The sequence below is a fragment of the Chenopodium quinoa genome, unplaced genomic scaffold, assembly GCF_001683475.1.
Source record: "Chenopodium quinoa cultivar QQ74 unplaced genomic scaffold, ASM168347v1, whole genome shotgun sequence".
In the NCBI taxonomy this organism is placed as follows: Eukaryota; Viridiplantae; Streptophyta; class Magnoliopsida; order Caryophyllales; family Amaranthaceae; genus Chenopodium; species Chenopodium quinoa.
The window spans coordinates 2,480,737-2,552,134 of record NW_018744143.1 but is presented as its reverse complement, the minus strand read 5'-3'; the positions used below and the strand labels follow the sequence as shown (position 1 = coordinate 2,552,134).

The window sequence follows — 71,398 nt, the reverse complement described above, 5'->3', positions numbered from 1 at the left end:
CAAACTCAAAACCCTCAACCTCGTAAATTCCCAAACTACCTCCACCAAAAAAACCCCAACAATCTACACCAAAAAAACCACCACCGTGAATCATACCCCTCCCATATCCACCAAAAAGAAAACAACCAATAACCTTAAAATATGTACAAAAAAGATTAATAAGACAAATTAATACCTTCACATCATCAATTAGGATTTTATTTGGTCAAATTTAACCATGAAAACTCTAGATCTAGAGTTTTCATGGTCAAATTTGGCCATAAAAACCTCAAGTGCTTTAGTGGATATGATGAAATAAAAAGGAAAAGGAAGAGAGAGAAAAAGGATTCGATGGCAAGGAGAATGAGCGGCGACGGCGACTTCTAGCAAAGTAAGTGGTGGTGGTCGTCGAGAGTGGTGGCCTAAATCTTAGGAGAGATGAAAGAGAGGTTAAATTTATGGGTGGATGAAGAAAGAGGATACTCTAGAGTAGAGAACAGTGGTGGTGGTTTCTAGTGAGCAGTGAAGATGGTGGTTGACTGGTTAGAGGAGAAGGAGAGAGAAGAAATTTGAGTTGAATGGGTTGATTTGATTAGTTTGGGTTAGATTTCATGACAATCATTAACTTAAATTAAGTTAGTAATAAGTTTATAATATTTGAGTTAGTATGTTTATTGAATTTAAGTGAGGGTATATTGGTAAATTCATTTTTAAAAAAATACCAAAAATAGAAAGTTTTATTTTTTTTGCACATAATGTGTAACATCCATTTATGGCAAATGTTTCACATAATAGGAAACAGAGGAAGTATATATATTTCACATATTCAATCAATGAGAATAAGTCGTATTCATACAAATTCTAGATGATATTAGGTTAGGGTTTTTTTTTTTAAAAAATAACAATGATCGAAAGTCGCAGCCAAGGAGGGAAAGCTCTTTTGGTTGCCCATTGCTCTAACATAGGCGTGTCATTATCATCCACCCAATTATTCACGAACGACCAATGGAAGGCTATTACGTGTTTGATTGGTAATGCAACAATTTTTGAAATCGTGTTTGAATAGTAAGGATATTGCCTCTTGGATAATCGCCACTAGAGCTATCATGTTACATGCAAAAAAACGTGGTTATCTTATACACAAAGTATTCATTATCCAGTTGGATTACCTAACGATGAATTGGAATTGGCTACTTTAGAGAACTCAGTTCGTTTGTCAAATAAATTGTGATAACTCCAGTTCTTTATGTTTCTAACATGAGTTGCAATTTTCTTTCCAACTCTCAGGTTAATGATGCATGCATTAAATACAATTATCTAGTTTAACTCTTATATGTGTGTTATACAGGTTCAGATTTTGCAACTCTGCACAGGATGCATGGAGGGGTGGAATGCTTCAAATCTAGTTAGAACCTAACATAAATCAATCATTCTTTGATTAAATTCTATACTCTATATCCGACTATTCCTAAGTTTGGATGGTTACAACAATGGTAATAAACTACCTTTTTTATACTCTTTGTGGATTATAGACTGCGGGGAATAATATGGTTTTTCCGCCTTTAGGAGATTGTAACTTTTCAACTCTGCTAATTAATTCTAAGGATTTACGGCAATAAGGATTGTTTACGAAATGGTTGGAGGATAATATAAGGTTTCTTCACCCACTTGAAAATGTGTTTGAATACCCACTAGGATTTACGCATGCCATCTAACAAGATGGAGGAGGTTATTATCTACCAATGGTAATCCTAGTTGATGGATCTTAGAATAAGCTAGCGTACTGATAGATTAAGCAGAGACTTTGTTTAGTGTAGTATTCACGAGGTGCAATGGGAAAGAGTTCAAGTTGTGCACAATATCGCAACTACGACAAATAGTAGTTTATCGTCCTTTATAAATTTCTAGTATTTTTTTTTACGGGAATCATTTCTATTCTTGTTCTTTAGGCTCATGGAAAACAAATGAAACAAATGCCTTCACTTCTATAATAACAAGAGTTTTACAACTTTCTAAGTGAACTCTATACTTTTTGTATTTATTTTTGACAATTGTGATTAACATGTCAATTCCCATGACTAAAGTTGTTTGGCAAACAGGCCAAGAAAAATGACTAAAATCAATTTATGAATGAACCAACACATAAAATCACAAATGATTAAACTACTATGTTGATTGATTAATGAAATCAACCAACACATTGATCCACCATCACTTGCAACTAAAATGTGTTATCCTACCAGGATAAATAAATCATTTGGATAAAATGATTGCACATGTGACAATTGGCAGTTGGCCTAATTATAAGAAATGCATCTCTAGGCATATCACTTCGTGCAACTACATACTTGGATTTTGTTAAGTTACAACATATTTCGTAGTGTTTTGTAAAGACATATTTTCTAGTTATCTAAAATTGCATAATATATATATTTATAAAATATAAATAGTAAGAAGAAAAAAAAAAACTAATTAACGCCATAAATAATAACACTACAATGTGTATGAAAAATATAATGATAAGATTATGACTTGGAGGGCAAGATCCACTATGGTGAAAATGATTGATCCATTCATAGTTGTTAAAATCTCGATCCTGATCTTACGATTCTACGATCCAAAATTGCGTGATCGATCCGGATCTTTGGTAGAATCTTAAAGTTTGTAGGATCCTTAAAGTTTATAGGATCTTACGATCCTACTCCGATATTAATTATGAGTGGTAGGATCTCAACACGATCCTACGATCCGATCCAACATTTTTTTACTATAATATGAGACTTTAATTTATTTTGACATATTTTTTTATTACGCATTAGGTTATATGCACCTAAATTTAATGTATTCAATAATTATTGCCAATAAATTAGAGAATCCGAGACATTAATATGATTTTATCAATTGACAACTTGCAATTGTCATAGTTAAGGTCTCATTCTTGACAAATTTTCACATAATTTATTAATTTAAACTTTTGTTATTAACCTTCTAACTACCATACAGACAAAGCTAAATGAAGATTGACCTTTCTTAAGCAAACCAATGTCTTTTAGCAATGAAACCCCTTAGAAGAAATGTTTTTAAGTCAATTTATAGCATAATATATAATATCATTCGTTACTAATTAGGATCTTACGATCCTACGATCCGATTCTATCGATTCGATCCCACCCCCCCCTCCCATCGATCCAAGGTAGGATCCCGATCCTAACAACCTTGGATCCAATGTCGAAAAATTTTAATTTCTTCTTCTCTTTGCTCCTTTAACAATTTTGGATCCACATAATCAATATTTGGAGTGGTCATATCCAAACAAGTTTTATTTAAAATAATGGAAAATATGTATTAAAATTCCATTAGATTTGGTAAAGACATAAATCTTTAAATCAAAATGCACATACCTTTAGTTGTTTTTATCGCTACTATAGTTTTAGAAAGATCATCCAATATCCTAAATAATATAAATAAAATTAAATTAAAAAAAAAACAATATAAAAAAAAAATTAAACAAATAATTATTAAGCTAGCTATAATTGTCCAACTATAAATTTAATGAAAATTTTGATCAAATGATTATGTTTACTTATCCTCCGCTACATAAAGAATCCCTTAGTCCGTTAATGAAAATTATATTTCCTCCAAATCCAGAGAGAAATTCTTTGATAGTCGGACAAATTAGACAAGATTAACAAATAAATTATTTAAGTATTAATGAAACAGAAATTACTATAAAATAATTATAAATCATCGAAACTACATACCTTCCTATTGGAAAACCCAATGGGTTTTATGGCCTTGGAGAGACACCAAACCTCGACCAATATGATCTTTCAAATTCTTTTAAATCAAGCAGTCGGCAGGAAGCATTTTTTCCTCACGACATCCTACCGGAAAAATCAATTTGGTAGGTGCATCGCTATCCCAAAAAATTAGAATATTATTTTGAAGAATCGAATAATTTATACGACGAAAAATCATAATACGTAATTACTACTAGATGAAATACCTATTTTTTCCAAGCGATCATAACATTGAAATATGGCTCGAAAGGGATTCAACTTCATGAATCGGAGACTGAAAACAATCCCCTATTTTCAATTTTGATAAAAGTCCATGTGCTACCCCTTGAACGAAATTGCCCCTAAGCTAGTAATCTCTTCACAAAGAGATCTTATTCCTTGATTGCCAAGCTCGTCGTATTGAGCGGCCGAGGTATACAAAATTTCGAAATGTTGGTCACACAACATCTCGAAAAATCACTCTTATTACGTATAATGAAGCACACATAGTTGTATGTGTCAGGTATATATATTTATATATATGCACATTATATATATGTGCAATATATAATATATAATTTCTAATCTATAATATAACATTAATTTGTTTTAGAGTTTTATATTTATTATATAAGTTTATATAAATGTTTATGCTAATATTTAGAATAATAAATTCATTCAAATTTGATTAAGAATTAGTTTGTTTGATTTATATGTATTACAATTCTACTAGAAGATGTATGTATTGAGCTTTAAAAAATACGTTTAAGTTAGGAAAATTTTAGTCTTATATCTCATTTTCCTAACTGTATATGTTTATTCATTGTAATTCATTTATACTGCCAACATATAATATAGTTAAAAATGTTAAGGAATTATGGAGTGTATAATATTGACTAGGTTACATACCTCCACCATAGCCTATACCCACAACTATCACAGGCGACCTATGTGCAGAGTAATTGGCCTTTAAACTTTGAATTACATCTGCATAGTCTTGCAACACCTAGTCTGTGGTTAGGAAAGTCCTAACCTGATGATCAGCCATGGATGTTATCCATGACTTGATTAAAATGAATTTTTTAGCTAGGTTTTACTATTTAAAACAAAATGTTATATAAAATCCAGAGTGGTGAATTAATATAATTAAAAACGAGAGTTAAAAATAAAATTTGACTAGAATAGATATTATACCTCAATGTGAACTAACATCGCCCGAAATTTGGTTGCACTTTGATTTAGTACCCCAAATTCATTCAGCGGGTAGACTTCGCCTTGTTCACTACCAAACAACACAAAAAGGGGGATTCTACTTGTGATCCTCCCCATAATGTGTCGTCTGCGAGCAACCTCTACGTAAACAAGAGGTTGCTAGACCCAAAGTGGTCCAATATCTGGGTGTAATTTAGTAATTTTAGGTCACACACCCCATAAAAACAAGAAATACAATGATCGATTTATAGATTTACAGGAACCTAGTGGTATTAAAATTAAAATAATTTTTATCTCCTTTATTTCGTTCATATAATAGTTTACTAGTTTTGCATGTTTAGGTCTTTAATTAAGACACAAGTTAATGAGTTAATTATGATTTTCTAAAGTTTTAGACAAACCAAATTAAAAATAGACCATCAAATACTTTGTAAAAAAAAAAAAGACAATCAAATACTAACCAAATTAATACTAGACAATCAAATACTAACAATACTAATACTAGAATAACTTTCTTCAAAAAAAAAATAAAAATAAAACTAGACTAACTAAATTCCTCAAGTGATACTAGACAATCAATTTTTTTACAACATATCAACTAGAATTAAGTTGGAAAAACAAAATAGCATTCGAGTTAAATTCCGAAATCGTACCCATGGCTAATGATGTCCAAAGAAAAGTCACAAGTATGACCATGATATAGTCACGGCCATTTTTCTAAACTTTGCAAAACAGTAGGCATTAGGGTGAAGATATAAACTGTAACTACGAAATAAATCTTGAGTGCAATAAATAAATAGTATTGTTACACATAAGATTACCTATCTAATTATAATAACAAAAAATAAAAAAATAAAAAAAACATAATATAGTGTATTATATAAAGAGCATAAATTCATTAAAATAAAATTGTAAGATGTATGCCTTTATCTTGACAATAATTTACACCCATAAACCATATTTAGCGATGAGACAAGTAATATTTATTTGCATCGACTAGCTAACTTTTATACCCTAATAATATTTTCCGACCTTCCTAAAATATTGGAAATTATCAATATACCATCGCCACATATGAAAACATTTAAACTTACTTATAATATAACAATAAAAACAATTAAATAAATACTTTAAACTTATATTACAATCAAATAAAATAAGAATACTGATCAATAATCTAATAAACTAAGTAAACGAGATTGGTATAATTAAAATTAACTAGCTCAAATTGAAAAACACTTATGGGCTGCAAGCGTATATATAACTAATAGGAAATTTTGTTAGGAACTACCCCATAAATGACCGTCTTGTGAAGAACTACCCAAATTTTTTTTTTTTTTGTAAATAACTACCCCTAAAATTTGAAAACTTTGTCAAGCACTACCCTTTAACAGTTTTCGTCCAATTTTTCGTTTTTGGGGCCCTCAGTTCGTTACATTTATCTACCCAATTAACTCATTTCCCACCTATCTAATACTCGTAATGTTGATCTTTTCCCCCGATCACAACAAAAAATTTCCAAGAACAATAAATTTGAGCAATTTAAAACAATCACTCATCAAATCAAGTAATTTTTTAAGTTATTGTTGTAATTTGTTGGCATGTAATTGGTTTAGGAGTTTCGGTTTACTTTAATTATCATAATTAAGGATTGAATTTAGGGTTTTTGGCTTCAATTGAATGAGAAGATTTGAATTTCTAGGGTTTAAGGCTTGAATTGAATTAGAAGGTTTTGTATCTTTTGGGTTTAGGGTTTATGGCTTCAATTGAATAAAAAGACCACAAGTTTCATAGCAATTACTACATTGTACCTCCTTGGTCCTTAATTTCCCCTTACTAATTTGAGTCAGTGACATGTACCTACCCAGCAAAGCAAGAAGATAAGTAGGAAAGAGATGGCGTCTGAGAGGAAAAGGTTGTTTATAAATTACAGGAATTGGCAAGAAATTTGGAGCAATAAGATTTGATTAGGTAAATCTAAAGAAGGTGAAAGGTGAAAGGATGAAGGAAAATGGAGGGAAATTTATGAAAGGGAAGGGAGGTAGTTGGGAGGGAGACAGAAACGGAAAATTGGACGGAAACTGTTAAAGGGTTGTGTTAGACAAAGTTTTCACATCTTAGGGGTATTTGTTTACAAATAAAAAAATTTGGGTAGTTGTTCACAAAAATTCGGGTACTAATATAACTAATTATAGTACGCAAAATGCTTAGGATGGAGGACTAAGACAATTGTTTAAAGGTATAAGGAATAAATTAATAAACATAGCTAGCTACCCTTACTGGATTCCAACCACTTAAAGTACTTAAAAACGTCAATTACTGACTAATTATATAATTAATCTTAGCTTATCTTTTTTTTTTTAACTTAATCTAAATTAAACTAAATTAATTAAGTGAAAAAAAACCCAATTAGTCCTAAATTAACTAATTACATGTGAAACCCCTCCGACGCCTAAGTCAGTACATGAGATTGAGAAATCAAGAAGACAAATCAATGCTTGTAAGTGTAGTAAAAGTGAAAGTGTTTGTAGATACCTTATTTGGTATAATTTAGGGTATTTATACCTTTAGGATGTGGGCCTCAGCCATGGGCTGAGATTTAAACCAAGTAGCAAGTGGATTTGCCTTGATGCATGTTTGGCTTGAGGCATAGAGAAGTCCTTTTGTGGACTTTTGGGCTTGTGGCCTTTATGATTCTTAGGCCATTAAATTAAATAGCCCAAATAGGTTATTTGGACATCAAACAACTCTTAAGAAAATAAACTACGTACTAGGTAAAGTTTTGGACTTATGGCACATATACAGTGCAATTCACCTCTCTTTCATTAATTTCCTCTTAGACATTTTTCTTTGTTGACGTTGCCTCTCACTCACTCACTTACTCTTTCTACTCACTGAAAAATGTTTTGTTAAAATATCGCAATCGGTGTCGGAAACAGAAACGTTGACCTCAAATGGAGTTTCCGTGCATCATAACGCTTAACGTCGGATGTAAGACTAATGATGCAAATGATATTGAGTTTAGAAAATGTGAGCAGCTATGTGCTAAAGATATACATTTAGATGCTGCACAATAATTAAGAATTAAGGCGAAATTTTGGCCCGTTGTGTGGAGGATCAACACCTGAAGCAGACCACTATTAGTATCATTTTGCTTTGTTAAGGAGACAATTTAGGTTTGTCTTATTTTTCTTCTTTAATCTCAAATTATAATTTTTATTTTAATCATTTTCTAATACGTTTGATTGAGGACGCATCCCGGTTCATCAGTCTGATTTACAAGAAAATGTAAATCAGGACTCTTGTGGGCCACGCTTTGCTACGGAAAGTATTATTATAATATAGTGTATGGATGATGTATAAAAGGACGTAACAGAAAGTAGACGGCTGATAACAACGGACGTTTACCTCCTTTTATCCAAAGTATATATATAAAAAAGAGTTTTTCTAAGTTATGCCCTTCAAGTAATCAAGTTTCTAAGGTGTGCCCATGCCTTTTAAAATTTTTAAGCCATGCCCTCAACCACTGGCGGAGCCAAGTGGGTACAAGGAGGGACAGTTGTCCCCCCACTTCAAAAAAAAAAAAAAAAAAAAAAAAAGTTAAAAAAAATTATGTACAACATAAGGAATAAGAAAAAGGAGTTGGTTCAATGGTTCAAGGGTTTTCAGGAATTCTTTATGGTCAATGGTTCGATCCCTTTGTCCAGCATTTTCTTCTATTTTTATTTTAAAGTTTTCCCCTTTCCTTGCTTGTTTCTTTAATTCACAAATTCAATTAGAAGTAATACGGAGTACTATTTAATGGCATCGTGTTCTTACTTCTAAATTACCTTAGTAATTTACATAATTTTTTTGATAATGACATAAATAACAACCCCAAATTATTGGTTGTAGTGAGGATTTCGGCAAAGGTGTTTGATTTTATTATATATTAAAGTGTCCCGGGTTTGAAAACACTGCCATTACCCAAATTGGAATAAGAAATGGTTTATATGTTAAGATTACCGTTAATTAGAAATCACATTTATGAATTATTTGATAATTTTAATTGTATATGATTTAATAATTGATTCACAATTTTCAAATTAATTATTGATCTCTTTACAAAAAAAATGAAGACTTGAAGGTGAAGTTGTAATTAATTTGATATTTTTTTCAATTTTTTGGACTGTATAATTAAGAATTTTGGGTGTTCGGGTTGTAAAACTTATTTATAAGTATTAAGCATAGTCTGTAGAATTTATGTATGCTTAAAAGGTTCTGTCCATTTATAGAACACCACCTTTAATCCGTCCTCCTAGGTGGAAAATCCTGGCTCCGCCACTGCCCTCAACTCACTTTTAGTAATTAAGTGTACCCTCCTTGGATGTTTACAAGTTAATTGAGGTTGGTGTTTCGTGGCTGGAGTTTCGGTGGTTAAGGTCATGGTAGTCAGGGTTTATTTTTTCTCTCATTTCCTTGCCTTTTCTTTTCTTTTTTGTTTGAAATTTAAAGCTAACATCAGGTACCTTATAACGTCCAAACAAGATACAATTCATTAATGATAGTGAATTGAGGGGCATAGCGTTAGAAAATTGAAAAGACATGGACATACTTTAGAAATTGAACTACCGGTATAACACTATATCTTAGGGGAAAAAAAGTACTTCCTTCGTTCTTTTTTTATCGCATCACTTACTACTTTAGGAAGTTTACTTATTATTGCATCATTTCCTTTTTAGGATAAAAAATATCTATGTTCACACTGCAAATACCCAACATACCCTTACTTTTTCACACTTATTTTTTATTTTATCTTACATTACATGGACAATTTTGTATTTTTACGTTTCTCTCTCTTACTTTTTCCCACTACCAAATTTTGCCTCCAAAACCCCTATGATGCAATAAAAAAAAAAACGGAGGAAGTAAAAAAAAAGCCCTCAGACTTATTAACACGTGTTTTCTCTATTCTCGCGGCAAAAGGCCGACCTTTTAAAAACCCTCTCAGTCTTTCACTTCATAAACTCCTCTCCTCTATCAAAACCCAAAAACCCCCAAAAATGGCGAGAGACAGAGATTCAAGGAGAGAGAAACACGAGAGAGAAGACAAAGATGTCGTCGTAGGAAGAGACAACGACAAGAAATCCAAACGACATGCCGAGGAATCCGAGGATAATACTGAATCAACCATGGCTTCCGAAGACGAACAACCTAGGAAGAAGCACAGTAGTGGCAAAAGTAGGAAGCGAACTTCATCGAAACGACGTCGTTACAGCGATGATGATTCGGAATCGGATTCGGATTCTGAGTCGGAATCTGAATCGGAGTCGGATTCGGAGTTGGGTTCCGAGGGGAGCGAAAGCGATAGCGAGGAGGAGAGGAGGAGGAGGAGGAAGAGGAAGAGGAGAGAAAGGAAGAAGAGAGAGGAGAGAGAGAGGAAAAGGAGGAGGAGAGAGAAAGAGCGGAAGAAGAGAAAAAGAGGGGAAGATGATGATGATAGTGATGATGATAAGGGGAAAAAGAAGAAGAAGTCGAAGAAGAAGGATAAAGATAAGAGCAAGAAGAAGGAGAAGGGGAAGACTGGAGCTGTTACCAGTTCATGGGGAAAGTATGGAATTGTTAGAGAAGCTGATATGTGGTATGATTTTTGTTGATTCTGTCATTTTAATTTTCAATTTAGGGTTAGGGTTTTTTTTTATTTTTTATTATGATATTTAATTTGTATGTTTCTGGTTATGTTTTGGATGTTTTTGTTTTGATATTGTTAGGGTTTATATTTGTAGGAATTATTTGATTGTTGTGGAGTTGGGAGTTTTCGATAATGTTGTATAGGATGATCAATTGTTGTTAGGTTCAATTCTGTTATAGTAAAGTTTCTTGAGAAATATTAGATGATTTTGTAGCTTGATGTGATAGGAGTGTGATACTGGCATACTGCTATGGTGGAAATTAGGGTGATGGATGCGGTTGATTATTGCGTTAGGTTCGATTCTGTAATGATAGTAAAGTTTTGGGAGATGTTGATTTTTAAAACGGTGCGAATGTAATTGTCGAAGATGATGAATTGTTGCTAGCTCTAATTATGTGATAGTATTAGTAAATGCCTGCTTAAAGACAAGCTGTCCTCATTGTTTATAATAACTTTATTTGACTGTCTAAATAATCATTTAGTAAAACTTTATTACCATTTTCCTTTACCCATGTGCCATATCTCAGTGGAAGTTTTAGGTTCTGATTGAGGCTCTTGTGGATGGATTGTATGGAGAGGGTCCAACAATAGAGTTGGCAAAACTAAAATTAGCTACTCGTAATGTGTACTTTTCTACGGTAGTCAAATAATTGGGCAGTTGTTTTTGCCTTGTAAGTTGGTTAAGCCTCTTTGGAGTAGATTGCTAGAGGCTAGAGCCTCTGAGGTCAATTGGATGCAGTGGGTCTATTCGTTCTGTTCGGATATTATTTGTGAATCGGTAATGTTGATTTGAGGATAAATAAAGGAATTGTCTTTTGATTTTTTTTTTTTTTTTTAATAGTTTTGGAATCACTACTCTTGTTCTAATCCTGGCTAGCAACAATTAAAAGGGTTAAGCAGAAAATTAGGAAAACTTAGGCTTTTAGATGTATCAGTCATGTGGGTTTTTTCTGGAGCAATATTTGATAACAAATTCAGATGAAGGGGTGAAGTTAAATTTTAATTGTAAGAATGAGGAGTAGAGATATTAATATATTATGGAAGCCCATATTAGCTTAGCTACTTGAGAGATGACTGATTAGCTACCTAAGGCCACAAATTGTAATGTCATAACTCCTTGTAGACTGCAGCAGCAACATTGGTGCAAATAACAACGCAGATAATATTGCATCAAGCATCCTGTAAGTGCATTTCCTTGCTACATGTTTCCTCAACAACAACAATAACAACAAATCCAAAGCCTTATTCCCTAATGGATTGGGTTGGCTATATGAACCGACAATCTATCTCCTGTTGCCTCTACATAAATCCTCTTAACTCTCTTTCATCTATTGCTACTTGCTAACTCATTTTGGCCCTCCTTTGGTGTTGTTTGAAATCTTCATATCTCAATCCTTCGCTTTCTTTTCTGGTGCATCTTCAAGTTATTTCTCATTCCCATACCAACATAGTTGATTCTCCCTAATCTTATCGTCAATACCCGCAATACCATCTTTCTTTTTATCCCAAATTTTATTGCTCTAGGTAACTCCCACACATCCATTTCTGCTACATATTTTTAATATTCTCCTTGTATGCTCAACATTTGGACCCATATAGAATATTTTGACCCACACAATAATGCTTGTCTTATAGCTGTTTCGTAAATGCTATGATCGCATAATTAAACGGTCACTTTTATGCTCTTGAGCTATCTACACTTAGTTCTATTAGTTACTTTCTAAACAAAATCTCTACTTTGTGAAATTGGTATGAGATACTTACAATTATTCAACTATATCATTTTACCAAGTTCAATGTTAGCCCGAGTAGTCAATGTTTATATGTTTTGATGCAACAACAAGGTGCTATTTTTAACAAGTAGTTTTGTTGGTTGGTTAATTGGCTACATTATATTCATGAAATGTGTTGGATTGGTATTACTTTGGATACAACAAAATCATTCGATTAGAGCTAATAAATACCTTGTGTCAAATTTGAGAAATTCTATGGCTCGTATCTTTTGTGTACACTTCTTTATTACCTATGTCTAGTCAGTCTACTATTTAGGCAGAATGCTGCCACCTATTTTTACTAAGAAACTGAACGAAACTCCAGCAATGAAAGAAAGTGAGGAAGAAACAAATGTAGAAATAAAAAATCTTCTGAAATAAAGGAGACGGAGACTAAACTGGAAGAAGAGGGATTCAGTGAAGAAGATTCTTCTCCTTCCATTTTACAAAAGAAAAAGAGGATTAGGACAAAATCAAAATTGATGAAATAGGAAAGATCCGACTCATCCAAGTGAATGGAAAGGAGAAAACAAAGAATAAATTTCACTTGCACTTTAAAGAAGCATGCTATAAATAGCCCAACTTATTCTGGGAATAAAGATATTTCGAAGTTTTCTTTTTCTTCTTTTCTACTATAAATGCTGGAATCATCCAGTGCAATATATAAAAAGCCATCCATTTGGTAAGAAATGAAATGTCACAATATTTTTGTTTATATACGTTAAAATGATAGAAAGCAAAGAATTTATTTTACATACCTACCTAGTTTATCAATTCACAGGGAAATGATAAAAAGAAAGATTTCCTTGGCTACAAAAGAAAAAATATTGAAATAGATAGGAATAGATTCGGCCAACCCCAAGTATACATACATATGGCCCTTGTTGCACACAAACATTGTCATAGTTCTGCTAGAAACCAATAAAATTCAAAATCCTCTTTTTGGCCCTATATACTCCATTATTTGTCTCATTAGATGAATAAATTCTATTGTAGATTGTCGCAGCATAAACCTAAAATGGTTTTCCAAGATGCTATTTCATTTCCGCAATCTACCTTCTATCACTCTCTCTGGCATGACTCATAAGTTTTTTCCCTCAAAATTTTTAACTTTCCCGGGTATCTCTCTTGCTCTTATAAATAGGTACCAAAGTGTTAGTTGTTTCCTGTAATTCATAATGTTCTTATGTTGCTCCCACCTTCCCAATTATTTTATTATGAAGCTTGGGAGTAACAATGCTTTTGTGTAACTCAATACTTTGTTTCACCTTAGGTACCTATGGCAAATACCTGATAATTCAAAAAGGATGTGTATGCATGAGCGCATGACACTTCATATTGAGCCAAAATGGCCCAAAAATATGCAATGTTATCATAGCTGGTCGAGCTTAACACCTTAATTAATATTTGTGTTAATACTGGTAGCCTAATGTAAATGATGTACCATTGCTTCGCAACTTCTGGAAGTAGAGAGTACTAGAAACTGTGTCACCGTAAAAAATCAGTGGTAAATCGGCCAAACCAGCCAAGTGTAATACTCTGCATGAAATCTATCTTTCATCTTTTTTTTTTTTTTTTTTTTTTTAATTTTTTTTATTTAATAATTTATAATTTTTTTTAAGTTTTCTTTTTGTAATTGTCAGTTATACTAAGATATTCTCTCATTTTCAAGCTTCTTTACTTAAAATTCTGTTTCCAGTTTGTAATATGACATATGAGTCATTCAATTATTTGCTGTCTGTAGGAATAAACGACCAGAATTCACAGCATGGCTTGCTGAAGTAAAGCAGGTAATTGTATCATTTTCAGCCGAGATGCTAATTTTGGCAATGGAGCATTTGTCTGCATTTAAAACTTTTCTTTTTGGGATTTAAAATAGGAATTAAAGTAATAAAGGCTAGAAGCCGATTTCTCTTTTTTGACTATTTGAGTTGTGCTCTTTTCTTCTTGATGATTAGATCACCCAATATGTTGCCTCTGATTTGTGAATCTTTGCCTTTGTTGAGTCTAGTCTAGCTTGAAGATTTCTAAAAGAGTGCTTTGTTGTAATACCCCCTCTGTTCTTTTTAGTTGAACTCACTTTCCATTTTAGGCCATTCTTTTATGTTCTACTCACTTTGTTTTATTCTATTAATGGCATACCCTTTTTACCATCTTATCCCTTCAACCCCACAATAATTACACTTTTTCATACTTTCTTATTTATTCACCTTAGCCTTACACAAACCCACATTTTTACATTCTCTCTCTTACTTTATCTTACTCCCACTCACGTTCTTCAACAATTTCTGAAATTACGTATCTATAGTAAGCGAGTAAAACAAAAAAGAACTGCGATAACACATTCTTGGCATATGATAAATTCCTTTGCTTTCCTCTTGAAAATAATTGTTGTCCTGTTGCTAAAGTCATACCTCCTATCTTAGTGCATGTTTGTGGTTCCAATTGTGAGAGATATTTTTATGTGAAATTCTTCTTGTTTTATACAGTTTCTAGCAGTGATGGAAGTTGGAGAGGCAAAATCTGTAAAATATAACCATACAGTGGATAGCTAAAGCCTAAAGTTAACCTTGTATGCTTAAATTTTCAGCCGCTCAGTTAATATGTTTTGAGTCTTGAATCAAAGTAATGAGCGAATTCCAAACTGTGGTCTACCAGAATCATCCATGGTCCAAGCAACCCCCCTCTCTTTTTTCCCCTATGTTATGCATACCAGAATCATCCATGGTCCAAGCAAAACTTCTTTCAGGAGCTATTAATTTTGATTGATTTGGTACTGTGTTTACATGTATACAGCAATGTAGGTTGTGCTCTACATGGAAGTATTGTACTGTAAATTTGTCTTATTGGCATTTAGTTAAAACACTATAACTTAGGTTCAATAATTGGACGTTTTGGATTCTTTATTAGGTGAACCTTGAAAGCCTACCGAACTGGGAAGAGAAAAAAATGTTCAAGGAGTAAGTTATACACTTATACTTCTAATTATGCTACGATAGTTAACAACTGGGGTACAAAAATTTAATTGCATATTCTTTTACAGATACATGGAGGACTACAATACTGGTACCTTTCCTTCCAAAAAGTGAGTTTTATTTTATTTTATTTTCTCCTTAATGTTTTCTTGTAATATTCAGTTGTTTGTATGGAGCCATGAAGCACTCGTTTGAGGATAAAATAGTTTCAGGAAAGCCCTCAGTCCCACATGTTTATAAGTTTATTAATATCCTTATGAAGAATTGCATAATGATAAATCCTGGATTTTTAGCATCTGGGTCTGAAGTCTCTTAACATAATAATATAATATTATAGTAAGCCTATTTTATGACTTGTGACAACTCAAATCTTATATCTACTAGGTTAAAGATGTGGGATATTATATTGCCCCCTCCTATTCTTCAATAACTTAGTTTATTTGTTACTAGTTTTGTTTATCTGATATTAGTGGATCTTAGTATAATTTATGGACAAAGCTAAGGTATATTTTGTATAGGTATCATTAGGATCGCATGTGTCATAGACGATACAAATACAATCTAAAACTAGTTAATAGGCAAATCTAACAAGATCAGACAGTGCTATATGTTTAATTATATTCTGTATGTTAAAAAGGAACATTTCAAAAATATAGGGAGTGATGCATAAGCATGCCATGTCACAATAAATAAATAAAATTAAGAATCAGTGGAATTTTATAATAATCAAAATACATAAATATTATTTGAGATATTTAGTTAAGCTTGATCTATGTTAAACCATCTGAGATAATTAAATTTGGGTAAATTGATTATTACTTTTGGCAAACAATACAATTTTTTTGTAGTCCATCCGTCACTATACAACCCCCCACCCTTTCTCTTAATATTCATGTCTTTATATAAATGCCCCATTTCTCATTTTGGGTGGGTCACGTCAAAGTGGAACAACTTAATATAATAAAGGGAGTATAGAATAACGTATAAGAACCATTCATTCCCTGAAAATGTTACAATTAACAAAATCATTTATTAGTCTGTGTACAATATATTTATTTCAGTAATCAAAAAGAGGTTAATATGGATGATTGGATGAGACTTTTATTATTTATAATACAATTAGGTTAATGACTCTTTATAATACAATTGTATTTAAATTTTAGAATGTAATTATAACTAGGAGTGACTCATATAAGTTCTTTTTGAAACTGTTTAGTCTCTAAGATCATTTGGATCGGTTGTATCTGAAAGCTAGTACTACTAATAAGAAGATAAATGTACAAAAAATCACGACCATACTAGTAGAGAAGCAAGCAAAGAGAATTGGACTCAAGTCAGATTACGCTAAGGATGCAAAGTTGTCATCACCAAACTAGACAAATGTCATATTTTTAATATTCAAATACAATTACTCAGATGCTTTCATAAAACAAAGACAGGATCCAAGGAAGAGTTTACTTACTTCCCTTAAAAAAATAAGAAGCAAATCTGGAAGCACCAATGAAAGACAAAATTTATCCTTTTAACTCTTTTCTAATATGCATAGATATTTTTCAAATTACTGAATTTGGTGAACCCATGGTTGATCCGCTACCACATCCCAGGTGTTGTCTTCGTGCATTGTTCTCTTCCTAAAGGTTTTTCTATTTTCCATAGATGTGAGTTATGTATGAAGCATCTCTTACCAAAGTTTACAATTGTGCTGCAGGTACTATAACCTTGACATATATCACAGAAATAAAATGGAAAAAGAGATGAAGAAGGGTTTTAAAAAGGTCGTGCAAACGGAGCGCACTGTATTTAATGATGAAGAACAGCGTCGGTATGTTGTGCCTGTGAATTGTATTTACCTCAACAGATTGTTGTTCTAGTGGATATATTTATTCCTGTTTCTCTCATCCTTGTACCCTTTGATCAGTTGGGTGTGGTAGTTATTAGTTAATATGGTATTCAGGCATGTCCAAAACTTTATAGCTGTCTGTGTAAGTTAGCAGGCATGACGCTTAAGTGACTTTCCACCATCGTTCTGGTCTTTGGAATCAGTATCACTCTGATAATTTTTTTGCGATTTCCTTCCATGAAAATTTTCATACATGTTCTGTGTACCTATTACAGACACGAGATGATGCAAGTTCGCGAGAAACAAAAGGAACAAGAGGTGGAAGCATTGAAGGATGCCATGAAGAGTGGCATGGTTAGTCTTAGTTGCAGACATTTTTTGCTTGCTAATAATAAGCAGGCATTTTCTGCTAAATATTTCATGTTTTTCTTCTTCTTTGTTTCATTATATATATATTTTTTTTCTTTTCGTGGTTGGATTCTTAGGCACAAGCAATGATAGAACAAGCTCGGCTCAAGGAGGAAATGGCGTATTTGTTTAAAATCGGAAACATTGAGGTGATAAATGACAATTCTTCTCTGTATACTGTAGTGCACTTTTTGGGTGTATACTTTGGACCTGTTACTGACACTTATATGGAACTTATTTGTAGGCAGCAACTGCTATCCAAAAAAAATTGGACCCTGATGTTCCTATGTGAAGAGGAAAGCAGCAAAATCTTGTAGAAGCTTTTAACTGGCAGGTGTGATGCTTTTTACCATAAATATTCTGAGAGGTGTAGTTGGGCTGGAGCTGCAGGCGAGAGATAAGAATAGATTGTAACAATTGTTTTTTAGGATGCTTATCTATTTTTGGAGCTGTATTTGTTGTCAATTGGGCACTTTTATTTGAAATAAGATGCAGACATTTGCAAGTGCTGAGTAACTTGAGTATGAATTCGTCTAAAATTTGTGAGGCAGGTATTTCCTTATTTTTTGTAGATGTGCAGACAGATACAATGTAAGGTCTTGTGTTTCTAGCTTATACTATTTCCATAATATCTTCTTTTGACTTTCGCATTATAATAAGTTTTTTTGTTTCTTAAAATTTTGCCAAGAGAAATCCTGCTTTTCAGTGATGTGCCTCCCTCTGCACTCCACAAACACTTTCATAAGTGTGCCTTCCCCTCCTTCTCAGCTCAATTTGTGAAAGGAGGGAAAAAAAAATAAAAATTAGGAATTCACTCTTTCTCAGGTCTACTGGCCCTTTTTAATAAGTGTTTATTGCAGAATGTTTACTTGGTTTTGATTAGGTCAACAAATTGTGCTATGGAAGAGAATTACATATTTCCTGCTGCTAACAAGCTTCATTATAATTTTCTTTGATGATGAAATTTGTCTTAGTAAGGCATCAATGACCCCTTCTTTTTGATGTTGGCGAAGAAGAAGCCAAGGAATAGGATGAATTTATTAATATTCCCTCTTAATGACTATTTCCTCCATCCTTAAACAGCTGCTAAATTTGGCCTTTTCAAAGTCAAAATTTATTATCATTCTTTTCATGCTTTGTTAAATATATGGCTTTTAAAAATCTTGTCATGTCATATCTGAAACATCCTAAATCTGCTAGAATTTCAAGATGTTAGGATTTGTTCATGTCCATGGACTAGTACTCTTTATTGCACTATTAATTGTGTTGTTGGGCAATCCAAACAGTGATATTGTTAGGAAATGAGACTTTGTACATATATATTCTTTCTGTAGGTCGTTTTGCAGGCCATTTTACGCAAGTTTACTTCTATGTTGACAGAATGGATCATATGTTATAATAGCAAATTACATAAATTAAAGATAGCCTTTAGAATTACATTCCATACATGATTATTGATGGATGCGTAAATAAACTATCTTGTTTATTGAAGTTCAGTAGATTCTTCAGGTGTTAGATCTGTAAATCCCATAATCCTGTATCCAAGGACTTATACATGACTGCTGCCACAAGATTGTGAGTGGAATATCTTCAAGTGGCTGCTGGTAGTAGTTGCATTTTATGATTCCTGCTTACTGTACAGTGTTTATTTATGTTACTTTTGTGGCAGTGGGATCCTCAAACATCAGTATGCCATGAATGGACTTGGCATAGTTGTAATACAAAGATAGGGAATATATGTGTATTACTGTACAAGTGCTTAAGTAGCTCAACTCCTTGAATCATATTTGTAACCTTTTGGCAAGAAAGATGATAGATGCCTTAACAGTTTGGCTCTTTTGTTTTGTCGGGAGAGGGTGGTTTTTAGTAGCTTAGTCATCCAAGAGAGGCTACGAAGGTTCGTCAAACCCATATTACCATGTATTTCAGATTCCAAAAGATATTTAATGAATAACTTGGCAAACTCTATTCTCAATATTTGGGTGTATCCGGACTATCCTCCAGTTTTATTATGTTGTAATATCTGTAATTTAATTCAAATTCAACATTTGAATGACGACACGTGTTAAAGGCCTTTGTGGAGATTGGATTGGAATGTTAATTTTCCAACGGTCTTGATTTAATGCATACTTTGGAAATAAATCATATTTGATCTGCCACCAATTATATGTGCATCTTTAATTTTATTATTGTTATTTCTTATTAATCTGTCTATATAATGTGCAAAGTTTTACATACTCTCCTCTCATTTCATAGTTTTGAATCAGATCGGCACTCCTAATTCAAACAAGAATTTGTGTACAGATATCAAGTGCTTTTTTTTTTTTTTTTTTTTTTTGAAGTTACTGTTGATCAAGAGGCGAAGGTCAAATTCTGCAAAGGTAAGACACGATCCTCATATCCAAATCATTTGTTGTTTGTGTCGATTTCTGTTTGATTTTAAGAACCCTGTGTTTCATGTCATGTCACTCTCCTTTCACCCTTGTTGATGCATAGTAGTTCATTGTCCATGTGCTTGAATGTTGATCGATACAATATTTACTGGTCTTGTGTAGACTCGTATTTTGTGATGAGACGTTTGACTGAATGTGGCATAATTTCACAGTAAATTGAAGCCGAATAATTGTGGAACATTCAATGAGACTAGAGATCTCAGTGAAATTATAGTTGGAATTGGCTTCTTGTTTGCATTTATGTTTGTTATGCTTTGTTTTGGAATTTGTGGTGAATTCTTCTTTTTCCTTAATCACTTTTATTAAGATCGCTTGGAGCAGGGCCTTAATAATTGGCTAAGCAGTATCAGTCACCCTAATGGTTGCCTTCCTTGAGCACAAGTGCTCTTATGATTAAGAACGAAGATCTGTTGATGGTACTTCCATCTAACTTTCTTCTCAATCCTTGGCTAGGGCTGACAATTCCTTACCCGACTTAATAACCCGACCCGAATGTACTGAGAGAAACCCGATCTGAACCGAACTTAAACAACCCAATTTGACCCAAATATTATATTTTGTGATAATATTAAGTTCTACACTTTTTCTGATAGTTTTTAAGCCCAACCCGAAATTTGACCCGAACTTTGCCACCCCTAATCTAGCCTCCTTTATTTTCCTTTTTTTTGTTGGTAAGAAGAAGGCACTTTACGAAACATCTCACAGGTCCACCAGGCTTGGGTTAGCGTGCAAGGCTTCTTGGGAGTGGGGAATAAGGGTAGGGGAAATCCCCGCCTCCTAGTTGCCCCTAATGGTGATTGATCTCCCAACCTGATGGCTGTGAAATGCAATCCTTACCACTAGACCAAGTACTACTTGGTTTTTCAATTTAGCCGAATTGACAGGTAGGTTCTCATGTTGTGCCTTTTTTGTGAATTTTTGGATTAGGAAGGGTTGGGAATGAAGTAGGGATGACTATGGGTGTTGGTGGGGCATGCAAAAGGACAAAAATCAACTGTGTTTGTGCAACTTAACTCTGTTAAAAGGAAAAAAGGCTTTATCTTTCAATCATCCGTTGATATCAATTATAAATATCCTTTTGTGGGATGGGTCTTAGTTTGCTTTGGAAATCTGTTATAATGTTAAGGAGAAACAATTATGCTGTTAAGCTGTGTAGCTTTGTTGTCATTCATTCTGGAAGAAATGAAGCCTAGAATCAATAGTCTAGAAAGCTTTTTATTCATTTTGAAAAAGCTTTACTGGATTCTGTAGATAGCTCATCTTGTTCAGAATTATCACATTTGTTGGGCACTAATGTAGTAATTATGTCCAATTTACGTAAATTGAGATGAAGTTACTTATCCATGTTGATTGAATTGGGATGAAAATTACAACATTCATATTATTGATTGAAAAGATGCTTGGAGTTTCCATATTTCTTTTGATGAACCACAGTGGGTTACCTTACATAGCTATGCATATTTGTAAGGATAAAAAATTTCAAGGTCCTCATTTATAAAAATTCTATGCCAATATCATGGAGACCTTTGCTTATGTTTTTAAAGGATACAAATCTGCAAGGTCCTCAGATAATAAAAGTCTGCCATCATGGAGACCTTGATTGAGAGAGATAAATTTCTAATGAGTTTGTGGGTGAATTAATTCATAAATTAAATCATACATTTAGAACACACATTATTGGTCTTATGGTCTACATGCTTTCTTTACTGATGCATTCTTTTTGGTCCTTAAACAGCTGCAACTTATTATCAATGGATGTCCTTCAACCGGATTCAAAATGCCCAAGAACTTCAGCAGTCTTGGATGATAATACTGAGCCTGATTACTTTGGTAAGCTTCACGACGATCTTCTCATAGAGATTCTAGATAAGCTTCCTATGGAAGTAGCAATGGATACCTCCCTTTTATCGAAAAGTTGGAAGGACCTATGGAAGCATAAGAGGAATGTTGAATTAGGTCAAAAGTGGGTTCAGAATTGTGGTAAGTCTCTTTTCTCATCATTGTTGAGAATTCTTAATGCTCTTTAGGGGCAAAATATTCACTGTATGAAAGTCTCTCTTCCGTATGACTGCCATGTGTCTAGCATTGTACAGTCATTGATGACCTATGCTAGTTTGAAAAATTTGGAAGAGCTATATATAGATTTCAATGATAGGAATGACAACAGAATCAAGTGGAGGAGGCGGTACCCATTGGTCGATATGCCTAATTGGGTATATAGCCCTTGTTCGTCATTGGTCAAATTAATTCTTATATCGCTACAACTAAATACTCTTCCTCCTCTGCATTTCAAGGCTCTAAGGGAACTTTATCTTGAGCATGTCAAGCTTACTAAAGATTCAGTGGAGAAGATTACTAGCAATTGTCCTTCTCTTGGTCTGCTGAGTCTTAGCAATTGCAACCCAACTACTGGCCTTAATATTAATGTTGCAGCAAACTCTAGCCTTCTTCATTTAGTAGTAAACGAGGAGTTTACTGACGTCCGAAATGCAACTGAGTTGTGTATTAGAGCTCCAAATGTGAAAACAATAGAATTTGCGTCAGCCCTGCCTAGAAAAAGCTATCGGATGGATGGAACTCTCGCCTGTTCTGAAGCAATTTTTAGGCTGGATAAAATGCATCATAGACCCCAAGCAATCAGAATCTTTAGTTCAGGACTTAAGGGCTATTATGCAAAGAATTTTTTGGGGCTTCTCAGAAAACTAGCAACTGCTAAAGTGCTTACAGTGAGCAGCTGGTGCATTCAGGTATACATTACTTCTGTGGCTTCCTTTTTTTTTTTTTTTTTTTTTCTTCCAGTTTGTGTTAAGTTGAATAAGCATCTCTTGATTTTCTGCTCTTTAGAATGTAAATCAAAATGAAGTAGGATGTAATCTTAAATTTGACATTGGCTCATATGATATGTCCTGTTCTTCAATTTTTAACTTATGAATTGAATGTTTGTGTTTCCTTTTAGGTTCTATCAATGGAGGTTTATAATTTCAGGAAACCTCTAACCTTTGAGGCCAGTCATCTCATCCTAGAGACCGGACTGTGTAGATGGGAATTCCAGGGAATAGCCTACATGCTTTTGGGTTGTTACAAACTTGAGAATCTCACGATTGTCATGGGGGATCCTGCACACTTGAATGCAAGTTCTATTACTTTTTTCAAGCTAGATTAATATTTACCTGCAATTTAATAACGCTTGATTCTATCTATTTCAATTTAGTGAATTTTTTTTTTCCTGCAGTATGACTACATAAAAAATGTGACAGTCTGTCAAGTTCGTAACCCTGGAGTACAATTTGACAACATCTTGCAGCAGCTAGAAACTATTGAATTCAAATACTACAGTGCAACTTACCAAACTTGGGATGGCGATGATTTCAACGAGTCCCTTTTTTTTGCTGTATCTGACTTTGGAAGGCTGCTGGCATGGAATCTTAAAACATATGCAGACAATCTCAAAAAAGTTGTTTTTTCTACTAGACAGAAGCATTTTGCAAGTGACCAATTTCGCAGTATTGAGGCACTGTCCACATTCAAAAAGTTATATCAGTGTCACTTGCCATGCGTCTATCGGAATCCAACTGATAGATGTCATCCAGCTCTGATTGGTGTTAATTTCCACCTAAGGAATGGCTCTGATAGGTGTAAATTATCCACATTCGGAATGATGCTTTGTGCTATGGGATCTTGTTCAAGCTTTGTGCTTGAATTTTCTTTAGACTACAGACAACGGGTGTGAAACTCTAGTTTCTGTTATGATCTTTTTTTTTTTTTTTTTTTTTTTTTACCTTATGTTCCCTTTCGTGTGTACGAAAGAGTGATAGCAGAGTTCATTATCGTCTTTATTGAATTACATGTCCTGGGGCTACCTAGTATGTTGTTGCATAGGAGAATAGGAGATGCAATTTTATTTTTAAACTACCTTGTATGTTGTTGCATAGGAGATGCAATTTTATATTAAACAATGTGGCCATTAGGCAAATGTTAACGCATCTATGGTAATGACAATTTTAGAATAGTGTTGAAAATTTTAATACAAGTTATGCAAGTTATTTACAGAATTCTTTTCTCAAATATTTCTTCTTTTTTCTCTCTTTTTTTTATTTTTATTTTTTTTTACACAAAGATTTCAATTTTAGTGACTGCCTTTTAGACCTTTGGAGGTGTTTACTGTATTGTGGTAATATAGGTTTTTTTTTTTTTGTTAAGGTAGTAGATGTTGCTTTGTAAGTTTTACATCAACAGACAACAGTATTACAGTAATGCATACAAAATATACAATTGTCAACTAGTCAATTCCTCATACTACGTACTCCATTTGTTTAGTTTATTTATGCATTTTGACTTTATTATAGTTCACATACACCAATTGTTGATGTTTTATGAGAAGAAAAAAAAAAACATAGCTAAGTGGAATTTTGGGGTTTGTCATGACTCGTATGAGGACTTTTTACCAAATTGAGCTTTGTTGGCAAATTATTTACCAAATTGGTCTCGTGGCAAAAGTATTTCCCAAACTAAGCTTTTGGGGTAAAACGCTTTCTCGGACAGCGTTTTATACCCAGATTTAAAAAAAAATAAAAAATCCAAGAAGTAAAACGCTGTCTGTGTTTGACTTTTTTTCTCAAACTTCGTATTTCATATTTTATAAAAAAAAAAACCCCCCAATACAGCATAAAACGCAGCCTGAGGCAGCGTTTTCCTCTGTACAATAAACGGCAGCGTTTCTTGCGGGACTTATATCGAATTGCAGCTGCGTTTTTCTCAATCTCACAAACGCAATTTACACTCTCTCTCTCACTAACTCTCATTCTCACAAACACCGAACCACCGCCCCTGCCACCGTAGCCTCTGCCGCCCCTGCCGCTGCCGAAGTGAACGAAAGCTGTTGCCGGCATTGTCTCACTCACTCTCTAAATCCGGGTAAACCCTAAATTCGTAGTATAATGTTGAATTTTACATTGAATAGTTGATAGTTGTTGTATGTTGTAGCAAATTGTGATGTAAATTGTATTAATTTGTTGCTAATTAGTAATGAAAATGTGATAAATTATTGATAATTATTGATGATAATGTGGTACATTGTTGAGGAAAAATGTAGACGAAATTGTTGATGAAATTGTCGATGCTAATTTAATGTGATACATTATTGACGAAAATAATGTGGTTTATTTTTGATGAAATTCTTGATGAAATTGTTGATGGTAATGTGGTTTATTATTGTGAAAATAATGATGAAATGGTTGATGGTAATGCGGTACTAGTATGTTGATAATTGTATGCGGTACTAAGAGTTAATGAAATTGGTGATGAAAATGTTGATGGTGAGAATGGCTTGTTTCATTGTTGTCATATTAGGTAGACATGTAGGTTCTTGAAATTTGATATACCTTTCCATTATCAAAGCTATGTATGTTATGTATTGTTAAATTAGGGTTTTTTTACATTGTTTTAGAATTCGATTATCCTTAAATGTGTTTTGGTTGTTATGTAGAATATGGGTACACAAAATGTAGTGTTGTTATGCCGGTGGGGAGGTGAAATTATGTGCGATGGATCAAATGTTGAGTACAGTGGAGGGAATATGGAACTTATAACACTTGAACCGAACATGACTGTGATTGATCTGATGAATGAGGTTCACAGTAGTATCGGCTCAAATCCAATGAATGTTGAACTGAACCTTAAAATGAGGTGTGAGACTGGCCATGGGGTTCAAGTGTTACCTGTCTCTACAAACAAACATTTAAAAGCTTTGAGAAGCATTGTTGCAATGAAGGGTGTTCCCAATGAGATATATGTAGAAACGGTGCCTGTATGTACCCAACAAAGTACTTGGGCAGAACAGCATCCTACATATGTATCCGATTACAACACCGCGTCCTTCCAAGGTCCCTCAAACCACATTCCATCGAATGAATATGGGATGGGAACTTTAAGTCGCTTGTTGCATGACGATCAGATGCCGTTTAGTTCTCATATAGTTTCACCGGTTCATGGGGGGGGGGGGTTGTGTGACAATGTTTGGCCAATCCGGTCTTTCGACATCACACACCGTGGCTCCATCACCGATGCGAGATGAGGTGCAAGCATCACCGTCTCAAGAAGAGCCAACTCATTTTGATAATATTGTGAATAACGAATTGTCGGTGTACGATGTGTATGCGGATACAGATGATGAGGACGATAATGGGGAGGAGGATGATGGACTTGATGACATGGATCTTAAAGCTGGGCAGATGGAAATTGATGAGCCCTTGGTTAGAACTATAGTACCCTGGTTTAGTCAGATAAATGAGAATTATGAAGTTGATGACTATTGGGCCGATTCGGGTAGCCATACATCATTTGTTCCAGGGGGAGAATTCGAGAAGGGGATGTACTTTGATAGTAAGAAAACGCTTCAAGAAATGGTGAAGATGTATTCTATATAGAGAAATCAATTCTACACCGCAGTGACCTCAAATGAGAGTGTCCTTCATCTGCATTGCAAGAAGAAATGTGGTTGGTCTCTAAGGGGTACCAGGACAAGTGAGCACTCGCGTGGCTTCACCATAGTCACATATAAAGGCCCGCACCGGGAGAACTGTGTTACCGAAGTACTATCTACTGATCACCCACACTTGGATTCGTCCATAATATCTGAGTATGTGAAGTCCTTTGTGCAGAAAGATCCGACTCTAAAAGTTGAATTCATACAAGAACTCATCTCCAAGCAATTCCATTTTGAAGTTCCGTATAAAAGAGCATGGTATTCCAAGGACAAAGCCATCACTCAAATATTTGGGGATTGGGGGAGTTCTTACAGCAGACTTCCTCAGTTCATGCGAGCACTACAACAGTCAAATCAGGGAACCGCAGTCATCTGGAAACACAAAGCTCTAGTGGAGGGTAGGTATACCAGCAACATGGAAGTGTTTGAACGAGTGTTTTGGGCATTTGGTCCTTGTATCGATGGTTTCAAACATTGTATGCCTGTTATCTATATCGATGGGACGCACTTGTACGGGAAGTATAAAGGAACACTTTTGGTTGCTACAAGTGTGGATGCAAACTTCCAAGTATTTCTACTAGCATTTGCGTTGGTTGAAGGGGGAAAACATTTCCAGCTGGTCTTGGTTTATGAGCTGCCTTTTACTTGTGTTACCAATTTTTCGACTTTGCCTTTTACTTGTGTTAGGCATGTCAATTTCATAATCTAGTAATTATGTTTTTTAATTGGTTTGGCCATATTGTTTTAAATGAACAGATATCATGGACGGACACGATAGGACACCAGGACCTCTTGACCGTTCTGTCCTTACACTGCAAGATAGACATCGGAGCGTTGACATATGGGAGCAGTCGGTAATGTTTCACGTGCCATTTCGTGTACTGATTTATCTTGTTTTGATGTATTATCCAGTATTATTTACGGTTTTTTAATGAATTACTTCATCCATAATACCGCTCCCGGCCATACCCAGGATGACTCATCGTCTAGCCAGCTGACTCCACCGTCCCGAGACCTCTTCACCACCATTCGGCATTACACAAGGCGTCTTCGTAGACGGATGGAGGACACACAGAATGGAGATCAGTTACCTCCAATACATGAGTCCGGATAGTATTAGTTAGTTGATCTTTTTATGGTACTCAGATATTTAACAATGTTATATATAATGCTTACATTATTAATACAAGAAATGTTTTTTAAATGACTCTCTGTACAATTTGAAGTTTATTTGTCCGAATTTGACTTTTGTAATACCCCGTATTTTTATACGTATTTTAAATTTAAATAAGTATTTCTTGATGTATTTAAACAATATGAAATAAAATATTTAAGGTTTCTTCAATACAAAAAGAATGATTTTAATTAAAAATATATTTTATTATTTAATAATCTTGAAAATATTAGATTTTATGATTTAAAATATTGGGGCACATTATTTTATATTAAATAATTTAAAAAGACAAGTTTTAAAGAAAGTCAAATCCTAATCCGATTAGGAAAGGGATTATTAAGGGAAGTAAGTAGGAAGGCTAAGAGGGAGTATAAATACTCCTCATGTGCCTAGGGTGAAAATTCACCCAAAGGCACGTTCTCTTTCTCCCCTCTTATTTTATTTTTCCTTAATTTTTCCCTTCCCCTTTTATTTATTAATTTATTAATTTATTGTTTACACCACCACCACCACACACGCCGGCCACCACCACCAACCTTTTCCGGTGGCAGCAGCCACCAGGAAGCGTGGCAGCGGCGGCCAGGTGGTTGCATATTGTGTATTCTCCGTTCGTAATTTTCTTAATCTCGATGTAATCACGATTAAATTCTAACTCGTCCGATTTTTACAAAAAAATAGTATTTTTTCGTGTGTAAACAATATTCTAAACAAAACTCACTACCATTAGCACCACCCTTTCGTGACCAAATTCAGCCTCTAAATATAGTTTTCGGGCAGTTTTTGATTTTTAACGAAAGATATATGTTGTTTTTCTTATTTTAATTAAATCTACCCTAAATCCAATTGTTGTTTTTGGGTTTTGTGATGATTCTTAGGATGTTTAATAACAAGTATTTTAATTATAATTTTTAGATTTTGGTTTTTAATTAAAAAGCCCCAAGATTGGAAACCCTAGGTTTTTAAATTAATGTTTATGGATGGAATTTGATTGTGGTTGATTGAAATTATTAAAATTAATGTTTTTAAACAAAATTACAGCAATTTTAAAAGTTTTAATATTGCTGGAATTTTTATATATAAGTCTAATTTAAGTCTCTTGAAAAGATCTTTAATTACCCATTTAATTGGGAACAAAGTAAGGGTTTTAAATAAAAATTCAGATTATTTTAAAGGGGTTTTTGAGTGATTTAAAGAGAGTATATATTGCTGGAATTTTGTGTTAGAAGGGTATAATACTCCTTTATAATTGTGGTTTGTAGGAGACTTCCAAGTGAGTGACTTTGTGTAATCGTGGCTATTTTGAGATCGTATTCGAGGTACGTTCGCGTACTTGGTAAAGTTTAAGTGTATAAAAGCATGCTAGGCTTTGTTAAATTAATTCCAAGTAGTATCATGATAGGTGTTGGATGAAATTTGTTGATTGGATTAATGTTGGTGAATGATTTGTGATGATGAATTATTTATGGTGATTTGGTGATTGGAATTAATTATATTGGCATGCTGATATTGAACCATACTTTTATTATTGGCATGTTAGAAGGCATGTTTGGTTAAACTGGATGTTTATCTTGGTTTGGATTATGGAAGAGGAATTTTATCATAGTTCATATAATTTTTATTGATGCTATAAGCATGAGGAAAGAGCTATTAAAGTGTCTTAGTACACATGGATAATTATATTGCGGTGCCTATGTGCACTTAAGGTGTTTCTAACACCGAGGGATAGGATTTGCGGTGCCTTATGCACTTAAGGTGTTATTTAACACCGAGGTAGTTTAAAAAGGATTCCACACTAAATTTATATGGTCACTAAATATTCAAGAATTAAATTGGTTGTTTGATTGCTTGAGTGAATTGAAATGTTTGGTTGTGTTGTGTTTGAGAGTCATCACCAAGTCTAATAATTTGTAAATCACGTAAAGTGAAAGAGATTACACACCAAAACTCTTGGAACGTATATACCTTGAGTATGAGCATATGGGGGGATTATGCGACTTTATATTTTACTATAACTCCTACTGGGGGTACAGGACGCTGTACTTTCCATTTTATTATTTATTATGCGCAGGATCCAGTCACTTCATGTGGCATTTGCCTACCCGGTTAGCTCCCGGTGTAGTTTACCTCAATTTATTTGAGGCAGGTAGTTGGTTGGAAACCCGTTCGATGTGTAATCAAAATTAAATAAATATCAATTAGTAGTCGAGTCAAGTGATGATTGTTGTGTGCTTGTAAACAGGTGCATCGAGGTAAGTTGTATGTTGATAGGATGAAAGCATGTTAGTGTGTGTTAATTACGCTTATGTACTCAACTTTGCTGATTGTGTGTATTGTGTGTTTGTCTGGCCTTGTCTTTACCTTGGCCCTACGACGACCCATTTCTAATGGAGAGTAGTGGGGACAAGTAGAGAGAAGCTTTTCAGGTGATGAAGCATAATCATGAAGGGGCATGAGTGAAGAGTGAATCATGCTTAGTTCTCGTTAGAATATGATGTATTTATTGCTTTGATTTATTATTTAATTATGTTGACTGTGAGACTAACGCAAAGAGGTTTTCAAGTGTTTTGGTTTAAGGGCCTACAATGGTTCCAAGTTGTAGATTGACTTCATTTGACTTTTACTTTCGTTTGGTTTGACTTTTAAAGTTGACTTGATTTTAAATAGTTTTAATGGTAGTCTTCCGCTGTGTGTCTTTGATAATTGCCTTAGCCGTTATCACGGTGGCGGTAATGTCTTAAATTTTCCTTCTTCGTATTTTGAAAAGGGCAAAACAGGTATTTTAAAATGGAAGGAATTTCTAGGGTGTTACAACTTTTGTCGGTAAAACTAGATCTTTCTTCGCCGTTATATATATCAAACAACATATATTTCGCCTGCTGCACTTAAAGTGCTATTTCACGGGGGTTGTAGTACTGTTGGGGTTGTTTCCAGTGTTTGATGGTTGTTGGTGGTGGAAAAGTTGGGGCTGGTGGTGGGAATGCTCTTGCATTGTTCGGGGTGTTTTGCATTGCATAGGGGTGGTCGAGAGAGGCGGCCGGTGGTGGTGGGGGTGGTGGTTGATGGTGCTGGCTGAGGCTGAGGCTGGTGGGTAAGGCTGATATGTAGGGGCAGTAGCAGATGGATAGAAATAGCAGCTGGCTGCTGGTGATGCAGTCCAGCAGAAAAACACTGCCTGAGGCAGCATTTAATGCTTTAAGTAAAACGTTGTCTCAGGCAGCGTTTTACTTTTTATACACAAAATACGTGTATACCAATATATTTTACCAAAATACATACAAAAAAGTCAACTAAACATAAAACGTTGTCTTCTTGAATTTTTTTTTTTAAATAAACTAGGTATAAAACGCTGTCCGAGACAGCGTTTTACCCCAAAAGCTTAGTTTGGGAAATACTTTTGCCATGAGACCAATTTGGTAAATACTTTGCCAAAAAAGCTCAATTTGGTAAAAAGTCCCTCGTATGAGATCTTTCACCCTTGTCTAGAGAAGTTATAAAGTTTTAGGCTTAAGCCTATAGGTAACCAATAGTGCAAGCAGTGTGATAAAGGAATGGAAAAATAGTCCGAAATAATCCTACTTTTGGGGCGTCCGCTAAAAATAATCCCACCTTTGGGTTATTTTAAATAATCCGACCTTTATACCCAAATCCACTCAAAATGGTCCCAACCGGTCATGTAACTTCTTATAACAAGTTACTTGACACGTGGCGGCCTGTGATTGGTAAAAAAAAAAAAAAAAATTAATTTTAACAAAAAATTAAATTTTTGTAAAGAAAAAATAAAGATAAATTATAAATATTTTAAAAACCACCCAAGCCACAGCCGGAGTCCCCTACTTTGCGGCTCCGGCCACCAAAACCCAACCCCAGCGACCAATCAAGTGGCTCTGGCCGCTCCGGATCCCCCTTCCCTGAACAACCAACCTTCCTCCCTACCCCACGGAAACTCAACAATCAGGGATTCGAAAAAGTACCGGCTCCCCTTCCCCCACCACGTTTTCCGACCTCCTCCCCTTCCCATGTCCCTTTTCCGGCCCCCTCCCCTTCCCCTCAACCGGATTTCGACCCAATCCCCTCCCCTGTCGCATTTCCCGACCTCCTCCCCTTACCCTCGCCCTGATTTCGACCCTCTCCCCTTCCCTCATCCCATTTCCGGCCCCCCTCCCCTTCCAATGCATCAATTTCGGCCTTCACCATCAATTTCGACCATCACCATTGTTACGAGAATGGGTGTGGTGGTTTAAAGACGACGGACGGGGGTAGGGGGAGGAGCGCGCGACCGGCGCGGGTTTGGGAGCGGTGAAGGTTTTGGTCTCGGCCGATGGTGGTGGCGTAGAGGTAGCTGGGGCTGGTGGTGGTTGTTTAAATTTTTTTTATCATTTTTTAAAAAGTTAGTTTTAAAATAATTAATTAATGTTAATTAGTAATAATCAATTCTAAAAAAAATTAAAATTATAACTTTTTTATTGACCAATCACGTAGTAACACGTGTAAATTAAACTTAATTTAATTAAAAAAATAAAATAAAATAAAAAATAAAATAAAAAAAAATAAAAAAAAACTACTCAACCGGTTACCGGTCACTTGGGACCATTTTGAGCGGATTAGATATAAAGGTTGGATTATTAAACATAATCCAAAGGTGAGATTATTTTTAGCGGACGCCCCAAAGGTGGGATTATTCCGGACAATTTTTCCTAAAGGAATTCATGTTTTCCATATTTTTCTTTGATAGTGGTTTGTTTCAACCAAAAAAAAAAAATAAATGGAAGTGGTCTTCATGCGTAGGACAGTAGGATGGTTAATTAACCAAAGGAAAAATTGTTCGGATTAATCCCTCCTTTGGGGCATCCATAAAAATAATCCCACCCTTAATGCCAATCTTCTTTAAAGGTCTCAATCGGTCAGTTAACTTGTAATAGCAATTTACCTGACACGTAGTGGCGTGTGATTGGTTCAAAAAAATTAAGAAAAATTAAATTTTTTTAAAGAAAAAAATAGAAAAAAACAATTAAATATTTCAAAACCACCCCAGCGGGTGCCTAAGCCACCTTCCCGCCGCATGACTCCATGGCCGCCCACTCCCACCAGCCCGAACTCCTGCCTGCCCCCGGCGCCGGAGGCCGCGCCGACCGCCATCCCCCTTCCCCTTAAACAGTCAACTTTCTTCCCCTTGAACCACCAATTTGATTCAAAAATCTTTCCCGATCCCGACCTCCCTCCCCTTCCTTGTCGCGTTTCCGGCTCTTCTGCCTCCCTTGTCCCTTTTCCGGCCCTATCCCCTTCCCCTCACCCCGAATTCGGCCCCCCTCCCCTTCTCACGCCTCGATTTCGGCCTCCATTTCCACACCTTGATTTCGATCGGTAATTGTTGTGGTGGTTTAATGGCGACGGAAAAGGGTAGGGGAGGGTCAGCGAATGACGGTGTGGATCTAGGTTCTGGTCGCGATGGGCTGCCGGCTATGGGCTTTGTCTGGGCCGACGGTTTGGGCGGGGAGGTGGCTGGGGTGGTGGTGGAGCTGGTATGGTTTTAATTTTTTTTTTAGAAAAAAGTTAAAAATAGTTAATTAATAGCTAATTACTAATAATCATAACAAAATTAAAATTAAAACTTATTTTTTGACCAATCACGTGGTGATACGTGTATATTTATTTTTATTTTTTTTTAAAAAAAAGTTTACCTATTCAACCGGTTCCAAGTAAAATGGGACTATTAAGATGGGATTATTCTGGGCAATTTTTCTGTAACCAAATTGATACTAATGAAAGTTTACCTACTCAACCGGTTCCAAGTAAATTAAATTTATGTTTCCAACCAATTCGATTTGAAACAGATTAGAAAATATCTGATTCAGATTTCAACTCGAATAAACACAATAATTTAGCATGATTCAACTTTGAAATTAGACTCAACCTGACCTAGCCTCGCCAAACTCGACCCAAACGTTCAAATTAACACCTCTAAATTACACTTAATTTTACGTGACAAGCTAGGTTTGTGTGACATTTTAAGTCAGTATTATTAAAAAAGAAATTTTGTAAGAAAAAAACCACCCTCAAAATCCAAAATACACCAGCTTTCTAATTAACCACTTTTTTTTTTTTTTTTATGAAATTAAAAATACCACCCCAAAACGCTAAACCAGTAGATATCACCACCCCTTCTTTAATTCCGACTTGTTTTTCGACGAAGGATTCACATATCACCACCCTATTGGTCAAAATTAACAAAATTAAAAAAGAAAAAAAAAGTTAAACACAGAAACTTCATCAAATTCTTCAATTTCTGCAAATTAAATCCACCTCCATCTCATATATATATATGTATATATCGGACCAGGTTATAATGGGAATCTCTCCTATAATATGAACTAGGAACTCATTTCAACCGTCAGATTAAAACAAAGTGGATGGCTGCGATTGTGTTATGATTAAATCAGAAAATTAGCCAAAAAAAAAAACTTGTGTCTCTCTCTCCTCTTCTCGCTGACAACATTTTCTCTCTCCTCTAGCGTTTTTCAAGCTTTCTCACCTCAATCATCAGCTCAAAAGTCATGAATTTTGCTACAATTTAAACAATTCTTCGATAATTTGCTGAACTAATTGCACAATTTCTCAACTATAGAGGTAATTATTGTAAATTTGGTATTATTCGGATTTTAGGGTTTAATTTGGTATATCCTATTAATTTGGAGCATTCATTTGTAATTTCGTTAACAATTTGATTTGCTTCATCGAAGCTAATGATTTTTATTCTCCATTAAAGGGAATTTCGAGCTTTTGATACTCCATTGAAGCAGCTTCTGAGGTAAGACGTTTTATGTCTTTTCTTAAATAGCCAAATTTAATTTCAATTTTAATATTTCTTGTTTTTCTTCAATTTTAAATCAAATTGCAATTCAATTTGATTAAAATGTGTTAAAGTAATCTAAAATTGTGCAAAAGTAAACTATATTTCTCTAAAAGTATAATAGATATTTTGATGCTCACCAAATGTTTGACAAAATGCTACAATGTAGCATACTTCAAATAATTTAGAAATAGAATTATCTGAGTGAAGGATTTTGAATAGTGTGAAATTTGACACATTTGAGCTACAAATCAGTTAAAATAATTCTTTGTTCCCCAACTCACTCTTAATCTGTTGTTTTGATCAAATAATTCTATGCTAAATTATATTTTCTAGATGGAAGGGGCATATATAAGAAGAATCATGTTGTTTTGAGGGCATATAGAAGGACTGCCAAGCTGTCAGTTAGTGAAAACAATTTGTGTTTCTCAATAATAATTCACTACTCAAAGAAGCATCAGTTTCACCAGCTGGTAAATCTTTATTCATTTTACTAATTTGTTCTTCTTTGTGTCTTGATAAAATCTCAAAAACATTAATAATATTTGACGTTTCCTACATTATATGGTAATGGCTTGATTATTCTAATATGCTTGGTGAGTGCTATAGTAGCCCTGACTTGGAGGAAATAATAGAGAAGGGGGGAAGACAAATGCTTGTGGGTTGCTGTGTGCTGGTATTATGGTATGGTGTAGGTTTTGTTAGGGCTAGGATGTAGGATAAGCGCACAGCAAGATTGAGGAGAGGAGAGTGTAAAGTGTAAACTTGTAGCAATTAACTGATATGGCTATTATACACCAGCCAATCACTAGCAAGAACTCAGGTGAGGTCAAGAAGTGGGGAGTAGTGATGGTTGCGGCTCCACGTTATTGGCTCATAGTAGCTTCCAAATGTGGCTGGCAAACAATAGTGCTAGAATGCAATGTAATTGCTATGGTTATGCAGAAATTGGGAAGGTTGCAGGCACTTTCCAAATTTTCATCCTCTACAATGATATTATAAGAATTGGTCTTTCTTTCTCCTGTATTCCAAGTGAAATGTGGTCATTGTTAGTTGAATAAACCGTGAATTGTTGCCCTTAGAGCCTATTAGCTCAAATGGTAGAGCACTATGCAAATGCATAGAGGGTGTAGGTTCGATTCCTACATAGGTTGTCTCTAAATGTAACTAAAAAAAACTCAAAAGTAAATCGAAATATCTCAAAAGTAAATCCAAGAGATCAAAAGTATAACACTATAAAGTTATTAAGATACCTCAAAGTAAATCAAAATGACTAAAAAGTAAATCAAATAAGCTCTATTGTATATGAAAAATTATTTGGCTTTGAAAGCCCTGTTTCATCATATGTATATATAAACTATATATAGTTATTTGACTGGGGAGACTTGGTGTCCTTAATGCTGCAGGGAATAGGGTGCAAGAAGATGTCAGGGATCTATAGGCGACTATTTGGTGCAAGAACAGACAACCGAAACAAAATCATTTTGTGTGGAAAGCCTGCAGAGGTAGCCTTGCCGTGAAAGAGTTGTTGTTTTATCGCCATATGTTGCTCCTGATGATGTTTGTGGTGGCTGTGGGGTAGAGGTTGAGTCTGTTAACCACGTACTCTTTGACTGCCATATTGCAAGAAAGGTATGGTCCTGCGGCAAATTTGTTCAGCTTCTACATGACGCAGCATCTACCTCTTTCTAGGTAAAATTCTTGTGGCTTGTAGTAAAATTGACAAGGATGATTTGGGGCATTTGCTAGCAATGGCGTGGGCCATCTGGCTGTGTAGAAACAAAGCTCTCTTTGAGCACACTGAGCTTGATTCGGTTCTGACTGCCAGCAACTTTGTGAATCTCCAATGGAGTACAAATCATATACTCGCAAGGTGTTTGATAGAACTCCCAACCAAAATAAATCAAATCAACTCTAATGTGTACTAATGTATAGAAACACACTAAAGTAATTGAAAATTTCTCAAAAGTAAATCAAAATAATTATAAAGTAAATCAAATTAGCTTAAAAAAAAAAATCAAAATTCAAAACCAGTGTATAGCAAGCTCTTCCAAAGTACCATTACATAGCATTTCATAGTAAGAAAGAGTAAGAGAAACTTGTTACACATGACCGCTTACATCATACTTTGAAGTCATCCTCATATATCTCAAAAGTAGATACAAAATACTAAAAAGTAAATCGAAATATTCTAAAAGTAAATAAAAAAATAATCTCAAAAGTTAGGTAAATAAAAATAATTTTCTCTAATGAACAAACCTACGAGGGATTCGAACCCACATCATTTGTGCATTTGCACAATGCTCTACCTTTGAGCTAGTAGGCTAGTGTACATTAAAAATTCAAAGTAAAGAAAAATAGCTCAATAGTAAATAAAAAAAATCTCAAATCTCAACCAAAGAAACTATATCCCAAATAACATATCAACTTACACAGGATGAAAAGATTTAAGCCCGGCCCGGTAATATGAAAAATAAGCATACAAAATAAAAAGAATCAACCCTCATACACAGCACACCACCATATACAACATCAAATTTACTCCCCTCCACTCACCTTCATACATAATATATTTTGAAGTAAAGAAAACAAATATAAAAGTAAATAAGATATACTCAAAAGTAAATAAGAGAAGCATTAAAGGTAACATAAGCATTAAAGCTAGTAAGATAAATTATACATCAGTTCAAGAGTAACCAAAGTATATCATAAGCAATAAATAAAATAAATAAATAGAGTATATGCTCAAATCCCAGTCAAAGTGTAGCAACTACCACTCCAAATATCATTGAGCAAAATCGATTGATCTGAACAATGCAGGGCTAGGGTCAACTAATATTTATACTATTTTTTTAGAGCTAAACTTGAAATTTATGTGGTAATGTCAAAGTAAAGCTAAATAACTCAAAAGTAAGTAAAAAATCTCAAAAAGTAAGTAAAATATTACTTTCTATTTCCTTGACCACCCTGCAACATACTACTTGGCCAACTCCCTCCTCACCCACACTACAATAGCTAGCAATACAGCACCAAACCTCTGCTCAATCAATTAAAATCAACAAAGCTAATCTTACATGACAAGAATAACGTACAACGTAGATTAGCCAAATTCGACATACTCGAAAAACAAAGAACACTAAACATAATCACAAATCATCCACCCAAAGAACTACTAGGTATTAATAACTATTAACTTACACAAGATAAAAATATTCACACTCAACAATATAAAAAACATAAGTTCATATTATATTATCGAGTCCAATCCCTCAAATTGGAAGAAGATGTTGAATTCAGAAACCTAAGCAAAATAAGAAGAAAATCAAACAAACGATGAGCAAAATAATTTAAGACGGAATGAGGGTGGTGGCCCTAAGCAAGAACAATAGCTTTGGTTTCCTGTTGCTACTTGAAACTTTGGAGCACTGACATCTTCTGTTGCTTACCAGTCACAAGGGCCTCACATTGGTTTCTCACTTGGTCATACAATATGAGACCATGAAGGACTAAAGGTATCAAGAAACTGATAGCAAGTCACTTTCTGGTAGCATTGCATATGTGGAATTGAATTTTACTTCAATATGAATCATTACATTCACCAGATTTAATATGATCTAAAATGACCAAATTCATAAAAGTAAACCAACTAGTTAATCAAATAATCAAATTTCTCAACTCAAACAAACAATGTAGCATACAAGAATCTAATACAGAGTAGCATCCTCCAAGTAGAAAAGATTCACAAGTTTTTGACCCTACTATTTTGATGTTGACCTCTCCACCATCGCTAAACATTCCCCTAACTCCCTGATCCATATTTAGAAAGAATAAAAAAAATAGCAAAAAAAAAAAAAAAAAAAAAAAAAAAAACCCAAATTTCGCTGAAGACAAAACCAAAAAAGAAAAATGGCTAATCCAGTAAAAAAAAAAACGCAATTAAAATTAAAGCACATGCAACAATCAAAATTCACAAATGAATCAAACAAAAAACCCCAAATTTTCAACTATTTAATCTGATTAAGAAATGAAACACAAATTAATCAAACAAAAAATAGCAAAAAACCCTAATTCAAACTCGAATTAATCAAAACCAAATCGAGCAAACTACAAATGAATCGAGCAAATTCAACATACAAATAAATCGAAATTTACATACCTTAGATGAACAAAAGCGAAGAAAATTTGTAATTTCGATTTATTTAGGATCGCTACTTTTTCCCTCCTCTTGTTCACTCATATATAGTTTTGGTTAGTAAATTTCGAATTTCATGCTCTTAATTTTGGTTTTTCGTCATAATTTTCATTTTGATATGAAGTTGTAATTACATTGTTCGGTTTATGTAAGATTGCTGATTTCGGATTTTTTCCCAAAATGAGCTTTATTGGTAAATTATTTACCAAATTGGTCTCGTGGGAAAAGTATTTCCCAAACTAAGCTTCTGGGGTGAAACGCTGTCTCGGACAGCGTTTTACACCCAGTTTTTTTAAAAAAAAATTTCAAGTATGTATTTTGGCAAAATATACTAGTATATTTTGCCAAATTATACTGGAATATGTATATGGGCTTTAAAACGCTGCCTGAGGCAGCGTTTTATGTTGAAGCATAAAACGCAGTCTGAGGCAACGTTTTATTTGAAGCATAAAACGCAGCCTGAAGCAGCGTTTTATGTTAAAGCATAAAACGCTGCCTCACGCAGCGTTTTTCTGCTAGACTGCATTACCAGCATCACCAGCAGTTTCTGCAATCTGCTGCTGCCCCTACACATCACCCTCACCCAGCAGCATCAGCTCAGCCCCACCATCAACCACCACCCCCACCACCATCCACCACCATCAACCACCTCCCCCACCACCACCGGCCGCCACTCTCAACCACCCCTATGCAATGCAAAACACCCTAAACAACGCAAGGACATTCCCACCACCCCCATCATTAACCACCACCCCCACCACCATCAACCACCTCCCCCACCACCACCGACCGCCACTCTCGACCACCCCTATGCAATGCAAAACACCCTAAACAACGCAAGGACATTCCCACCACCCCCATCATTAACCACCACCCCCACCACCATCTACCACCTCCCCCACCACCACCGCCCGCCACTCTCGACCACCCCTATGCAATGCAAAACACCATAAACAACGCAAGGACATTCCCACCACCCCCATCATTAACCACCACCCCCACCACCATCAACCACCTCCCCCACCACCACCGGCCGCCACTCTCAACCACCCATAAACTACCATAAAACACCCTAAACAACGCAAGAGCATTCCCACCACCAGCTCCAACCTTTCCACCACCATCGACCACCACTGACAACCATCAAACACTGGAAACAACCCCAACAGCATGATAACCATCGTAAAACAGCACTTTAAGTGCAGGAGACCAAATATATGCTGCTTGATACATATAACGGATATAAAAGATATAGTTTCACTAACAAAAGTCAAATTCGGACAAATAAGGGAAATAAACTTCAAATTGTACAGAGAGTCATTTAGAAAACATTTCTTGTATTAATAATGTAAGCGTTATATACAACATTGTTAAATATCTGAGTACCACAAAAGGATCAACTAACTAATACTATCCGGACTCATGTATTGGAGTTAACTGATCTCCATCCTGTGTGTCCTCCGTTCGTCTACGAACACGCCTCGGACGCCTCGTGTAATGCTGAATGGTGGTGAATGGGTCTCGGGACGGTGGAGGAGTCAGCTGGCAAGACGATGAGTCATCCTGGCTGTGGCCGGGAGCGGTGTTATGGATGAAGTAATCCTCTGCCTGTGTAGAGCCCGAAGTATGACCTCCACCACTACTCTGTCCGAAGTCGAACTGTGAATGGAAGGAGTTGGGGTCATGATCGTCCCTGGGGTGGACGAGATGGCCATGGCCATATCTCTGCAAGCTATGTATGCCCATATCTCGCACCCGCTCAACCTGGGCTCTGGTGGGTACGGCTGCTAAGGCATCTGAAAGTGCATCAACCATCGCACCCATATCCCCCGCCTGCAGTAATCATCTATGAATTAGTAATATGATATAAAATTTCAAATAATTTTGGAAAACAAGAAACTGAAAAAACTCACAAGTCCGCTGATAACATCATAAGCTGGATGGTAGTGCGTGGACGGTGGGGTGTAGGTAGGGTTGATGAAAAGGCGTGTAATCTGCCTGTACCATACCATGTAAGGATCACGCGGATCCATAACACCCTGAAACAGGTGACCGTCAACGATGGACTCCAACCGCTGGTCCCAAAGCTCAACAATTTATCACATTTCATTACTAATTAGCAACAAATTAATACAATTTACATCACAATTTGCTACAACATACAACAACTATCTACTACCAACTATTCAATGTAAAATTCAACAATGTACTACGAATTTAGGGTTTACCCGGATTTAAAGAGTGAGTGAGACAATGCCGGCAACAACTTCCGTTCACTTTGGCGGCGGCAGGGGCGGCGGCACGGCAGGGGAGGCGTTGGCAACGGCTGTGGTTCTTTGTTGCTGACAATGAGAGTTAGAGAGAGAGAGTGTGTAAATTGCGTGAAATAGTGAGAAAAAAAGGCCTGGAATTCGTTATAATTCCCGCAAGAAACGCTGCCTGAGGCAGCGTTTCATTTAAAGATATAAACGCTGCCTCAGGCAGCGTTTATTTGTATAAAACAGGTATGAAATACGAAGTTTTTGAAAAAAGTCAAACTACCATAAAACGCTGCCTCAGGCAGCGTTTTATGTCTTGAATTTTTTTTTTTAAAAAAACTGAGTGTAAAACGCTGTCCGAGACAGCGTTTCACCTCAGAAGCTTAGTTTGGGAAATAATTTTGCCACGAGACCAATTTCGTAAATAATTTCCGTATAAAGCTTAATTTGGGAAAAAAAATCCGCTGATTTCATTGTCCGGTTTATGTTAATTGCTGATTTGCGAATTCTATTGCAATTTTCGTATTTTTTGGAATTATGACCTAAAATTTGGTTTCTAGATGACTTGTATTTTCTTATTTGATTGCTCATTTTCGAATTCTGTTGAGTGAACTTTTTTAGGTTTAATTTTTGTGAAATTTTCAAAGAGTGTGTTACTGTAATTAAATTCTAATGAGCGAGAAGAGTATGTTACTGCATTTGGATGTTGTTATTTCTAAAATTGATTATATGGAAGGATTAAGGTATATATGCCTAAATAGTTCTCAAAACTCTCAATTGTCATGAATAGCCATATAAATGAAAGATGACATGTACATAAGTTAAGTCTCATGTATCAAATGAGAAAACAATTCTTTGCTCATGTATCAATGAGCATCAATTCTTTGCTCATTTATCAAATGAGAAAACAATTTCTTGCTCTTTTATTAAATGAGCAAATAATTCCTTGCTCATTTATCAAATGAGCAACAATTCTTTGCTCATTTATCAAATGAGCAAACAATTCTTTGCTCATTTATCAAATGAGCAACAATTCTTTGTTCATTTATCAAATGAGTAAACAATTCTTTGTTCATTTATCAAATGAGCAACAATTCTTTTTAATTTATCAATTGGACAACATAAGGTGAAAAAATTTAGAACATAGAAAAATAATTTAAGACATATATTTAGAGCTTAGGTAAAAAATTCTAGAGCATAAGCAAAAAATTTCATAATGGTTGCAGTAAACTTTGGAACATGTTCAGTAAATTTTAGAACATATGCAAAAATATTTATAACATATGATAAAACCTATTAGCTCAACTGGTAAAACACTATGCAAATGCATAGGATGTAGGTTCAATTCCTACATAGGTTATAACTATAAATAACTAAAAAAATTAATCAAAAATAAAGAAAATCAAATTAGCAAAAAAATATATGAGCAAAAAATTGGCTTGAAATGATTAAAAACTATAGAAAATTTGTTACAACTAAACTCTCATATAAACGCTTTGTCTCCTCATTACACAAATGAACCTACGTTGGATTGAACCCACATCTTTTGGGTATTTGCAGAATGCTCTACTTGTTGAGCTAGTAGGTTAATGCAAACTAAATTCAAATGAGCAAACTGGCATAAAATGAGCAAACTGAATTCAAATGAGCAAAGTGAAATTAAAATGAGCAAACTAAACTAAAATTAAAGCGAGATAATTGAAATAAAATGAGCAAAAGCACATATAGTAATAATGCACAAATGAAAATCAAATGAGAAAAGGTAAGAGAATCTTAGAGAGATGAAGTAATTAATGCTATGGGAAGAAGAAGAATTAGCAACAATTTTTTGCTCATTTATCAAATGAGAAAACAATTCTTTACTCATTTTTCTAATGAACAAACATTTCTTTGTTCATTTATCAAATGAGCAAACATTTTTTATTCATTTATCAAATGAGCAAATAATTTTTTGCTCATTTATCAAAATGAGCAACAATTCTTTGTTCATTTATCAAATGAGTAAACAATGAGTAAAAAATTCTCAACTAGTACAAAGTTTACCTTATACCAACCCGCCTCAGGCTTCTCCCATTTCTACACAACACTAGCAGCACCCAGATTAATAATTGATGTAGATTTATTGGCTTTCTCATACTCTCCAATTATGCTCATAGCTTTTTGTTGAATCCCAGCTAGATCAACCATCTTCCCTTCAAAAACCCAGGCATTTTTTCGTAACCATATATGAAAGGAATGGTGTCCTTCCAACAAGTGTATAATTTCGATAGAGGGTTCGGAATTATTAGAAAACTAATTCTTCAGTGAGGTAAAGTGATCGGAATGCCTAGGTGGAGGCCGCTTCCAATCAATAATATTAATGTACAATTAATATTACAGCTTAATCTTGAGTGCACCCAATCGAACAACCGATCCGAGACACGAATGAATCCGAAGGATTTGATGAGTCATCAGAGTATTACGAACAAAAACATCGGATATCGAGCTTAGAGCGTCGAGACCGAGCGTCGTAAATCAAGCAAACGACAAGTTCGAGCCAAGGCGTAGCCTCGCATTGGCCTAGCCATGCGAGTGCTAGGCTAGGCGAGGTCACCAACCTATGCTTGTCATCGGTGCCTAGCATCCTCAAGCACACGCACATCGCATGGCGCAAGCATCGCAAGATGCGTGCCATGCGTGTGTGTGGTGTGGCTGTGCTAGCATAGCAGCCCTAGCCATCGCATCACGCTAGGCATGGCCTAGCACAGCCCGCAAGCATCGCAAGCATGGTGCCTTGCGTGCTTGCTAGCATGCTAGGTCAAGCACCCAGCCTATCGCTAGCCCGCAAGCATCGCAAGGCTGGGCCTTGCTATCGCAAGCATCGCAGGCATGGTGCTTTGCGTGCTTGCTAGCATGCTAGGCCCTAGCAGCCAGCCCCTCGCTAGCACGCAACATCGTAAGGCTGGGCCTCGTTAGTAATACGTGTTGTGCATTCGAGTGCTGTGCTATGCGTGCTTGCGATGTGAGCAGCGCCTAGCACTAGCAGCCTTGCTAGGCAGCGCCCAGCATATGCTAGGCAACAACAGCAGCCCGCATGGATGTGTGGCTTGCTGGCTGTGCACATGCGTGTGCTGGCTAGGCTGCTAGCACAGCCAAGGCACCAGGCGCCAGCTGGGCTGCCTTGGCAGCCAAGGCCGGCTGGCAGCCAGTTGTCCCTAGGCCAGCTCACGGTCAAGGAGGGGACCAAAGGAGGTTGGTGCATGGCTTGGGGAGCAAGGTGATTTGGTCCCCCCCGGGTGGTCCTCACCTTCTCTCTTCCTCCTTGTGACACTTGGAGCTTGTTGATTGATTAGCATTTCATTTTGTTTTTGATTAAAATAATATGAGGGAAATGCAAATTTCCCACATTGATGGGAGAAGGGAGATCAAGTCTCCTTTCCCTATAAATACCCAAGCTTTGGGATTTGGGAAGCACACTTGAGTTGAACTAAAAAGACATCTCCTTAGAAAAGTGAGAAAACCTTAAGTTCGTAATACTCTAGTTTTATTTGGTCAAGTCCCGACTAACCTTCGGGATTAAGACCGCTCGAGTCGGGTTCGAGGGTATGAACCGTTGGAGACCTTTCCATTTGCGAGGTTAGGCTTTTGAAGTAAGAGCTCGGGATCGAGCGAAGCACGCGTCAAGGGTATGAATGCCTTTTCCCTTTCTCTCTTAATTGTTGTTTAATTATGTGATTGCATGCTTAGTTGCCTTAATTAGTGGGCGGGTCTTGGGCGGGTTTCTTTTCCGCGTAAAGTCGGACTCTACGAAACCCAACAATATATCCCAAAGCAGACTCCAGAACATGCCCTACCATAATATCAGTGTGCGCCATCTCCAGCTCTAAGATCCAACCTTAAAAGTGCTAAGCTCGAGTCTTAGTGGAGAAGTATACCAAACAAACACTGCCCTATTACATAATGCAAGAGTATGAAGAGTTGTCTCACTCTCTTCACCACACATAGGACACAAAATATCAATCGTAATTCCCCTCCCAACCATAGTGATGGTAGTAGGCAGAAAATGGAGACCAGGGCAAATATACAAGTACCAAGGGCATTTGATAAATTAACGAGAGCTTGTTCTGTACACCCGGAGTTATTTGCTCATCAACTTTTGCCCATTTAATAAATGAGCAAAAATATTTGCTCATTTATTAATTGAGCAAAAATTAATTAGTAAATTACTCCAGGTGTACGGTACACCCGGGTGTATAAAACAAATTCTATAAATTAATAAGAATTGTTGCTAAAATATATATGTTTTAAATTATTTTTCTATGTCAATTTATGAAATGAGCAAATATTTTGCTCATCTATGAAATGAGCAAAAATATTTTTGCTCATTTATGAAATGATTAAAAATATTTTGCTCAATTACGAAATGAGCAAAATATTGTAATAAGCAACATTGTTTTGCTCTTTTGCATCAATCGGCTTAAATGAGCAATATTTGTTTACTCATTTTAAGAAAAGGGTAATCATAAGGCAAAGTTAGACAAATAGAAAAAAGTAACCGTTGAAAATTCATAACACAAAGTATGTACCAGTTGTTCAGAATTGGAAGAATAGTATTTATTACGTCTCTATGAAGGTTCAAGCTAGGTATGGGTATAAAACCTTAGAAGTAAAAAATACAACCCAATGTGGTTTACAATAGCTATGAAAAAAAGAGCCCAAAATCAACCATACATGGAGTGATGCAGCCATTCTTCCAAATGTTCCGAGTTTGGTTCTGTGTGTCTGTATTGGAGGTAGCCAGGTATCTCTGAATGACACCAAAACTAGAGCCACCAAGCCCAACACAACTTGAATGGCTGAAAGTCTGAAACAACAAACCCCACACTTTTTTTTTAATACTCCATTCTGAATTGTTGAGCAATACATTCATTACCCCTGTTTTTTTTATAAGCCAGTAAGCTGTTATTGTCAGCACATTGGAGAAGATGCACACATATATCAGACATCACACAAGATTGTGATTAGTAGCATATCTGACTATACAAAAAAAAGCCAACTTCCTTACTACAATGAGGTATTAGTGAAGGCATAAAAGAAAACTAGCTAGTAAATGCTTGGATGATCATGGCCAAGAAGCTACAAGCAAAATCATTTTGGCTAACGGTTAAGGTTGAGCAGATCTAAGACAATGGTCAGCAAAATAATATTCAGATTCAGGCCGAGCCACATTTGTCAAATGAGCAAATAATTAGTTACTCATTTGTAAAATAAGCAAACATTTTTTTGATCATTTGGGAAATGAGCAATCAATTTTTTGCTCATTTAGCAAATGAGCAAATATTTAGTTGCTGAGCAAATACTTAGTGCTAATTTAACAAATGACTATAACTCCAAACAGAACATACATTTCATCAGATATGCTATACAAAATCAAAAACCTCATATTTCATAAATGAGCAACAAATATAATATGAGCTCAAAGAGTGAGAAAGGCAAAACATGTTTTGTTAAAAAAAAATAAAAGCAAAACATGTTATTTTCTACTGGGTATTCGTCTAACAGGTGGTGGGCATAATAAAAAATAATGGATAAAGCACAAAACTTCAACTATAGCTCAAATATTCACAAGATTAAATAAGTTTGAGTACTTATTGCATAACCAGTCTCAGTACATTATAAATTCGACAACCATAGTTGAAAAAAATCTAAAACAAACAACGATTCTTTAGAGATTGAGTAAAAATGTAGCTCTTGAAGTATAGAATCAGATTTATCATCGAAATACCCAATCCAATATATTCAATACATAAACCAAATTCAAATAAACCTAAAATCAAACTAAAATCAAGTAAGTTCGTATCGATTTCAGTAAATTACGTAAAATAATCGAATTTTTGAAAACAAATTAGATCATAATATTGATAAACTTACTTCAAATTGGTATAGAATTTTCCAAAAAACACTGATCTGAGGAGAGAGAGTGTGGCAAAAAGGTTAGAGAGAGAAAGAGATGTTGAACGTGAAAGCGAAGAAGAATAGGAAAGAGAGAAGGAGCTGTAATTCACGAAATTACGGAAATGCCATTATTATGTTTTTTTTTTTTACCATTAGATTTAATTTGATCAATGGTCCTAGATTTGTTCTCATATAGATTATGATTGTCATATAAGGGATGTGTTCTCACGTGATCTCATATATATATATAGGGATTTGCTAGAATGAAAAATGAGAATATGAGAAATTCAATTAAAAACTTTTTTAAAATAGAATATATATATATATAGGTACAGTAATTAAAATAACCTCATTTGTTGCATTTGAATCTCTCTCATATAATTCCCGCCATCCTTTCCAATCTCCAAGAAAACATCAAACATAGAAACTTGATCAAATTCTTCAATTTCTGCAAATTAAATTAACCATTATTCCTCTCCTTCTCTCATTTCCAATGAAACCCTCCATCCTCCTTCACCCTAATAATCAGCCAATCACCACCCCAAAGCTTTCTCTCTCTTGTCCGATCCTTGACCGCTTTCTTTCCGGCGGCATTCCTTGTAAATCCATCACTGAAATCGTTGCCGAAAGCGGTTCCGGCAAAACCCAACTCTGCCTTCAGCTCCTCCTCTCTGCCCAACTCCCCGTCACGCTCGGCGGCTTCTCTGCTTCATCTCTCTATCTATACACCGAATTCCCCTTTCCCGATCGCCGGCTCCGGCAGCTTTCTCTCTCTTTCGTCGATTCTTACAATACCCATTTGGGTTCTACATCGTATGATCCCTTGGATAAGGTTTTAGTTCAGGCGGTTGATGATGCACACCACCTGTTCGACGTTTTGCTCAAGTTAGATTCTTTTCTTGTTCGAAGGAATAAGACCCAATGGCCGATTAAGCTGATTATCATTGATTCGATTGCTGCCGTTTTCAGGTCTGATTTTGATAACACCCCTGCTGATCTTAAGCGGAGGTTGTCTTTCTTTTTTAAGATTGCTGGGAAATTGAGAGCACTAGCTGAAAAGTTTGGGTTGGCAGTGGTAATAACCAATCAAGTGGTTGATTTTGTGGGGAATAATGAAGGGATTAATGGGTTGAGGATAGGGAATTTGGCGTGTTTGTATACTTCCGGGAGACGGGTTTGTCCGGCTTTGGGTTTATCTTGGGCTAATTGTGTTAATACAAGGTTGTTTATATCGAGAAGTGAGGAGGTTGTAGGTGAGGGGAGTGGATTTGTTGAGGAAGATGGGAAGTATTCTGTTAATATGCGTAATAGAAGACATATCCATGTTGTTTTCGCGCCTCATTTACCACCGTCTTCGTGTGAATTCACAATCCGAAGGGAAGGGGTTTTCGGGGTTGAAAGTAGAGATCAGTTTGTTGCAAATAGTAGTCATCGATAGAGATAAGAGTGCTGTTGATCTAGTATGTGTTGTGATGATCTCATCTTGTAAATAGTGGGATGTAACCCAGAACATTAGTTCCTTACGAGTAATTAGCTTTAATTTAGTGTCAGTAGTGAGTTGTTTGTTCATAGCAAATGTTTAAAGGCAAATTACTGCCATGTTTTCTCGACATTTTTTTTGCTGATAGTCTTCTGAGCGTCGCCTGTGTTGTCCAGGGAATGTACTCATCCAGTAAGATGTTTCCAGAGGTCAGTGATCTACGTAATGCATTTGTTGCTCCTGTATTTCCTGTCCTTGACGTGTCACTCTTATAATAGCCTTGATGCTTGTCATAGATATGGAAAAAAAAAAAAAAAAATTGTTTTAGGGTTCCAAAAGGTTGTAAAATGGAGCATTTGTACCCAATGATGGAGAATGGTTGCTGTGTTGTGTGCTTATGAACTGTTTTGACTCAAGAGTCTTGTTCTTCTGAAATCCTTTATATGCCTCATTGCCTCTTTTAAGTTCGTTCTGAACTTTCAAAACTCTAGGATTGGTGTCTCTCACAGGTATCAGGCACTTGTAAAATTTATAGTGATAATCTCTGCAATTAAAGGCATTGAAGCTGTCAATAAGGTTGAATGGATTCCCTCCCACCTCCGTCTTTCTCTTGGTTAGCAACTTTTAAAAGTTTATCATGGAGTGGAAATGTGTTGTTGTCTGATTGTCTCAATTCTTATTATGAGCTAGAATTGTTACAAAGCATATGGAAATTTAATTTGCTATAGCCTATAAGTTTGATTATAAGTGCCTGTTCGCTATGGTACCCTTATGAATGTTATGATAAAAGAAGTTGTTCTCTTCAATATGAGCTAACATGACCTCAATAGAGTTTCCAAATTTTCCAAGTTACTGATAAACTTGAGAAGAGGTCAACAAAACAAAAGTGCACAACAAAGTAAACAAGAAACCTCTTTAAATTAGTGGTTGAACTCCATAAATAAATAAATAAATAAAAATTCAACACTGATGAAAATGGAGAAAGGATCCATCTTTGGTCATAATCTCAAACTTTCTGCTACTACTTTTGCACTCTTTTAATTGCTACTGGTATTGACTCGCAGCGCCATTGCTTGGACTGGTGTTATTCTAGGCAGAGTTGTTTGTGATGTTTATGGGGATTCTTCTATTGGCCATTTGGCCCTGAAGGTCATGTTCTTCAAGGTAATGCCCTTTTTCAATTATCTTGTGTTACGGTTTATTTTATAATTTCTGATTATGTAAAACAATGTTTTTCCTGCATATTTTTAGGGTAATGTTTTAATTTCTGGGGGTGAAGTTTCAATATTTGGGGTGTTTTGGTGGGTATGTATGATGAGTTTTATGGATTATATGATTTGGGTTTTGGATTAGCAGTATTGGTTTTTGGTGGAATATTGTTATTGCTGACTCATTGATTGTTCTGTTTTATGCGCTGCTGACAGTATGAAAATGAGGTTTTTCATAGATTTCTTGGTCAAATTATTTGGGCTTGCTTATTACTATACTCTTGGAAATTTGATGAATAGATATAATTGAAGATGTTTTTGATGTGGGAAAGTGATCAATTGATAGGATACTGATATGTGAGATAAATTTCATGAATCCCTTCAGGCGTTGCGGACTAAAGTACTTGAAATACTTTGTGTGAAGGGATTCTAAATTTACTCCATTTCGCGGACACCACTTCAATTTTTTGTTCATAATGTTGTATCTGTGGGACATTCTTATTATTGTTTAGGCTTTAGGGTAAGGTTGCATGCATCTGAATATGACAAAGTCCATACTGATTATTGTTCTTGGTGTTGTTGGACTATGTAGTTGCTCTAGGCCATTCAACCTTGTCTGTTTCTACAGGAAAAAAGGAAAAAATAAAATAAAAAAAACCTTGTCTGTACACTTTTACCAAAAGACCATTGCCTTTTTCTCTCCGATTATCATTTGACTTGAGATTGCTATGTAAAGCTTTCATCTTGTGGTTGAAGTTGAATTTTGAGAAGTTGATTGGAAGATCAATTTATTTTCTGATTAGAATCAAGCTAATGCTCTTTGATGTGATTAAGGACGCTTAATATGATAGAAGGCTCCTTTTTTGGGAATTGTTTACTTAGTCAAAAACCTCAACCTCTAGAAAAGAGCCTGTGTGGAATGTGGTTAGATGAGTAGCAGTTCTGGAAATTGCAGCTGTATCCTAGCTGAGCGTGTATTGGCCACATCTTAGTGTCACAGTTTGAGTGTTCAAAGGTTGAATTCTAACACGTTGGGGCTTTCATGGATGTTCTAATTTTCTTAGGAGAGTATAGATCTTGCCATTATGAACCTAAATGCTGATTAGTAGGAAAATTCTCAAATAGTTAAATTCTCCTCCTTTTTTTCTATGTAGAATTGAATGTCAAAGGCAAAACAATATGTAGAAGTAATTTGGTAGTTTAGTTGGTAACAAAAATGAACGACACTTACTGCTGTGGTGCTGCCATCCAACTGATGGTAGTATATTGATGGTGGGCATGGTGCTGTGGTAGGAGGTTCTGTTCACTTGCTATTTTGAGTACAACTCATTCAAGGTGTAAATATAAGAGACATAGGACATACATGTGGAAGCTGAAACCAATCTGGGATGTTGTAATGATTTTTTTTGAAAATTTTATGGGCTTAGCAATGCTTGGATAAATAAGTAAATTTGTATTGATCTAAATCCAATGTATAGGATGAAAACACATCTTACAAGTTTCTTTAGCTGTGATTGTAGATTGTAGTTGAAATAACTGATTTTGCCATATGACTGTATACATGCAGGGGCCGAGTTAGCTGCTCTGTGCATAACTAAATCTGAGAAGGTTGTGAACATTAGGCAATCACAGATTGATACAGTTGCAGAAACAATGTCTGAAAGCAAACAATGGGATGCATGCCTAGCACGGTCAATCAGCAGTTTTCATGAACGGTGTAATTGTCTTGGGGATGGCAGCTCCGGCGTCAAGTTCACTTACAACTCCTAAGCTGTTTGTTTATCGGTTTGCTAATACCTCAATGCACTGCAAAGTTAACAAGCTACATTTGTAAGATATAATAGTCTGTCTGCAGCACACACAGTGAAGATAATTAGATGAGTTGCTGCTTAACTTATTACTCCGTATTCTCTGTTCGAGTATGTTAATATATGATGAAATTAAGGATCCAGAAAAAATTTCAACTTATATTTTATTTGAACTTAAATATATGGCCAGGTGCACCAAAAAATATAATGCCAGGATCGAGAAATATATTTTGGAGTTCATCGGACTGAATGCATACCTCTCTTCACTTGTGATGCAGCAACAAGTGCCCAAATTACTTGATATGTTACTTATAGATGTGCTAAAAATTGATTTGCAATCTAATACCTGGCCCTAATTTACTTTGCTTTTGATATTAATTTCAATAAACGAACTCTAAAAACTCTCTTTGCTTGAACCTTGTTAGAAAATAGACATAGAAACAGAAAGTTTTACTGATGCAAACATAAAATTTGGGAGTGTTTCTCCTTAATTTAGCAGTGTGGGCCAGCTATTATTTAAACTTAATTGCATCTGTAATCTTTAAGTATAATTAACCCCCTACAAATTCGATGAATCCACTTCTACTCTTGTTTCCTTCAAATCTTTGGTTATGTCAAGCTTGCATACTTGGAAATCATAAATAGGCTTGACTATTTGAAGTTACACTCTTTGGGAAGTTTTCAACATCTATATATATATATATATATTCGGGAAGGGATCCGGTGAGAATAGGTCAAGTGAGAAATCTATCATATATGAGAATGCATCACAACCATTAAATAGAACTAGATCCAACAGCTGAGATCACTCTAATAGTAATGGCAAAAATGTAAATTTACGCTCAAATAAAACCCTCCCAAAATCTCTAAAACCCACGCATTCTACTCATCCTCCAAACCCATGCTCAAATTACCAGCTTCTCTCTCTCTCCATAAAGCTTGTCTTTCTCTCTTCTCTTGTTCTTAGGTAAGCAATTCAATTCTTATGATTCAATTCTTTCTATTCATTATATTCTTATGATTTTTGCTGCGATTTTTTTGAGCATTTTTATGCGATTTTTCTCAATTTTTTAAGCGATTTTTTGTTGCGATTTTGTTAAGTTTTTTCTCAATTTTTCCCTGATTTTGCAATTTTTATGCTGGAGTTTGTTCGTTTTATGTCTGATTTATGTTCGATTTTTGATTTGGCCGTTGCTTAGGCCATTCCCACATATGATAATTATCTTTAAAATCCCTGATGGCTTAATCGATGAAATTCACTCGATTTTGGCTCAATTTTGTTCAGCTTTATTCCAAATTCTAGGACATGTGATTTCCCTAGTCTCAACCAAACACATTAAAGCTAATTCATAAGAAATAGATAAGGGATGTTAATTCCCATGAATTGTAGATTACCATGGGAAATTAGTTCCTTTCACAACCAAACAAACACTAATGTATAGTTTTCGAATGTGAGTTTCTAACTTTTTATAATACTTCCTTTATTCCATATCACGGAGTATTTGTTATGTTTGTCATTGTTAGCGTCTTCCTTTGTTTATTATATTTTAATATTTTCTTAAATTAAAATTAATTTTTACCTACTTCTATAGTAGTTATTCTCATTTTTCTTACAAAAACAAAAGCAGTTATTCTCATTTATCAAAATATTTACCTACATCCAAAGCAACTATTCTCATTTTATGTACTCCCAAAGCATTTCCTTAATAACCACGTAAAAATGACAAATGTAACAAATAATATGGATCAGATGGAGTATAAGATTAAACAAAGACATATGGTTATTTGATGGAGTCGTTTCAATGTATAGGTTTTTAATATCAACTCATTATATATATTTAATGGTAAATGAAGATATATTTGATCAAAGTTTTGCATTGACAAATGTGTCATTCAAAATGAGGCATTCTAAAAAAAACATAGGGTGTATTTTCCACAAATCAAATAACTTGTATTACTTCCTCTGTTGCAAATAATTGCCCAATTTGCCCGACAAACTTGCGAACGCTCAACTTTGACCAATAATATATTTAATTAATTATCATTAAATATAAGACTTGAACACTACACCCTATATTTGTTAAACTGAAATTAATTATACTAAACTGAAATTATTTTTGCTAAACTTAAACTATTTTTACTGAAGTGGAATTAATTTTTAGAACTGAAATTATTTTTACTGATTCAATATAATATTTGTTCTTTAAAGTTACTAATTTTTAAAGAATAATTTTTTTTTTTACTATACTAAAATTATTAATTGAACTAAACTTATATTTGCTAATATAAACTAAGATTGTTTTACATAATTGAAATTATTTTTGTAGAATATTTTTTTTTTAGGTGAAGAGAACTAGGCCTAAATTAATATTTTTTTTTAATATATTAGATAGTATAAAAATAAAAAATAAAATAAAATAAAATACCAATTTGACTATATTTAATATTTTGTGTAAAGCACCAATTAAGATTAAAATATATTGACATTATTATAGAAAAAAAAATAAAAAACGTGTTTTATAAAATATTATAATGACACATTTGAACAAGGACAATCGACAAAATTATGTTAGCTTTTTATCTCACAAATAGTCATGTGCAATATTATTATAGTTTTTTTTTGTCTAAACTTCACACCAAATACTAAAAGCCATGAGCGATTTCCATAGAAATTGTTGGAAAAGTTATAAATTTCAATATTATGTCACCTTTTGCTAATGTTCCCTGTGTACCACGTCATACACTACGGAGTAAAATTATTTTTAATAAAATTACTGGTTCGAAACAAAACTGCTAATTAAGAATTAGCAATTTCTATTATTTTGTTTTGTTTATATGAGCTTTAAGCAAACTATTAATTCAAGTACGTTTAGTATCTCAATAGTGTTTAGTTCCTTTGTTTTAAAAACAGAAAAGTGGAAACAACTTTTTTTGGTTTCTTAAAAAAAAAAAAAAAAAAAAAAGCTGAAAACAAAAAAATCACGAACAAACCATCTAGCGGTTTTTGGTTTTTTTAAAAAAAATAAATAGTTCGATTTTCATAGTGACATGGACGGTATGCAGGGAATATTAACAAAAAATGCATAATATGGAAATTTATAACTATTGTAATAATATCCATGAAAATCACTTAAAAGCCAATCGACACAGACATTCAAAAATATCATTTTGATTCCAAATCTTGATCGAACTTACAATCTTGAGAGAAGACTTTACTAACTTTGTATATATTTTTTTTTCTATTTAAAAAAAAAAAAATCCAAATCTTAAACAATATATCAAACCACATAGATCAAAATACACAGATTTGATATTAAACATACTAAAAAAAATCATAAACACAAAAACAATCCCAATTTTTTTACAACTGTAGTAGTATATATGACTTGTTCGTTAAAACTAGCAGGGTCAGCAGAAATCAGCCCTGAATTTTTTTCTAACAGCAATACACCCTTTTTGGTGGTCTCTAAATATCTTGATTTCAGAACAATCTCTTAGATCTTCAAGACTAATATACTGTTGTTTAACCATCCTTGAAAAACTTCCTCCTGCATCATGTATCCATACATATGGCATGCATGTTTCATCATAATAGTATGCATACCTCTTCACAACTATATTACCTTTCCCATTATCATCGCCGTTATTTTGATCATTACCTTGAGGCATATAAGCTTTATAGATACTCTTGCTCTTGAGTCGCTTCGATGATCCCGGCTTCAATGTGTGTACCTTCCTGAGAATTGATCCTACCCTTATTTGCAACTCTATTGTTCTATCACTTAAGTTCCTTACCCTTGTGCCTTGTCTTGAATCGCCATTGGTGTGATCTTGGCATGTGGATATGCACTTTAGAAGAGCAAAAATGCTTGATTTGCTTATTTTTTTAGGCATTGTGATTTTTGTTTGGTAGGACTAGAAATTATGCACTAACATTTGAACTTATGATGAAAGAACTTCAGAAAAGAAAAGGAGGAAGATTAACATGGTGAGTGTTATAATAATGATGTTTGTGTCACCTTTTTAGCTTTTGTCTTGAGTAAGATTGGAACAAACATATATACTTGCTTTAGTAACCAAAAAAGAAAGTGACTATGATCTAATTTTATGAAGGATTAAAGGTAATGTACCATACAGTTGGTACAACTTGGTGATTCAAGCTTCAAGGAGAAGATGGCCTTTAGACAGCTCTAATCTTGGCTTTTTTGTTGATAATTGTAGGAATATCATAAGGATAGGTAACCTTTTTTCTTTCATTATATTTATTGACAGAACGATGTTGAAACAAGCATAGGATATGCATGCGTAGTTGCATACTCATTGGGAAACAAACTAAGTTAAATAAAGTCAATACGGAGAATAGTATGATGTAAACTCGTAATCAAAACTACCACTGTAATTTTTGTTCGTCTCATTTGAAATACATTAATTTCAGGTCTCAAGGTTTGCATGGTAATTCTTTCACTTTTAATCAAGTAAGCCCCTTTATCTTTTAATTCACCATGAGACTTTTAATCAGAGGGGGAAGTAATATACAAGTATAACAGTATAAAACAGAAAAATTTTCTTTATAAATATCTGCTGTAATAGTAAAAGAGCATATTTTAGTTTTTTTATTTCAGAACATTGTTATTATCTCTTCCTTTAATTGTTTGTTTCTCTTTGTCAAACTAATTTAACAAAGACTACCAGAAATATATATATATATATATATATATATATATATAATATAAAAAAATCTGTAATGAATATAAAATAACTATACCCGAATGAAAAAAATATTGTCATGTAAAATGTTGTTAAATATGAAGTCGTATTTAACATTTGTGTTAAAGATTAGAAAGTAAAGGTTGTAAATGCAACATAGCCTCTGCCTCAACTTGGTCTCTTTTAATTTTTCCGGTGCTTGTAAGCGGGAAAGGCTTCCTCCAAACCATAAAAGCTTTTGGTATCTTAAACCTACAAGCATAATATTACAGAAAATTGTCAGTCAACAAACAAATATAATCACTCCCGAGAGGAAAATTGAAAGCTAGAAAACAGACAGGTATTCTGTTTTCCTTTGTTTCAGGAAGGGGGAGATGAGAGGGTAAGGACAAAGGACTAGAGAAAGACCCGGTTAAACTTTTCTGTCGACAATAATCCTTTAGCACGCTGGTTGATAAGTGACATTCCACATTGCTTGGCAACTCACCAACCTTCAAGTCAGTCCATATCCAGTTTTCTCTAATTTGAACACAAGCAACAACCATTTCACCTAAGTGTGGATGTGGGAGTCCAATGACAGCTACATTTGTAATTGCAGGATGTTGTGACAACACAACCTCCACCTGTGTCACCGATGTAGTAACAATATAAGCCCAACAACAATAGCTGAGAGAGGGGGTGGGAAAGGAGACAAGTTGTACAACCCTTCTGTTTGTAATTGTAGAACAGCAAAGAAACAATTTATTCCTGGATTTTACACTGCAAAAAGCAAAATGGATGATGGAGATTAATGGCTTTTCTTACCTCTTCAGGATACACATTCTCCCCGCCACTTTTGATACAACAATTCCTACGACCAACAAGCCACAAGTTTCCATGAGCATCAATATGTCCACTATCACCAGTGTCAAACCAATCTGCTCCGGAGTCAATTACTGCAGCACTAATTTGACTCCAATAGCGAATCATAACATGAGGTCCCCGAGTCATAATTCTCCCCACATGAGAAGATTCCTCTTTTATTATCAGTAGCTCAACATGAGGTGCTGGCTTCCCAACACAGACACCTCCTGCTGGGTGTACAGAGTTGGAAATAATTCCACTTATTTCCTTTGGGTTCTGGTTTGAATTATTAACAGTTGGATCATAGATGGTGATGAAGGTGAGAGAAGAACAGGTCTCTGTCATGCCTACAGTCAATATTAGAAATAAGAAGAGTGTACCAAAAAAGCAAATGTAAAAAATGGAGCAGATCGATTTTACAGTCATTTGCAAGTACAAAAACTCCAGGTGTAAGGACAGAACTAATCCGTTTTGTGAAAGAATTTAGTTCTCTGTAGTTTGGCGAATTATCAATTTTTCACCCAAGATCAAGTGCAAATACATTGTCATGGCCTCATGGGCGAATATTAGTGAAATTTCATTCCAGGTTTTAATTATTGACAGGTATTATTGTTCAAGTTTCAGTGAATACCTAAGAAATTCTTAGTCCTAGATCCAAATGAAGGGCAAGCCGAGTTTTAAAAGGTGGAATAAGCTAAAGATTAAAAAGCTCAAATAAGCTTAAGAAGTCCAAGTTGTACCAACTCTTAGATTAAATGGATGGCAGTTCATGTACATTATTGAAAATTAGCCTTTTGGTACAAACTAAATGTTACTTCGTATTTAACTTGAACAAAAGCAGCAAAATCAATACAACAGTTGGCCACGGACAATATCCCCCCACGGCCCCACCCCAACCCCACCCAGCCTAAAAGGAGTAAAAATTACTTCTAACCCATATATTGATCAACACACACCTATTCAAGTCAATGCTAAGCATTAACACCAAGATAACACTAAATTTTGCAACATAACACACAAATGATCATGGGGATATATGGCTTAGACGACTGGACGGCCTGGACTTGAAAACTAATTTGGTATGTTACCAAATATTTCATTAATAGAATATCAATCCAAAATCTGCATTCACTTGAGTCTAACCCATAAATTTCTATGCAATAACATGGTCACCCACCGGATTAGTGCACCAACATAAGATATAATAGAGGGCATAGCAAGAGTCTCACATATACATATGCTTCAAATCTTGCATAACAGTATTGTGGTAGATACCTAAACTTGCCCACTTTGAAGAGGGATGCATAAGACAGTTATTAAAAAAAAAAAAGAGCCAGAAAACTCCAGACATTTTTTTTTTCTTGGTGACCAAGAACGTTGCTTGAATTAAATCTGTAGTAAATACAAGAAAACCATTGAGAATAAGACAAGCGGTAAATACCATAAGCAGAGAGAAGCTTGGCTGTTGGAAAGCATCTTATAGCATCTTCAACAAGTTTGATAGAAAGACTCCCACCACCATTCAAAATTTTCTTTACAGTTAGATCCAATTTCCTTGACTCATTGTGCCTAGAAAAGGAAATATGTAAAACAAAGTGATAGCACAAATAGTAAAACATAGTAGATGCCAACTAGTTTAGTTATTTAAAGTCTTATGGGTGGTACATAAAGCCTATCATCAAATCTTGTTTAATACACACAAAAATGAATAATGAGAACCCAACCAATTTCATCAAGATTAGCACTCGCATTATGATGTTTGTCAAGTTGTCTAGAAGATACTATCACCTTGTTGCCAAAGTTCATGTCAAAGGTCTCTTAACATATTTGTGTGAGGCCCTTCAGACACCTAAACATGTTACATTTGAAGGTGCAACGGTGTAATTTTGGTGATAAAATGAAATTATGATCCATTTTCAAGGGCACATGTGTAATTTTACTCAAAACATTAAGACCTTAGCAGTGTTGCAAAACACAGTGACTCCCGTAGCATACTTGACTTTTCCGAGTAAAGATTGAATAAAAGGAACCAAGGCTTTGATGTACATTCCAGGTTGCCTGATAGGCATTGGTTATTGTAATGGTGTGAAGGGTTTCCCCGTCTGCCATGCCATGTCAGAAGAGGAAGAAAATGTGTCCTTTGAAAAAAAAGGGAAAAAAAATTAAAAGAGATGGAAGAGAACAAGAATTGTAGAGTTTGATTACAAGGGTATTTCTTGATAGTTGATTCCATGTCAGAAAATTTACTACTCGTCTACTCCCTAAGAAGCCTTAGCATTACTATTCAAAATATATAGTGTACACAGTAACCCTACTTTGCAAACATACACTATGCTAATTATGGGAATCAAGATTGTATCTTTTACTTATATTTTCACTGATTCCCACGAATCCCCCCCCCCTCCCCAAAAAAAAAAAAAAGGGTATCATGAAAAGTGAGAAACTTCTAAGAATTGATTTTTCACACAAAAGTTACTACCACTGAAATCAGGAGTAAGATTATGCATCAACTAGCACTCCTTACCAATCACCAAAGAGAGGAGCAACTTTAGAAACCAATTAGTGAAGATCACATGTTTTACTCTATGCATACTTCACTCAATTTTCATAGGAAAAAAAAAAAAGGTCAATTACATGTAATCTGAAAGTACCTTATCATAAAAACCAGAGAAGCTAGCATAGTTGGGACAGTTATGAATGAAGTCACATGATATTCCTCTATAGCTTTCACTGCCATTTTAACTTCAAACTTGGGTAACAATACATGACAACCTCCTACCATTAGCATAGCCAAGCATGAGGATATCCCACCTATGTGGCACAGTGGGGCAGTATGCAAATATACCTAAGAAAAAGAAGAACACGTAAAAAGATCATCAATGCTTTTCATTCTTTTCAATTTCATTTCAAGGTACCAATAAAGGTCTTAGATATGGCAAATGGAATCATGCATTCTTCAACAAATATCTTGCTCTTTTCTATGCCACAAGAGGGAAGGGAGAGTACTTTTTGCTTTCATATTTCTTACTATCTAATAATTAAATTTTATTACAAATAGAGGGACAATGGAAAGAGACTTACATCGTCTTCTGTGTAACCCACAATAGCAATTTTTGCCAAGGATTGGACTATTAATGAACCATGGCTTATTGTAACTCCTTTTGGTTTGCCAGTAGACCCTATAAAGAAGAAAGTATTTAAACTAATTTAGAATGCTAAATAACAGATGTAAAATCACCTTTAAAGAAATGTAAGGACTAGTTATACCTTTCAATGGAGGTGGGGGATCTTGATGTGGGAAAAGGTTGTTTTGTAAAAGAAGGGAGTGGAATTTGATGTGGGAAGAGGTCGTGATTTTGGCAAGGCCGTAACTAGTACTTGTATTACAGAATTTCTATGTCATACGTGTATGTAACTTGGTCTTTTCTGATAGCATAAGGCTTTCACGTAACTAGCTGTGATTAATCTGAAACTCGGTACCTCACTGAAAATACTTTTTAGGTTTATGAAGGTGCATTTTAATAGAGGAAATTGAATAGCTTATATAATTATAAGGCATTAGCATGAGTAGGGCCTAAGCATGATTATCTTTTTCATCTCTATTTCATATACATATATTGAAAATTCATACGGAAAAAGATAATCAGTCTATTGATGAGCTAAACAATGAGGGGTTTGAATTGGAGATACAACTTTGCATGTACATCATAACTAATATATACGCAAATTAACTTTAGTATGGAACTAATTTAATTCCCCTATGTTTACAAGTTCATATGTAAAAAAATTAGAAGATTGGAGCACATTAGTACCTGAAGTGAAACATATAATAACCACATCTTCAGGTGCCCAACAATATTTGATAGATTGAAGATTTAGGGACGGCCTCTCAAATTTTTGTACACCTGACATAGTATTGCAGGATAAAGGATAAAAGTTGTTAGACATGTATGATAATTGACGATGCCACTTAACACATAAATCCCAATGTAGCTATAAATATCAAGCATGGATTTGGAGGCAGCTTTCATACCATTTGAACTCCAATAATGAAATCCAATACGAACATGCCATCTTGGACAAAACATGGTACCATTTTGCAATTCCGACAACCATGTGCAACAATCATCAGTGACAATCATTGCTGGTTGGATAACTTCCAGCGCCACTTTTGACTCCTCCAAGCTCTGGTGGTTAAAAAATTATTGAAGCTGTCAAAATAGACCGTATAATAGATATTGCTTCAAATTGTTGAAGATGCTAATATGTCATATGCCATTACGCCATCTAATAAAAGAAACAATCAGTTAGCATATAGTTTCACAAATTTCTGAACTCCGAACTCCACAAACCTTAGATTGTAAACCTCGCTTTTACCACCAAACTTATAGAACACAAACAAGCATATGTTAGAACATATCCTCACATAATTTGCATTCATTTTATACTGTTAGAGCAAAAACTAAGTACTAGAATCTGTTAGCCTTATAATGGTGTAAAAGCTGACATTAGCGGTAAAGAATGCTAAAGAAGAAACAACTCTATTCAAAGCTAACAATGTAGCCAAACCCTTGAGGGAACTTAACATAGAATCTAGTACACAAATGTCGCTTATCATCATTTTTATACACGAGCATTCTGCATTCACTTTTTGAGGTTTGAGAGTACTGACTACTGAGACAGAGTGATCATCTTAAGTTACTCTAATGACATAAGTTTAAGTTATCTTATCATTGTTAGTTGACTTATGTGAATCCAAATACAACCTTTCATTAGGCATTTTATACATTCTAATTAGTCATAACTCTATATGAAGCTAGCTAGAGGAAGAACTTAGCAATTTCAGATTTTCAGCTGGATTAATAGGTGGCGATCGTTACAAAAATCTACACTTAATTTAACTCCCTTCTTTAATTTGAGTTCTTACCTCTTCCCATACAACTTTCTCTTTATTACCCAAAAAGTTGAAAAAAAGACCCAGTTTCACTAACTCTTTCATTTCCTTGGTTTTTGTTGTTGCATTAATGGAAAAGAGCTCAATGGAGCAGAGGGGTAATGAGTTTGGGGCATTTTTTAGATCATCACCAACTACAACATTAATTTTGCATTAACATCTTGAAATCTATAAGGGTCAATACTTCTTTTCCATCTTGTCATTTTCTGGCCCCTACCACCTTGAAACTCAAGAATTTCTTCTGTTCCAAATTGGTGAACTAAGAAGTCATCTAATTGCACTTGAATAACCATGAAAGATAAATTAATTGGAGAGTAACAATGCTACTCCCTCTAATGCACAACTGACTGCCATTTAATTAAAGCAGTTCACAATTCATCTTATGAAAGAAGAATTAATCAAAGGACAAAAACTAAACATTATACGTACCCAGCGATAATTTAGAGGAGCAACAATCCCCCCTATATATGCAACAGCAAGCAGCCATTCCAGATACCAATCACTAAATAGTCACAAGAATGAAATTCTGGTCATCACCAAATAATTCAGAAACAGCCACAAACCACACACCCCCTCTGTCCCATAACATTTTACCTGTTTTGACTGTTTGCATTATCCAGGTGCTCTCTTTTACCTCGTTTTTTCACTTATACACTTCCTTTGTTCCTAAATACTTGTAAAGTTGTAAGTAGTAACACTAGCTTTTGCATGTAGTTTTAAGAAGGATTATGTTTAGTGCATGGAAATGAATAAACCAATACACAAGTGGAGTGAATAAAGGTATCTTTAATTGATTGTGAAGTGCAACAATAAGATAACGCGTTGTTAAGTTCATCTTATTTTCACGTTTTCATAAACAATAAGTTTAGATAAGTTCAAATAAGATAATTTAGGAAAAATAAGTTGAGATAAGGGTTATCTAGATTTAAATCACAAAAAAAAGTTCTAATAAGGTCTATAGAAGGTCTTGTATGGACCCGGTCTACACTAAATTTATTATAGACCCAACAATTTTTCTCCTACCTCTTCTCTCACACCACCACCACCAACATCGCTGCCACCTCCTCTCTCTCTTTCGACTTTCGACTCACTTCCTTCCTGCTTCTAGAACATTCCTATCCCTTTCACCGACAATCTCCTCTGCTGCAACCGATTGTCAGTTAATCCCGCAACATGTAGCTCGATTACCAGCGGCAGCCGCACCTTTTCCTCCTTGCTGCCCACGTGTTCTACCTTCCATCACTCACTGGTCGTCGATCACCTCGTTGTTATTGTTGTGAGTTGCACATCACCACACTTAACCCACTACAACCCACCTTCATACACTATTTCACATTCCTTAATGATGTATTCATATTGAAATAATTTAGTTAGATTATATAATCACTTTTCAGATGTTATAATTATTTTTGGATGATATATGTAATACCCCGAATTTTGGTAAATAATTTCTTAATTATTTCTTCAATTATTTGAATTTGGAGCCAAAATAAATTTAAATTTTGGCGCCAAAATATAAGTATTTAAATTATTTGAAAAATTAACTATTTTCGGACTTCAAAATTAATAATATTTAATTATCTTGGTTTAATAATAACTATTTTAATATTCTATCTTATGACTTACAACTAATTTTGGTTTTAATATTATCTTAAATATTTTATACATTTGCATTTTTAATGATAAACTTGAATAAGTATCAAAAATTAATTATTTTCTTAAATCAAATTATAATTTTCGTATTAATTAAAAAAAAAAATCAGATTTTATAAAAATCAGTTGCTGGCCAAAAAACTTGGAAAAAAAAAATTAATTATTTATTATTATTTTGTGATTTTTATCTTATTTTTAACTTAACCATTAAACTTTCTTCAATATCTTATTCTTATCCCTATCTTCTTCCTTCCAATCCTCTAATCAAATGAACTTTTATCCAATTTTCCTACTCATCTTTTATACCCAACTATTAACCTAGACTTAATTTGATTCAAGTACGATAACAAATCCCAAAACTTATCATATTTTCTAGTAATCATATCATACCTTAAGCTCTATCCTTCTACACACTTTAAACACTAAAAATAGACCCTTAATCCCTCTCATTTACTCACATCAAAAATCAGACTATCTCCTCCCTCTACTACCTAAACTCACGTTTTCTCCTTCTTCCTCTCTTTCTTTCTAGAATTCCTTCATTCTTTTGCTCAAACAAACACCACAACCACTTACTAACTTCGGACCTGCTGTACTGCCACCACCCTCTGCCGCCCTGACAACCACCTTGCTGCCGCCACGCTGCCCTCCCTCCGTTGCTGCTGCTGCTTAGGTGCTGCATGCGCAACTTCCTTCTTCCCTTATGTTGCCGCATGCATGCATGTTTATATAAAAAAATAATAAAAAATTAATAAATAAATAAAACTCTTCTTTCTTCTATTATTATTATGATTACTATTATATTATTTTGACACCAAATATATTATTATGCTACTTAATTTAAACACCAATAATATAAATTTTGATATTAATAATAATAGTATGCTACTAACATAGATTGTTGAAAGTTTTAAATTCTAAAAGTTAATATTTTGGTAGTTCATGCACAAGTAGAGTAAAATTTATAATTTTGTGTTTATTTTTGTTAACCTTATATTAATTAAGGTTATTTTAATTGTGTAGGAGGATTTCCTCGATCGTGGAGAAATTTAGTAGTCATACCTTAATTATATTTTTCTCGTGGCCAAGGTACGTATAGGTGGCTAGGTTCTTGATACAAGTCTGAATGCATGTCTTGGTGAATGTTTAATTTAATAATTGTTTAAATAAATATTGCGTATGAAAAATTTGAGTTAATGATTTTCGTAATGAGTTAGAAATATAATTTACGACTTAAAGATTTGATCTTTAAAAGTGTTGCTTAATTTAATAAAAGTTGTTATAAATCACTTGATTTCAAGCTATTGAATTAAAGGAATTAATTTAAAACATGTAGCTCATTATGGGCCTGAGTATTTGATATTTATTATCCCTCTACCCGGGACTAATTAAGTAAGACCATGAACTTTGTATGATCTGGTCTTTCCTCGAGTATAGTTTAACTTGTTTGGGGGGTGTGCACACTTAGGTGAGGAAAATTGGTTTTTGGAAATTTGTCTACGGTTCGAGAAATCAAAATAAGAGGATCGAACCATTTCTTCTGACTCTTTTTCAAATTCGATAAATGTTGGTTGATCGGCAGGCGCAGATCTATGAATAGGAGATGTTGTGCGAGTTTGACCCTTTTGTTCCAGGAGGAATAGCCTCTCATCATATTGCAGCAGGCACATTAGGGATATTTGGCTTGTTATCCAGGAACTTATTCAGAAATACCAAGGGGTCAGGCGGAAAAGGGGGGAAAGCTCCGAGCTTTTCGTGGTTCAAAAATGCCGAATCCCGTCTCAACCATCACTTGTCGGGACTCTTCGGCGTAAGTGGAAGTCTTCTTTCGTTTCTCGGCGGTGAAACAAAATTTTTTTTCTTCCTAAAAAAAATAATTTGGAAAGTTTATAAATTGGAAACCTATTAGTTTGGAAAGTTTCTATTGATGGGCATTACTATATTTGGAAGGTTTAATTTTGGAAAGTGATATTTAGCGGGTTTAAATTTAAGTAATTATTTCGAAAGCATGTTTGCCTAATAAAAGTATTTACATGCCTTGCACTTATATGTACTTAGCGTTTTTGCTAACCCATTTTTCATTTTGTTTTGGTTCGCCCTGTTTACCATTATTGGTAAGCATTCTTGATTTCAAGTGTGGAGTTGTTCGTGCGCATGCTTGAGTCGGGATTGGGACCACATAATTAGGAATTTACTATTAATTGAGTATTTGAAACAATTATTATGGTTATTCATATTATTATAAATAAAAGTCAGTTATTTTCCGCTGCTTGTTTTTGAATAATTAAATAAGCCTTACGTTTTCACGTGACGGTAATACGCCCAAATCTATCTCTACGGGTATTTGTATACGTATAAATATGGTATTTACTTAGAAGGAGATTTGGGAGTATTATAATATAATTACCTTTCGAATGATAAAATTATTTTTCAAATGATATAGTTACTTTTTGAACGATATGATTACATTTCAAATAATGTAGTCACATTCTAGATGATACAATCACTTTTTGGATAATATAATCACTTTTTGAGTGATACACTTACCTTTCAAATGTTATAATTACTTTTTTAACAATATAATCACATTTCTAATGATATAATCACTTTTCAAATGATCAAATTACCTTTTAATTTGGAGTGATTTGATTACCTTTTAATTTGGAGTGATTTAATGACCTTTCGCGTGATATAACCACTTTTAATTTTCGGGTCAAAGTAAAAGAGAGAGAGAGAAAGTAGTTTCGGAAGATAGTTTGCAAATGAAACTAAACGGTGAAATTTTTAAAATTGATGATTAGGTGCACATGCACCATGTCTATCGTAGAATTTTTATAAGGTATAATAAGTTCACATAAGAAAAGATAAGTTCGAATTAGTGAAGATTAGGTGAATTGGGAACACCCTCATAAACTCGTAGAGTGTTGTAAAACAAATGAAAAAGACCATTGTTGCAACATGTTACGGAGTATTTTGAAAATGTTGGGATTATATTTTCACGACGTATGTCAACAAACGTACACAGTCAAAACGGATAAGATATCAAGATAGGACAGGGGAGGGGCATGGATGACAAATAAAAAATGATAGAAATGAAATGAAACCTGTTGAAAGCACATATGGCAACAATGTGACCACGGCAAACACCCAATTGGCAGAGCTTACGAGCAAGACTCAACACACTTTCTACAAATTGCTCGCCTGACTTCCGTCGTTCGTCAGAAATTGTCACCGTTGAATTACGCCGGAGAGTTAAAAGACGGTTTAAACATTGGCAAATGTGGGCCCGGGAAAAGAGCATAGTTGAATCCTAACATTAAAGTGTTGTGCAATACATTAGCAACCAAATTTGATTCAATTATCTCATAATTTTAGGGATATTTGATTCAATTATCTCATAATTTTAGTGATATTTGATATGATGATAACAAATACAAATAACTTACCTCAGAAGCTGCTTCAACGGGGGATACAAGACCTAGATTCAACGGAGAACGGCAACTGCGCTTCAATGGAGAACGTTGAATGCCTTCAATAGAGCAGTTCAATGGCAAACCCCTTTTCCTTCATCTGAAAAAATAACTCCTTGGCATTTTTTGTCCTGGTTTGAGCACATAGTCCATAGATAAGGTAATCGTAAGTGAGTGCATTGGGGACACAAGTATAAACAACACCCATCTGATGGAATATCCTTAAGGCCTCATTGACATGATGCGCTTCAATAGAGCAGTTCAATGGTTTGGATGCCTTGGATCCCTATTAAAAGCCATGACCCATGACCCGCCACAGTTATTAATGGGTTAGATCCGTCTAATAAATAAATGGGTTGAGTTTTTATACGATCGTCTAATTATGGGGCAGAGCAGACCTTATAAGGGTTTAGAGTAAAACTGTTTTAAAAATTATGGATTATTAGTTTATCATTACACTTCTATTTCTCAAATACTATCTTCACACATCAAAACTTGTATAATTTGTTTGTAAGGTTTTATTTTTATTTTTTTTTATTTTGAAAACGACTAAAATTACATTAATTAAACTGAGTTTACAACAAACGAAAGGAAAGTTTGGTAACATAAGTCAATTACAAGTTATCATGTCTTAAATGTGGTTAGGATGAGTTTTCCTCAAAAAAAAAAGGATAATTTATCAGGAAAAACCTAATAAAAGACACTTTTTGTCAGGAAAAACCTAATAAAGCGTTTTTGGCTCAAAAAAACCTAATAAAAATCTTTTTTTGTTCAAGAAAACCAGACTCCCTATTCCGACGTTGACTGAACGTTTTCCGGCGTTGACCGTTACATGTGCCATGCACATGACCCTAAATTGACTATTTTACCCTCATTTGTTATTTACCCCTTTCCCTAATAACTTTTCTACCCAAATTAAATTCCCCCCTTTTTTATTCACTGTCTTCATCTCTCTCCTCACTCAATCTCTGTCGTCCGTCATTGTCTGCCATGATTAATATATTCATTGCCTTACAGAGATTGAGTGAGGAGAGAGATGAAGACAGTGAATAAAAAAGGGGGAAATTTAATTTGGGTAGAAAAGTTATTAGGGAAAGGGGTAAATAACAAATGAGGGTAAAATAGTCAATTTAGGGTCATGTGCATGGCACATGTAACGGTCAACGCCGGAAAACGTTCAGTCAACGTCGGAATAGGGAGTCTGGTTTTCTTGAACAAAAAAAAATTTTATTAGGTTTTTTTGAGCCAAAAACGCTTTATTAGGTTTTTCCTGACAAAAAGTGTCTTTTGTTAGGTTTTTCCTAACAAATTATCCAAAAAAAAAATGTGGTTAGGATGACTCTTCTGTCGTGGCTATTATGGCAAATTAATTGTGTCATGTGAAGTGTGAACTATGCAATTGTATAGGTAGTGTTATCTTTGCGGTTTTAACATTAGCTGATGCTCACCTACATTTTATTATAAATACAGTTGCAGACTAGCAAGTGTAGAATTGTATGAGTTAGTTAATTGTATGAGTTGGTTAGTAATCTGTGTAAAACAGAAAATTATTAGAGAATAACTTTGGAAGTGACAATTTTAATACTTTTTTTTAAAACCAATCTAGATCAACCGAAGAAATTTTCAAAATGCGAGGAGGGATTACGTCACTCCACACCCATTGGCCAAACTCCCATGGTTGAAAGTAAGTCAATTTGTGTGCTACATTATTACCCCCTCGCTTTACAAAAGACCATGAATCACTAGTAAAATTAAAAGAAAAAAAAAATCTAGAATATCCTTTATAATCAAATGAAAGGAACTGGAGCCATACAATTACAAACGCTTCCTCATTGCCTCAATCACCACCAGATTATCACTCTCGATCCCAATGCAGCTAATACCCTTGTGTCTCGCAATCTTCATGCCCCAAAATACCGCTTTCACCTTTGCAATCTTAGTCTTTCATTTTTCACTCCACTACACCGTAGCTCCCCTAAGCACCACCCCCTCACTATTCCTGCAGACTGCACCCGTCCCCGGCCCCACCTCCCTCAAAACACCAACATCAACAATAATTTTAACCACATCAGATGCCGAAGGAGACCTGCCCACGGAGACACTCTTTCCACCCCTCCATTCCCCATGTTATTCAACTTTCCCACCTTTAATCTTCAAAGCATATGCAATAATTTGCTCAACATTCGGATTTTCACCCTCAATCATCCATTTGTTCCTTGCGCCCCACATAACCCAACACATGGTAATTAAACTCACCATATCCTCTCCAAAATTACCAAAACAGTGTTCCCACCAGCCACCCATACTACAAAGAGAGTGAGGCAAAACCATAGAATAATTGCACTTACTCCAAAATCCATGCTTCTTCTCTCTGGCAAACACCACAAGCTAGTAGTCAGGGCACAAACTAACTACAAAAAAATTAGCTTTAAAATTTTGTGTGGCCAAAAAAGCTAATTTGCTAATTAGCTTACCATTGGAATTGCTCTAATATTCCATCTGTTCCTTTTATTAGATACACTTTGACTTTACACCCTAGTGTCCCAACCAGTCCCGCGAACACCCACCCAAACCCTAATCCTAACTCTCGAACCCCACTTATTTGGCGAACTCCAACCCAAACCCCAACCCTTACTCTCAAACTACAATTATGTGGCGAACTCTCACCTAGCCCTAACCTAGTCGATCGATCGAGCCCACACAACTCCCACCCACCCTAGTCGGCACGAACCTATGACCACTCAGCCCTGTACACCAAAATCGACACCTCAATCTTTTTAAAAAATTATTTATTATAGTTAAAATTAAAAATAATTTTTTGTATTTAAAATTAATATTAAGTTATATTTTGTTTTTAATTAAGTCAATCTTATTTAATTGAGAGTTAATTATAGTATAAGTCAATTGATGACTTGTTTGACCGGTCACAAGTCAAATCTAGTACTTTAATTATCCATGGAATATAGACATCAATGTTAGACTTATTTTTCAATTTATTAAAATTGACTTAATATTAGAAGATCACCTAAAATTTGACTTATTGCGTTTATTTTTTTTCATTACTTTATTATATTAGACTTTCCTTTTACTAACTATCTATATATCCATTTCTATTTTACACAAATATTTTTATACGAGAATGACAAAAAAAAAAAAAAAAAAAAAAAAAAAAAAAAAAAGAATGGTGCATTATCTCACTAAGAATCAACTCGAATTTTTTTAGTGTGTTATTAAGTATATAGTTGTTGAAATATATACTTATGGATTATTGATTGGTTATAATTTATTGATGATTACTAGTTATTTATTTAAGTAAATATAAAAATATGATATTTATTTATATTTTTTTTCTAACAGATAAATCATAAAAGTAGATCAAAAGAGAAGTGTAAATGAAAATGACCAAATGGTGCAATTAAAGAAAGGAATAAAGTATTTAACAAATTATATAAAATTATTTACGAATTAACAAATTACATAACTGAGCTTCATTGGTGGTCGAAGCTCTAAGATTGAGTGGTATGACAGCTAATAAATGATTGAATATGAAACATAGTTATATTAACTTCCGAGATTGTGAGAGGGAAAGGTGTGAATAGACTGATAATGATAATTGAGTAAAGCTTATCAATTTCATTTGTGGTTGTACTTTGATTTATTTGGTATCTAGCGGAAAACTGGTAAGATATTGGCCCCTTACGCCGTTTTGTATAATTTATTACGGATTTATTACTTCGTTTCGTACAATTTTTTACAGATTTAAAGGCTAAAATGACCTCTAAAACCTTATCCGAACAGTTTTCACAACAAAAAGAATAGTTGCACGCAAAATGAGGCACTTACGTTAATTTTTCGAGCTCAATTTAAACTCTTTAGGGTTAAAATGACCTTAGAGGCTTAGACCTTAAATAAACATATTTCAACACGCGAATTGAGGAAAAAAATTTAATGTCTGATCGCTAATGGAACCCTAATGGAAACAGTTAAGTGGTAACAAAATCTCTTTTTTTTTTTTTTTTTTTTTTGTGTTTTTGTGTTTTTGGTGGTAGTAAAATAAATTAAAAATTTAAATAAGTAGCAAAAACCAAAATAGTGTTTTTTAGTTGTAGTAAAAGTCAAAATTTCCATTTAGTTATGAAATTGCCACATAATTTGCGTTATTTTGGGCAAAATTAGCTTCAAGCCTTCAACACCATTTGGGTGCACCCAACACACCAAACTTTAACTAGTCGTTGACACACCACACTTTAACTAGTCGTTGACACACCACCAACTACTAATTGGGGTGTAACATGTG

General features: G+C 34.7%; 6 protein-coding genes and 1 long non-coding RNA gene across 13 annotated transcripts; 4 read left to right on the top strand and 3 right to left on the bottom strand.

Annotated features, from left to right (window-relative positions):
- The first annotated feature begins 9,881 nt into the window (after positions 1–9,881).
- Positions 9,882–18,278, top strand: LOC110693265 (transcriptional regulator ATRX homolog). Its single transcript, XM_021870425.1, has 8 exons — positions 9,882–10,590; positions 14,158–14,203; positions 15,324–15,373; positions 15,457–15,498; positions 17,097–17,210; positions 17,504–17,582; positions 17,714–17,785; positions 17,881–18,278. Exons 1-8 carry the CDS (start codon positions 10,013–10,015, stop codon positions 17,926–17,928), a joined length of 1,029 nt encoding a protein of 342 aa, XP_021726117.1. The 5' UTR covers positions 9,882–10,012; the 3' UTR covers positions 17,929–18,278.
- A 107-nt stretch (positions 18,279–18,385) lies between these two features.
- LOC110693264 lies at positions 18,386–24,182 on the top strand. 2 transcript variants are annotated; one of them, XM_021870423.1, is made up of 4 exons: positions 18,386–20,017; positions 21,825–22,836; positions 23,046–23,219; positions 23,322–24,182. In XM_021870423.1, exons 2-4 carry the CDS (start codon positions 22,135–22,137, stop codon positions 23,817–23,819), a joined length of 1,374 nt encoding a protein of 457 aa, XP_021726115.1. In that variant the 5' UTR covers positions 18,386–20,017; positions 21,825–22,134; the 3' UTR covers positions 23,820–24,182. The 2 variants fall into 2 exon arrangements, with proteins under 2 accessions (XP_021726115.1, XP_021726116.1); XM_021870424.1 differs by having other exon boundaries at positions 18,386–22,836.
- Positions 24,183–33,354: 9,172 nt separating this feature from the next.
- LOC110693263 lies at positions 33,355–39,019 on the top strand. The gene is made up of 3 exons (XR_002505571.1): positions 33,355–34,371; positions 34,511–34,552; positions 36,001–39,019. It is a non-coding gene; the product is annotated as an uncharacterized LOC110693263 (long non-coding RNA).
- Positions 39,020–39,983: 964 nt separating this feature from the next.
- LOC110693328 lies at positions 39,984–41,211 on the bottom strand. Of its 2 annotated transcripts, none has more exons than XR_002505577.1 (2): positions 41,015–41,211; positions 39,984–40,619 (listed from the first exon to the last, which is right to left on the bottom strand). XR_002505577.1 is itself a non-coding variant. In XM_021870480.1 (2 exons), exons 1-2 carry the CDS (start codon positions 40,817–40,819, stop codon positions 40,197–40,199), a joined length of 543 nt encoding a protein of 180 aa, XP_021726172.1. In that variant the 5' UTR covers positions 40,820–41,211; the 3' UTR covers positions 39,984–40,196. The 2 variants fall into 2 exon arrangements, 1 of the variants encoding a protein (XP_021726172.1); XM_021870480.1 differs by having other exon boundaries at positions 40,700–41,211.
- A 6,066-nt stretch (positions 41,212–47,277) lies between these two features.
- On the top strand, positions 47,278–51,319 carry LOC110693262 (DNA repair protein XRCC3 homolog). The gene is made up of 3 exons (XM_021870421.1): positions 47,278–48,667; positions 49,523–49,622; positions 51,234–51,319. Exon 1 carries the CDS (start codon positions 47,472–47,474, stop codon positions 48,414–48,416), a length of 945 nt encoding a protein of 314 aa, XP_021726113.1. The 5' UTR covers positions 47,278–47,471; the 3' UTR covers positions 48,417–48,667; positions 49,523–49,622; positions 51,234–51,319.
- A 3,308-nt stretch (positions 51,320–54,627) lies between these two features.
- Positions 54,628–55,635, bottom strand: LOC110693327. Its single transcript, XM_021870479.1, has one exon. It carries the CDS (start codon positions 55,366–55,368, stop codon positions 54,883–54,885), a length of 486 nt encoding a protein of 161 aa, XP_021726171.1. The 5' UTR covers positions 55,369–55,635; the 3' UTR covers positions 54,628–54,882.
- A 609-nt stretch (positions 55,636–56,244) lies between these two features.
- On the bottom strand, positions 56,245–67,332 carry LOC110693260 (2-succinylbenzoate--CoA ligase, chloroplastic/peroxisomal-like). 5 transcript variants are annotated; one of them, XM_021870416.1, is made up of 11 exons: positions 67,078–67,332; positions 66,736–66,941; positions 62,408–62,480; positions 61,058–61,211; positions 60,837–60,929; positions 60,106–60,203; positions 59,676–59,869; positions 58,466–58,593; positions 56,986–57,371; positions 56,590–56,804; positions 56,245–56,433 (listed from the first exon to the last, which is right to left on the bottom strand). In XM_021870416.1, exons 2-11 carry the CDS (start codon positions 66,930–66,932, stop codon positions 56,304–56,306), a joined length of 1,668 nt encoding a protein of 555 aa, XP_021726108.1. In that variant the 5' UTR covers positions 66,933–66,941; positions 67,078–67,332; the 3' UTR covers positions 56,245–56,303. The 5 variants fall into 5 exon arrangements, with proteins under 5 accessions (XP_021726108.1, XP_021726111.1, XP_021726112.1 ...); XM_021870419.1 differs by lacking the exons at positions 66,736–66,941; positions 67,078–67,332 and adding an exon at positions 62,573–63,454 and having other exon boundaries at positions 61,058–61,311; XM_021870420.1 differs by lacking the exons at positions 66,736–66,941; positions 67,078–67,332 and adding an exon at positions 62,573–63,454 and having other exon boundaries at positions 61,058–61,235.
- Positions 67,333–71,398: the final 4,066 nt, after the last annotated feature.

What these genes read in the sequence shown, in the direction of transcription:
- LOC110693265 (XM_021870425.1), top strand. Translation starts at nt 10,013, where the DNA reads ATGGCGAGAGACAGAGATTCAAGGAGAGAGAAACACGAGAGAGAAGAC. An exon ending in GGCTTGCTGAAGTAAAGCAG is followed by an intron (nt 14,204 to 15,323) that starts GTAATTGTATCA and finishes ATTCTTTATTAG; the next exon opens with GTGAACCTTGAAAGCCTACC. An exon ending in GAGAAAAAAATGTTCAAGGA is followed by an intron (nt 15,374 to 15,456) that starts GTAAGTTATACA and finishes ATTCTTTTACAG; the next exon opens with ATACATGGAGGACTACAATA.
- LOC110693264 (XM_021870423.1), top strand. Translation starts at nt 22,135, where the DNA reads ATGAAAGTCTCTCTTCCGTATGACTGCCATGTGTCTAGCATTGTACAG. An exon ending in TGAGCAGCTGGTGCATTCAG is followed by an intron (nt 22,837 to 23,045) that starts GTATACATTACT and finishes GTTTCCTTTTAG; the next exon opens with GTTCTATCAATGGAGGTTTA. An exon ending in GGGATCCTGCACACTTGAAT is followed by an intron (nt 23,220 to 23,321) that starts GCAAGTTCTATT and finishes TTTTTCCTGCAG; the next exon opens with TATGACTACATAAAAAATGT.
- LOC110693328 (XM_021870480.1), bottom strand. Translation starts at nt 40,819, where the DNA reads ATGGATCCGCGTGATCCTTACATGGTATGGTACAGGCAGATTACACGC. An exon ending in ATGATGTTATCAGCGGACTT is followed by an intron (nt 40,620 to 40,699) that starts GTGAGTTTTTTC and finishes TGATTACTGCAG; the next exon opens with GCGGGGGATATGGGTGCGAT.
- LOC110693262 (XM_021870421.1), top strand. Translation starts at nt 47,472, where the DNA reads ATGAAACCCTCCATCCTCCTTCACCCTAATAATCAGCCAATCACCACC.
- LOC110693327 (XM_021870479.1), bottom strand. Translation starts at nt 55,368, where the DNA reads ATGCCTAAAAAAATAAGCAAATCAAGCATTTTTGCTCTTCTAAAGTGC.
- LOC110693260 (XM_021870416.1), bottom strand. Translation starts at nt 66,932, where the DNA reads ATGCTCTTTTCCCGGGCCCACATTTGCCAATGTTTAAACCGTCTTTTA. An exon ending in GCCATATGTGCTTTCAACAG is followed by an intron (nt 62,481 to 66,735) that starts GTTTCATTTCAT and finishes GTGACTATTTAG; the next exon opens with TGATTGGTATCTGGAATGGC. An exon ending in TCTCTGGTTTTTATGATAAG is followed by an intron (nt 58,594 to 59,675) that starts GTACTTTCAGAT and finishes TTCCTTTTCTAG; the next exon opens with GCACAATGAGTCAAGGAAAT.